Raw genomic sequence first — 68,593 nt, 5'->3', positions numbered from 1 at the left:
ACCACTACTGTCCAGCTCCATGTCTTCTGTGAGTAGAGACCTGAGCCTTCTTGTCAAAATAAGGATGATTAGTCCCCCATTTCTAAGGCCCTTGTTGACTGCAGCCTCATTATTAGCATTGCCACATTTTTCTAAAAATACTTTTTTAAAATCAAATGAGAAAATAAAATTAAAGCTATCTCAGCTTACCTTACCCCCAGGAAAGTTCATGGGAAGAAAGATAGGGGAAATTGGGAAGAGAGGAAAGTAGTTAAAGCTATCAGGCAATATTAGTTAAGGGTTGTTATGCTGGGTGGGAAATTTCCAAAAATTCCTATTTTGAAAAGTAGAACAATTCTCATCTCTGGGTTCACTCTTACCCCGTAATCACCTCACTCACTGAGAAGCAAAAAAGGGAAGCAGGGCCCCAGGGTCACCATTGACAGAGCAGTGTTAACATTTAGTCTGAATGTATAAACCACTTCATGCTGCATCTCAGACTTGTCTATGTGGAAATGAGGAAAGAAGAGTTGGCTCAAAGCAGGGATGGAAAGGACATAGCATTTGGGTTGGGGAAGGAGAGGGAGCTGAGCATGAAGGTAAGGAGGGAATGTGGCACACTGAGTTCAGCTCCTTGAGAGACTCTCTTTCTTCTAGACAAACCACGCTTAGAGGAATCTGGTTGCCCTAGCAACCAGACATGGGTGGAAGGGATGGAGCAGATGCTTGCCTGTGTCCCAAAGGGAAACCCGGCTCCAGCCTTGGTATGTACCTGGAATGGAGTGATCTTTGACCTTGCAGTGCCACAGAAGGCAACCCAAAACCACACTGGAATCTACTTCTGCACGGCCACTAACCAGCTGGGCGCAGTCAGCAAAGACATTGCTGTCGTTGTTCAAGGTGACTATTGCTCCCCCACTGCCAGACTCAGGATGAAAAACTCCTGGGGTCTGGGGATTCTTATCAAAGCATGGAGAGAAGAAAGATTTAGTGGGCTGGGGAGGGTGAGACTGAGAAGTGGGCTTGATGGGCTGGGGTGGGTGATTCTCATTCTCTCAAAGCCCCCCAATTCTTTGTCTTCTGTGCTTGAGCAGGACTGGATGAAGGAAACAGCCCTACAATCTTTGTTGTTATCATTATCGCCCTTGGAGTGGGTATAATCATCATAGCTCTCTATTTGCACTATCGGCCCTGCAAAATAGAGAGGAGAAAATTGCCCTATAGACAGAAAGAGAAGAACAAAGAGGAAGAAAGCCAGCTTGCTGTTCAACAAGTGGAAAAGTGCAACTCACATAATTGTTAACTAGAAGCAGTTATTTGGTTGAATGAGACTTCTGAGGGAAAAGAGAGTAGAGAAGTAAGAAAGAAACCAAAAGTGAGGCTACATTACCCTTTGTAAAACAGTGTTTCTGTCCCCCATGTCCCTTGTATCCAAACCACCCACAAGCTTGTCTCAATGTTTAACTAGTGAGAGGGCCTCTTGCTCCTTGCTACGTGCTCAGTAAGTCCACTCTTAGTTTCAAAAAAGATCCTGCCCTTATCTCATGATCCCCACTCCCAGTGGCCTTTGCTACCCAACACAGCAGATTGCCTCTAGACATCAGCCTACAATGATAATCAAAAATATCTTAGAAATGTAACTTATTTCTCATTGTCTCCTTATGACTAAGTGGGAGCTAATTTCTTGGTCCAGGGACAGGACTTTTAAGGGAATGAGCACCAAACACACACATTCCTCTGCTCTCTCACCTGGGGTTCTGGAATGCCAGTTCCCAGAACTGAGCTTGATGACATCATTAAGGAGTCCTGGATGTAGCTTTGGCAAAAGAGTCAATGACTAGTTGAACTCAGGAATGATCTGTTGTGGGCCTTGGAGGAGTACAAAAATGATAAGAAATTCCACACTGTGTCAAACAAGCAGCTTACTTAGCCTAGTGTTCTGGCTTTCAAGTGGAAGGTAGAGTTCTTCCATGAAATTGGCCTCGTGGGTTAAGTGCTCCAAACATCTTTGAATTCCTCTTAATAATCCATTAGAGAGTAATCATCCGTGAGTTCACATTCAACTTAATGTTTTTATCTTTACAGGCTCTTAGGGTAGTTCCCTTTCCATAAAGAAGTACGTATTTTTAATCTGTCTCCGAACTATTTCTCTTAAACTTCAAGAGGAATCCCTTTGTGACAATGTTCACCAAATGATTTTATGATTCACTTCCTCCTCTGTTCTTTGGAAAGAATGTATTCATCTCCAGAGAAGACATGAGGAATCATAAAACCAGACCTTTTCTCCCAAAGCAGTCATGTGTGGGTCACTGAAATGTTGGATATGGTAAAAATAAAAGTGATTTTATGATATCTGAATGTACTTCTCTTCTGTTCATTGCTGAGAGCATTCATTAAGCCACACGGTTGCATTTTAGAATTCAGAATGCAATTTCTAAGAAGAGTCCCAAGTTGGTGGCACAAACAACTAGCCCAGGACAAATGGTACATTAGCTCTGGGCAGCAGCCTGTTTGAGGATGTGGTGACCCATGCTCACCTTCCCTCAGAATTACAATTCAAGACTTTCAGGTAGAAAGATGCCCACAACCTTCCAAACTGTAGACACCACTAGAAAGAAAGCAGCATCACACACCAGAGGGAAAAAAACTTCCATTCTTGCCAGCACCTCCCCTGAGTCTGGGGTTATGGATTAGGTATAAAAATAACCCATTGAGATTCAGGATTTGTAATCCTTTGGTAAATTCCATCTTGTCTGTTGCTACCCCTTCCTCTAGTTTAATCACTTTCCTGATCTGCAGGGATGTCTTGGCAGTGACTACCCTAACTTTTGTTGACATTATGGGAAAAGGGGACTTAACTGGTTGATGTTCTTGAAGAAGCTGTTGCCTCTGGGTTTGGGTACTTAACTGGCATAGGAGCTATCTGAAGGATTTAAGTTTCTGAATAATAAACTTAGTGAGTGAAACATTTATAAAGTCTCAGATAGGGACCCAGTTATTGTTTGGGGTTTTCGGGACTACTTTTGACTTGGGCTTATCATACTGTGGCCATTTGGGATAACCAGCAGAAGCTTGCACAGGAGTAACCTCCAGGACAGCCTCTTGACACTGTGTGAAATCTCTTAGCCACTGAAACCTTATTTTGCTGCCTTTTTCCCCTCCTGTTTCTCTCTATATAATTTTCTTTTTATTAATTGCTAGGGTACTAGAATAGCTAGAAGGAAAGAACTGAAATGGTGGAACTGTAGCCCATAACATTCTTTGAAATTTGCTATATAGCTACTCGTTAAGTTGTATATTGAAAATTATCACCTTTTTGTATATATGTGATATTTCACAATAAAGAAATAACTGAAACTGTAATACTGTAACCCATAACATTCTTGGAAATTTCCTGTGTAACTTTGAAAGTTATCACCTTTTTGCATATATGTGATATTTCACAGTAAGGAAATAACTGAAACTGTGGAACTGTAACCCATAACATTCTTTGAAATTTTCTAACTACTTGTTAAATTGCACTTGGAAAGTTATCACTTCTATGTAAATATGTTATATTCCACAATAATATAAAACAAAATGTTAAAAAAATAACCCATTGGTTTCAACAATTCAACGTATTTCAACATATATGGGGATAGAATGGTGGACAAACATCATCCCTTCTTTCTTCAAGCTTATAGTCTATTACAAAAACTAGTGCAAGAGAATAGGAAATTACAATTGTGCATTAAAACTTGTGATTGGGAAAGCATAGGTTGCTGGAAGAATGGCTAACTCGGGATCAAGGAAGGAAGGCTTCCTGGAGGAAGCAATATCCAAGATGAGGTTGGAAATACCTTGTCTGATTTTTGCAATACAGCATTCCCCAACACAATGTTCTCAATCTCAACTTTTCCACTAGTAGAGTAGCCACTGCTCTCTCATGTGAGTGTAATATAAATTGAGCACCTTGGGGAAATAAGTTAGGAAGCAGGCTTAAGAGAGAAGAGTATAGAGCATCCCAATCCAGGGATATCAGCCATTTTGCATCTTGGAATCAGTTGCTGCACATCTGCAAACCCCACTTCATGGCCCCGTTGCCCCTCATGAATCCAAAAGAGAGGGAGGAGGAAGGCACGTCCTGCCTTTGCTTCTCACTGCCACATGGTGTCACTATTGACAGATTTTCCTCAAATCTGTCCATCAAACCATGTGGTTCTGCAAACCCTGTTTCCCAAGTAGGTTGCTGCAGATCTTTGAGGGAAGATGATTAAATGTTGGGACTTGGTTCAGCTAGGGGTGACTCCTTGCTTGGGTTTCCAGGATTACAGCTCTTAGAGCTTATCCCACAAGGCTTTTCAGAATTGGACTAAGCTTTTACCCTCACAGACCTGGAACTTTTTCCTTTGCCTCCACAGGTATCCACACAACCAGGGGTCAGGGAGCTCTTCCCTGTCAATTCCTTTTTCCGTTGTTTTTTTCCTTGTCAATTCTTAAAGCATAACGAGTCTCATCTTTCTGGTATAATAGAGCTCATTGCTGTCCACCTTTTTAAGGGTAGCTGCCTTCATTGCCTCCAAAGGGCCCCAAACCCTGCAAAGCTTTGATCATTCTCTTTCAGCAAAGCAACCAGCTTACATTTAACTGCAGCTAATCAGAGTAGCTTCTCCAGGGGAATAATCTTCTCCAGGGGAAGAGAGCTATCTTTCACACTCCAAAAGTTTACTCTCTTAAGGATGATCATGGTGACTTTCTAGCATCTCTCTCTCTTGAACTGAGAAAACACAAGTTAAATCTTCAGTGGGGCTTCTTACTCTATGGATAATAACTATCTTATTGAATTACAATTAGAAAGAAGTGATATAGTACTTGTAAAACACTAGTATGGGATTGTATACATATATTCATAAATGTTAGCTTTTATTATTACACTAATAATGGCAGTGTTGGGCAATCATACCCATAATTATAATCATCATAAACTCAAAGGAAGAGTGAATTATCCATGGGAATCATGGAGGGCCATCAAAAGTCATATATACCATACACAGCCTTTCTCTTTTCCATTATATTCTCTCTTCCTCCTTTTCTACTCCCTTTCCCTCTCCTCTTTCCTCTACTTTTTCACCTGTTTTGATTCCTAAGATTTAGGACTACTAGTAGTATGACCAATAGTCCCAGTTTGCATTGAGCTGAGGTGTTCCTGGGATGCAGGACTTTCAGTGCTAAGACTGGGAAAGTCTCAGGCAAACCTGGATAAGTTGGTAACCTAATATCATCATAGTATTTCAAAGTATTTCACAGCCATGCTGAGACCTTCTGAATTAAATAAACTGCAAGACAAAGTATAATATCTGCTTGACCCAGAAGTCCAGACCCTGTAATTCTGAGGACTTGTGAAGAGAAGGGAAGGTGTTATTTCTGTTCACAAATATGTTCAAAGGGACAAAACTCACTGTATGTGTTTCAGCAATGCTAATGGAAGAAATTCAGAAGTGGTTATTTTAGGTTAGAGTAAATTCAGAAGATTACATGGAGTCAGAAAAACATTATTCCAGGGGTCAAGGATTACTTGAACTTTGCCAGTTGAGCTCTTCCTTGTGAGAGTCTTACTAATCTTACCCTCAGGAAAATTTTTCACTAGAAAATATTATTTGATGACCAGTTAGAATTAGAAGCAGAGAGTGCCACAACTCCTCCAGGTCTCTTGTGTCCTTTGGCCCTGTCTTAGTAATATGATAACTGCAGACAAGTGTATCTCATCTTTGTGGTCCCTGGTTCAGTGGTACTCAAACTTGTGTGCACATTAGAATCACCTGGAGAAAATTTAATCCTATTCATTCCAGGATCCCATCCCAGACCAATTAAATAAGAATCTCATGGAGTGAAGGGTAATGCATGACATGTTCAGAGAGCACCCCGGGTGTTTCTAATTTGCAGCAGAGTCTGGGATCCGCTGCCTAATCGAAGAAACTGCAAGGCAGAATAACAGCTGGCAAACCAAAGACTTTGGGGTAGATGGTCTTCAAGGTCTTTTTAAATTCTAAAATTTTGCAAAACCAGCCTGCAGCTTTGTAATTCTCTAACAGCAGTGGTGGCGTTGATTCTGCTGTATGAGTGGAGCTGGAGCATGGCCTCCCCTGCAGTCTACTGCTGTCCTGATGACCTTGCTTCAGAAACATCTGTAGTAGCAGCTCTCACACTCCTCTAATGGAGCACGACCTTGTAATTCCCCTGCCACATTCAATCAACAGATACTTATTAAGATGACTCACGTTTCCTTTTCAAACACTTACTCAAGTCAGAGATAATTATATTGGTGTTCATTACATCAACCTCCCAAAACCATGAGATTCTGAAATAATCCTAAGGCCAAATGAGGGATGTTGAAGGGAGATTGACTTTAGCCTAATGCAAGAAATTTTTTTCTGAAACCAGAGCCATCTAATAATAGAATAAGTTGCCTTGTGAGTTAGTGATTCTTTGGTGCTAGTGCTACACAAGTAGTAGTCAGAATATATAGGTCTATATACAGGTAAGGAAAGTATAGAATAAGATTCCTAAATCAGGAGGAATTAGGATAACCTATACAGCCCTTCTAACTCCAAAATTCCATGATTCTAAAACCAGACAATAAAAAAATAACCTAAGGCAAAGGAATGGTTTCTGAGCTTTATTATAAAATTAAACTCTAGAGTGCTGATCATTCCAACTGTTCTGGTTTGCTAATGCTGCCATTATGCAAAATACCAGAAATGGACTGACTTTTATAAAGGGGATTTATTTGGCTACAAATCTACAGTTTTAAGGCCATACAAGTATCCACACTAAGGCACCAACAAGTTGATACCTTCACTGAAGGAGAGCTGATGGCAACCAGAACACCTCTGTCAACTGGGAAGGCACATGGCTGCTGTCTGCTGGCCCTTTGTTCCTGGGTTGTGTTTCAAAATGGCTTTCTCCAAAATGTCTCTGGGTGTTTGTCTTAGCTCCTCTCTCTCAACTCCTGTGCATCCTTGCTTCTTTCTCCCAGGGCATTACTCTCTAAGCATGTGGGGGTCCTCTCTTAGCTTCTCTGGGGCAAACTCAGGGCTACATCTCTTAGCCTAGCATCTTCAAACATACTTCTCTCCACATCTCCAAGCATCTCCAAGCATCAGCAAGACCACCCTGAGTGGGCAGGGTCCATACCTCCATGGAAATAATTTAATCAAAGGTATCACCCACAGTTAGGTGAGTCACGTCTCCACAGAAACACTCAATGAAGAGGTTCCACCCAATAAGATTGGGTTAAAAAGATCATGACTTTTGTGGGGGACATAATATATCCAAACTGGTACATTCCACCCCCTGGACCTCAAAAAGACATGTTCTTTCCAAATGCAAAAATACATTCATTCCATCACAGTATAGATAAGTACAAAGTCTTAACATTATCCTCTGGCTGTGTGAACCTATGAAACTCAGAACAAGTCATCTGCTTCCAATATACAAAGGAGGGACAGTCATTGGATAAATAGTCCCATTGCCATAGGGAGAAATTGAAAGGAAAACAGAAGCCATGGGACCAAAACAATTCCTAAAACCTGCAGGGCAAACGTCATTAGATTTCAAAGTCTGAGAGTCATTTATCGAATGACATTTTATCCTTGGGGCTTGAGAGAGCAGGAGTCCAACCCTTTCCAAGGGCCTTCTCAGCAGCCCTTTTCTCTCCAAATGCTGGGGAGAGTGCTTGAACATAGCCACACATTGGGGAGACTACCTTCTTCTCGGCCCCACCCTCCTCAAACATGGGGCACCACCCAGACTCTGCCTCTCCAGGCCAAGACTCTCCCCTCTCCAAACAGTGGGGTGGTAGCCAGGCTCTTCCCAATCCCGAGGGAATGTGCTCCACCCTCTCTGAGGCCTGGGGTGGCAGCACTCTTCCTGAGCATGGAGGCAGAAGGCCTACCCTCTGCCTACAGGGTAAACTCACCCTTTCCACGTACATGGGTTGCTCTGTTGGTTGTCCCTTCTCTGAAGACATTTTTCTTTCAATCTGTCCCTGTTAAACCAGACTGGCAGTGGTTCCATTTATACAGATCTCGCAAAAAATTTGTTGGCTTGGCATGCAGCATACAGGGGTCAAAACTGTCAGACAATAGGACTTCCCACAAATCCTTTCTGGATAACTCCATCTCCAATCCTGGCTTGTACTGAAATGGCTGGCTGGTTCCAGGTTTCATTAAATCCCCACATGGAGCTGTAGCCTCCGGGGTTTCACTTTCTGGAAGCACAGAGTTTTCCATCAATTTCTGGTTTCTTTGTACCTAAGAGTTCAGTTCTCAGCTTATCTCTTTCCTCTTACATTCTACTATAGGCTGCAAGGAGAAGCCAGGCTGCATTTTCCATATTTAGTTTGGTGAGCTCTTCAGCTAAGTATCCCAGCTCGTCACTTTCAAATTCTGCCTTCTAGCCAACACCAAAACCCAGTTTTGCCAAATTCTCTGCCACTTTAAAACAAGGATCCCCTTTCTTCCAGTTGGCAATGACACATTCATCATTTCATTTAAGTCCTCATCAGAAGTATCTTTAGAGTCCATATTTCCACAAACAGTCTCTTCAAAGCAATCTTGGCCTTTTCTATCAAGCTCCTCACAATTCTTTTAGAATCTTCCCCTTATCCATTTAAAAAGCTGCTCCAATATGTTTGGTATTTGCAAACTCAGCAGTACCCCACTTCTCTGGTACCAAAATCTGTTCCGGTTTGCTAATGCTGCCATTATGCAAAATACCAGAAATGGACTGACTTTTATAAAGGGGATTTATTTGATTAAAAATTTACATTCTAAGGCCATGAAAGTGTCCATACTAAGGCACCAACAAGGAATAAATTAACTGAAGGAAGGCCAATGGCACCTCTGTCAGCTGGGAAGGCACGTGGCTGGCATCTGCTGGTCCTTTGCTCCTGGGTTGTGTTTCAAAATGGCTTTCTCCAAAACACCTCTGGGTGTCTGTCTTAGCGCCTCTCTCTCAACTCCTGTGCATCCTTGCTTCTTTCTCCCAGGGCGTTTCTCTCTAAGCGTCTAGGGGTCCTCTCTTAGCTTCTCTGGGGCAAACTCGGGGCTTCATTTCTTAGCCTAGCATCTTCAAACGTCCTTCTGTCCACATCTCCAAGCATCTCCGAGCATCAGTAAGCCCACTCTGAGTGAGCAGGGTCCACACCTCCATGGAAATAATTTAATCAAAGGTATCACCCACAGTTAGGTGAGTCACATCTCCACAGAAACACTCCATCAAGAGTTTCCACTCAATAAGATTGGGTTAAAAGATCATGACTTTTGTGGGGGACATAGTATATCCAAACTGGCACACCAAGTTTCAACCACTCTCAGAAGACATATGTTCCTAAATATAAAATAATTTTAAAATGAATACAATTGGGTCCTGTTTTAAAGAAAACCATTATAGCATACAAAAATCTGAACTTCTTAAAAAGACTAATTGGGGGTTGATTATTTGCATTATAAAAGGATTATTGGCTTTGTAAAATCATTCACACTTTGTGAGTAATAGAATTAACTCTGTGCCTCTAAGTATTGGTTTACAGGTCATTAGCCTCTTAACCAAGGGCTAGAAAGACCAAAAATTTAACTCTAAAGCATTAACTAGTACCTTTAAAGTTCATTTGAAATAAAAAAGAAACATCTGAGATGCCATTAGAAAAACAGGATATAATTTATAAATAAGTATTTAAACACTATCAGAAAACATGAAACACCCCAAAATTCAATGCACAAATAGATACAATTTCTTGAAAGCTGTAATGTGTCAATCACTTCAGAAATATGTCAATTCATTCTAAGCCTTGTGAGGCAATATATTATTATCTCCATTTTATAAGTGAGGAATCTGAGTCTCAGGATGGTCAAATAAGTTGCGCATGAGCCCAAATCAAAGTCTTTCTGATTCTGACTCTTACTATCAATTTACCCCAACCCACTACTCTTAGAACAAAATTGTTCACTGACAGCTTGAAGACTGAATATGTTTGGGCTAATCAGTGTCAGCCCATAGAATGTTTTCAATATGAATTAGTTGCCAAGTTTAAAAATTGGATTTCACATGAAAGTCTGGACGCCCCGTTCCTCAGAGAGTCAGGTGGTCTGGCGGCCCTGGTCTTGCGGCCCTGCTCCGGCAGCCCCAAATGGAGACAGGGCTGGGTGGTCCCTGCCTTGGCTGGGGCCTGAGTTCTTAGGGCTGCCCTGGTGTCCATCCCTTGCCTGGCAGCCGTCACGGGAAGCCTGAGTGTCCCTCATGACGGACCCCCACACCCAGCCCTCGCTACTTATGTCGTTGCCAATCTGCACCTGTTGGCCCTGAAGCAGCAACCCCCAACTGAGAACTTCCCGTCCCTCTCTTGCCCCAATTCCAACCCCAAACACTCTAGATCTGTCCTCTCCAAACCCATTTTTGCTTTCTTCAGATTTCCCAAGGTGGTTGGGACAAATGTGCATTCACCATAACGTTTCTGCATCAAGGTAGTTCTATGAATTCACACAATTCTACAGGCACATATGGGGCATTTTGCTTCCGCATTTAATAGCCTGTTTGGCTTTCATTTCTTCCCACTCTTGGGGAGCCTAGATTTGGTGATGCTGATGGGGGAGGAAGAAACGCCTCCAAGTTCTTCAGGGCGTGGGGTTGACCTGACCTGTGACCGACCTCTGATTGCTGAGCCCACAGACTTGGGGCAGTGGGACTTCGTGTGTAACGAGGAGTGAACGTGTCAGCTTCTTTCTGGCCCAGGAAGAGCTGGGTCAGTTATATTTCAGGGGTCTGGTTCCCAAGAGACTCCCCAGGCCTTCCCAACCCACCCCTCAGCCCTCCTCCAATCCTCCACTGTAACAGCATGGCACTCATCAGATAATATGATGCAACTTTATTTTATTAGGAAAGAGGATGGCAGGCACATGGAGTAGCAATATCCCGGGTAAGGAGAAATATTAGGGGAGGACTAAGAGAGATGCCCTTCCGCTAGACGGCACAGCTGCTTTCCACAAAGCGGCGACACTTCATGACCCGCAGGTACGTCTCAGTCTTGTGCAGGTCCTTCTTGAAGCAGGAGAGCAGCCCGTAGTTCTTGAGCAGCGCGTCATCACTGCGCAAGTTTGAGTCAAACTTGTCATAGGTTTGCTGGAGGATCTGCCCTGCCTGGGGGCTGCCATCTTCCAGCTCCTGCAAAAAGGAGGGGAGAGATGGAGAGGCCAGTCCTGGGCAGCTCTTCCTCCTTGTCCCGCCCACCTTTCCCCCGTCCCCTCCGGAGCTGAGAGACAAGGGATGGAGGATTCGATCCGGGGATGAGTAAGACGAGCCCTCCTGGGTCACTGCTCACAGGAGAGGGACATGACTGCCCTATCCCAGCCCCGTGCAAGCCCCTCCCCACCCTCAGCTAAGGCTCCGGGAGACGGAGGGCCTCCCTCAGGGTCAGGGGTGGGGGTGGGGGGAGGGGGTCCTCACCCTCATCAGGGCTTGGATGCCTTCCTCCAGGTCCTTCAGCTTCTCGTAGACACGGTCCGAGGTGCCAAACACCAGGCTGTTGGTGAAGACCCTGTTCAGGAACTGCATGGGCCCGAGCCACGACTGGATGAGCAGCAGCGAGAAGCGGAGCAGCTCCACGTCCTGCCGGGAGAGGGGTGGGCGCTGGGTGGGCGACGGGTGCGTGGGTGGGGCAGGGGCGCCCCACCAACCTGCCACGGCCTCTGACCGCGGGGCTTCGCCAGCATCCCATCCCCGGGGCGGGGGACGGTGGTGGCCACCTGGGGCGCGGTGCAGGTGGGGACCCCGCAGCCCACAGCCCGGGCTCCGGGGGAGAAGGGGGGGAACGTCTCAGAAAGCAGGGAGGCCCCTATTCCCTGACCGGGCTGCGGCCACTCACAGATTTCTGCTGGGCCTCGTCCTTGCCCGTGGGGGCCGGGATGGTCTCCGAGAAGCAGAAGGCAGCCCCGGCGTTGTGGACGGAATATCTCTGTCCCTCCGGAATGTATGTTCGCTCCTGGGACAAGACACGCCCCCCGAGGTCTGAGCCTGTGCACTGTTCTCATTGCTACTGTACTTGGGACACCCCCCTCCCTCAGGTTTTACTTCTCTCTCAGCATCTTCACTTGGCTTTTTAAAAAACCTGGAACTTGTCAGTTTCCTCCCAGTACACCCCTTCCTGTCCACTCCCCGACCCCCGTGCCCATTCCTTGGGAACTCACAAACTCTTTGTAGGTGTCTGCGGCCAGCTGGTGCAGGTGCTGGGCTCGGAGCACTGCATTGGCAAACAGGCTGGACAAGGGCATGGTGGGGAAGGCACACACCTCCCGAGGCCAGAGCAGGCAGAGCAGGGCGAAAGCCAGGAGCAGGGAGGGCCGAGCGCCTATAGGGAGACACGGGGTGAGGGAGGGGGCCCGGAGAGTGACAGGCTGCAGGACCATGACAGCTCTCTCCGTGCCCCAGGGACTGGGAACATTTTAAACCTGGCCAAAAGTCTGGGCTCCCGTTCAGAAGTCCCAAACCCAGAGGGGTAATGTCACGATCCCATCCACAGGGCTCCTCCATCTCCCTCAGTGCCCTCCAAGCCCAGGGATGTTTTAGGGGTGCTTACCGGCAGCCATCGCAGCTGGGTGAGCTGTCCTCAGGAACAGGAGTGGTTTGGAGAGCTGGGTTCCGGGATCCTGGAATTGGCCCTTTGCAGGCCCTTTTTATACCCTGGCTGCTACTCTCTCCACCCAGCCCCCACCTATTTTTTTTCTATGCATTTATACATGATGCGCTTGTGCTGATGGATAATTTAGAACCTCCTCCCACTCGTCCTGTTCCCTCTCCTCTCCTGGGGTCATGTCCCCTGGGATTGACCCCCCCCCCCCCCCCCCCCGTCGCTATCAGCCCCAGGAGGCTTGTGCACACACAGGGTCTCGGCTAGAGAGAGCCCTCTCAATCTATCCCCATTTTAGGGAGAGGTGGTCCAAGGGAGTGATGGTTGAGTCCAGAATATCATTGTAACCGAGAAGTTAGGATTTAAGGGCTGATGATGGTTATTGAATCATTATATAGATATTCTTTTTTACTTTCTGGTATATTAGAGTAGACAGAGGGAAATACCTGAAACCTGAACTGTAACCCAACTGCCTTGATATCTGATAATGATCATATAGCCTTTATCTTGTGCCCTTGTGATTGTAAAAACCTTGTGACTAACCTTCTCTTGTACCCATTTATCCAGTTTTTTGACTTTAAATGTCTTTTGATCACTAAAGACAGATTTTGGACTGATAGGCCATCTGTTCTCCCACTTTGCATCTAACAATAAAACTCCTCTCTTTTCAACCTTGGTGTCTCGGGAATTGGTCATTTGAGCGCATCAGGCAGAGAATCCACCACCTTGGTCTGGTAAAAATTTGGCGACCCCCAGATGGGACGAAGCCCAAGGCTCTGGAGCCCCGTAGGACAGGTAAGCGTGGTCACTGAGCCTTCTGCGGCTGCTGGACTGTACTTAGTCTAGAGGCTCTGCAATTGGGTTTTTCTCTGTCCTGCTGGCTCTCCAGACCCTTTTGGTGCCTTAAAAAGCTTCAAAGAGAGAAATCATTTCTAGTTTCAAGTCCCGACATCTGACTGGGTGAGTGGGTCATCAGGGTGAAAGTGGACTGGGGAGTTAATACGGTGGTTCGAGTCCCCTAGACCTAGGTTAAAGGCCCAGGTCTCACTTCCAGAACAATCCCCTTGCTTCTTGCTCTGACCTCGACACCTTTCTGTTTTCTGGGTACCATTCTGTATGGGGTTTGAGGACCCTGCCTCAAATTTATCTTTAGAGGATGCTATTGAAAAATAAATCATCCAACAATTAATTGTTATTTAAAGACATTAAGTAGGCCTGTTTAACTGTTAACTGATATGTTACCTAGGTATAGTGTTTAATGCTTGTTTAATTGTTAAGTTGATGTTACTTAGATATAATAATGCCTGTTTAATTGTTAAGTGGTGTGTTTGGTCTAGTTATTAATTGGTGTGTTACTTAAATATATAGTAAGTGTTAAGTCTCTTTAAATTTGTTTGTTGGTATCTTACTGAATTTGTATTAGTCAAGTCTTCCTAATTGGTTACTGATTAGGAAATTCTTTAAAAAGGGAACCTTTGGGCTGCATTGAAAAATTGGAAAGCTTTTAATTATGAGCCTATGAGAAAAGGGCTTATTTCTGTAACATAATCTGGCCTCAATATGATTTAAGATCAGGGGAGAAATAGCCTGAGAATGACTCTAGAATAGTTCTGCAAAAGGGCAGAAATGGGATAAGGTAATGTATATTCAGTCCTTTATTTGTCCCTCTCAAGAGTATTCCTGTGTTTCTGTTTCTTGTGACTAACTTTCTATTTGTGTCTTGTCTGCCTGTTCAATGTATATTCTCATACCTCTGGACGGTAACAACAAATTAACAAAAAACCTTAAAGAGCTCTATTTGAATTGCTTAAAAATGAATAAGTGCTTTTATCTACAAATTTATATAAATTAATACTCCTGGAGTCCTAGAAGAAAACCCCTCTGGGTAGCAGTGTTCAAAGCCTTAGTTTTGTAATTACTGTAAACATTACCTGGACATTAGAAAGAAACTGCCCCTGGAATTTCCCTAAGGCAGCAGAAGGCTGCCAGAGGGCTGCTTCTGGAAAAGGCAGAGACCTTTTCCAATTGTCTGGGTCATAGCCTTAAGTGAAATAGATCTTATAATCGGAAATAATTAAAACAAGGGTGTCGGAACTCTTAATTCCCACTGCCCTCACCTAAAACTCTTAAATTCAAGTTCGACAGACCAGACCTCATTTTTTTTCCCTGTCTCACCTACCTCTGCCCCAGGGCCTACCACCTAAGGCAGCTATGAGGGAAGGGCTGGGTGTAGAAAGATGGGGAGATGTAGTTTAGAATTCTTTCAACTGAGCCTAGAAATTAGAAATAGTAGGCATAGAAGAAATGCTGTGGAATAGGCCACGCTTGTTAAAAAATATTTTTTTCCAATAATACCTTTGCAAAGGCAACCATAGTAATCATATCATTAGTAAAATATAAATAGCCTTGGAATAGGAGTAACTGAATAAGATCTAATTGCCAAATTGTCAGTAAGTGAAATGAAAGTTCTTTGAGAACTATGGAAAAACCTAACTGGATTTAGGCTTGGGACAAATAAAACAATTGCAGCAAAATTTCCAGAATTTGATAGTTGATATACTTTTAAATTTGTCCATAATGTTGGGATATTATGAAAACAAAAAGGAAGTTTTTTCTAACCTCCAACAGAAGGAATAAAAAGCAAATAGACTTGCGAAATTGCAGTGGCAAAGTCTAGTCCAATTCCTGTTTTTATGATGATTTTTGAATCTAATAAATGCAATTTTATTTTGCTTAAGTATGTTCACTGTAAATGTATACAAGCTTACTGACAAAATAAGCTACTATTGTAAGTACATTCTCAAAGTTCCTCTTAAAAATAGCCAAACTAGACAGGTTGTGTAAACTGAGCTATGCCCCTGATAATGATGACACTTATATAAAATGTAATAAAAAGAAAGATATGCTGATGCTGCAAATATATCCTATTTAAGAAATTAGTTTAGTAAGAAATATAAGTGAGATTTTTGTAACATTGATTACCTGGATTTCAAAGAATCTGGCTTTTAAAGTACTTTGCCATTTGTTACCCCAGTATGTGGAAGAATTTGAATTTGTACTTTGTTAAGGTCAGGCAGTATATTCTGTGAGTATATTATATAATCAGGTTAGAAAGTGCTGTCGTGAATGGGAAAAACATAATTCTTAGCTTCAAAGAGTTTATATCCTTACTAGAATATATAGAATATACTTGTACAAGAGCATGGTATAAGACAGTAGTATTTAAAGTACCTGCTGAATATCTTAATAAAGAAATAAAAATGCTGGAACAATTTTAAAAAGCAGATAAATAAAAAATGGCTTAGGAAAACCTCATAAAGGAGATGACCCTTGTAAGACCTTTGAATAAGAAAATAGCATTTCAATGAATAGAGCTTTGAGCTAGTTTTTTTTGAAGCCATAACTTAATATTGCAAACTAACATTTTCCCAGTGTTATTCAGAACTTGGGAATAATGCTGAAAATTTCGAGTTTTTTCTGGATATAAACTCTTCAAAATGAACTGATTACATTTCAAACTTGGGCTTTTCTGACCTTGGAAGGTAGTGCTGGATTGGACTGAGAGATTTCAGGCATATTGTGAAGTAAATATTTGTGTGTCGTGAGTATAAATTATATAAAAGCCTGACTGTGCTCCAAACCCAAGCATATTTTTTTTTCCTTCCATTATGTTTTAGCATCTCTGTCTCTTCTCCCCTTCATGGATACTGTTACTGAAAGGTAGTATGCATGTTCAAAAAGCTTTGTAAACTTGTTATCAAATTTAGTTCTAATTGTATGCAGTGTGAATAAAAACTACAGGTGGGATGAATAGTATTTTTATTATTTTCCATACTAAGATAATCATATTTTCTGATTAAAGTGAATTTTGTATGTATTTGACTACAAGCCTTGAATGGATATGGAGCGTTATGAAAGGGTTATAAAAGTGAGTTCTGTCTGTCATAATCAATGCTGACCAAAAATTTGATAAGCCTGTTTATAATGTTTCGTTAAAAAAAGAGCTTTTGTGTCAAACTGTGTATTCTTACAAAACCAAAGTTTAATTTACTCTGTTGAAATAATGTGGATTGTTAGTCTGCTCTTAATGAAAAGTTTTAAAATGTTTTTCTTAACCATCCAAGTACTCTGTGTAGAAGACAAAGATTTTATATCAGAATAATATCCTTCTTGACATTAATATTTATGTTAACCTTATCATCCTTTGTTTCAGAAGATGTCTTCTCACTTTTAAAGGAAAACTGTTACAAAGGATTTGTTCTTGCACTTTGTAAAAGTGAGGTGTAAAAAATAGTTTAACATATTACAAAGGAGGTATTAGGAAAATATTACAATAATTAATATTTTTTATCCTTTGTTATCTAAATTTGTATGGGTGAAATATTATTCATATATTTAGAGATTGTGTAGAATTCCTAAAAACTTGACAATGTTCATTTTATATCCTGATACTAATCTGTATGATGTTCGACAACAGTATGATTTTGTTAGTCATGGTTTTAGTTATTCTGAGAAAAAGGCTACAGATCATGAAACAGCCAAATTTACTTGTCAGTTGCACTGTTGGTTCTAATCCTTTTCTAAAAGTATATGTAGTCAGCTGTAAGTCAGAACTTCATCTGCAACAACAAAAAGAAGGGACTTTAAAAGAGAAGCAAGACAAATGTGTAAATTATGTTTGACCTGTTAATTAACATAACTCTGGTAAATGTGTAAAGGTGAAACAGGACAAACCTCTGCTATGGTTTATGGTTGACCCCAATATAAAACAACTGTCAAATGTTTTTATTTCTCAAAGTAGCTTCATTTAAAATGCTTATCAGAAAATTGGGGCTTAGATTGTAGGCTTTTACAGCAGTCATGTTTACTCTTGAGCTTTAACTGTTATTTCTAAATTCTGATGTGCTTTGCTCTTTGTATAACCTGGTAGTTCCCTAGTACTTTAGGTATCTGTGTGACTCCTGAGACTCAGAGTTACACTTCTCCGGCTCTGAAAGTCAGCATTACTCTAAACAGCAACTGTTAAAAAGCTGAAAAAAAATCAGACTTCAATTAAAGTGTGAAAAAAGCTAATCAGGTTAAAATTAAGGTAAATCAAAATACAAGATAAAGGATAATAATGTCTGTATTTTAAAACTTTTGACTTCTGTGTGAGACCAAAAGATGTTTATTTCATCCAAAAGTTAATTTTTCTATAGCACACTATCTAATTTAACCTCTCTAGTTAGTTTATTTAGACAACCTAATTTTGCTTTATTTGACATGGAACTTAGAATAAGGAATAAAATCTTGATATTATTTACAAGTTACTGTTATACACTGATGCATTTCAAAGTATTTTAGGAAAACAAAAAAAGAGAAAGTATTTGCAAGGTCTCTTGAGGGACTAGAGAAAAAGTGGAACTGTTAAACTTCCCTAACGGGGAAATTTCTGATGTTCTCTTAGGCAGTGGGGGCTCCCAGTTTGATGGGCCAGGCCCTCAATTTTGAGGCTTACCCTTGTGAAACTTATTTCGGTGATGGCAAAGCTAAGCCTATTTATAATTAATGCCTAAGAGCCACCCCAGAAAACCTCTTTTGTTACTCAAATGTGGTCTCTCTCCAAGCCAAACTCTGCAAATAAACTCACTACCTCCCCGCTATGTGGGACATGACTTCCAGGGGTGTAAGTCTCCCTGACAACATGGGACATGACTCCCAGAGATGAGCCTGGTCCTGGAATCATGTAATTGGATAACCAAAAGGGGAAAAAGAAGTAAATAGAGTTTCAATGGCTAAGAGATTTCAAATCGAGTTGAGAAGTCATTCTGGAGGTTACTCTTTTGCAAATATCAGCCAGATATTACAAACTGCTACCACATGGCAAGCCCCAACCAAGAGTGTTCCTAAAAACCCTAAAGGATACCCTGGGTTCTATAAAAGTTTTACTTATTAAGTTTGTTTTTCAGAGACTCAAAGCCTCCGGATTGTTCTTATGCCAGATAAACTCTGAAACCCAGAAGTACCAGTCTCTCCAAGAACAACAACCAGCTTCCTCTGCCCCATAATGTTGACACCATTTTTCAGCATGAAGAGGTTAGAAGAGTCATCTTCCAGATATCCCTCAAGACTGAGGGAAAATTATCAAATGAGAGGGAGGAGTTGTAACTGAGAAGTTAGGATTTAAGGACTGGTTATGATTACTGAATAATTATGTAGATATTTCCTTTTTCCTTTCTGGTATATTAGAGTAGACAGAGGGAAATGCCTGAAACCTGAACTGTAATCCAGCTGCCTTGATCTCTGATAATGAGTCTATAGCCTTTAGCTTGTGCCCTTGTGATTGTAAAACCTTGTGACTTACCTTCGCTTGTATCCATTTATCCAGTTTTTCGACTTTAAAGTCTTATGATCACTAAAGACAGATTTTGGACCCATGGGCCATATATTTTCCTGCTTTACGCCTAGCAATAAAACTCGTTCTTTCTTTGAAACGCTGGTGTCTCAGGAATTGGTCATTGAGCACATCGGGCAGAGAGTCCACCACTGGTCCAGTAGCAGCATTGTGGGTTTGTCCACTGGGGTGAGGAGGGCCCACCCTGGTCCCCCAAATGGGGGCTGTGTTAGGATGGCTGCTCGTTGGGAGCTGTGCAGACCCTTCTCTATTCTCCATCCCTTATCCTCTTCCCTGCACTGTTCCGCTCCACCTCCAGAGAGAATGTGTGTGTTGGTACAAGGGGACAACCACAGCCAGTGAATTCTAGGGTTTCTGGGCACAGTTCAGCCCCCCACCCTCCCACTTCCTGGTGGGGCCTGGGGCAGCTGGGTGCAGTACTAATACTGCCCAGTAGAGGGCACCAACCCTACACAATTGCACTTCCCTTTCCCTGGGGGCCTGGGGTTCTCAGGTCCGTGGGGCAAAGGACCAACACTTCACTAACTGCCCCCGCTCCTCAGAACCTGCCACCGAGATGCATACCAAGAGGCACAAATCCCGGAAACGGGCACAGACAACAAGTGCTTCCGCCTGCAGCCCTTTTCACCTTCAGACAACTTCAAATTTGGAAGAGCCCTTGGGGGCTTGAGCCTCCTCCGTAGTGCTGTCTCACGACCTCCAACTCTTTTTTCTCCTTCTACTGTTTGTATTCACATAGAGCAGATTGCAAAGAGCCCTGCTATGCATGCTCACAGTTGACCCCACCACCCTCCTGTGTAGGAAATGTTATCACCCGGTTTTACAGAGGAAGAGATCAGCTCAGTTGAGGTAGCAAATCTCCAAAGCCTTGCTGTTCCGCTACGTCATGTTGCATCATCCAAAGCCCTTTCTCCAACAGACTATGTGGGTGCCGCTCAGCTGTTTTCACTTTCAAATCACTCTGAATACAGGAATGCTGTCCCTAACTGAAGGAACGTTTTGCTTCATTTTGTCCTCCCCTAAGGGGCAGCTTATCCTCTTTCATTTCCCAAGTGAGAAGGGTCCAGAGACTCGGGGTGCCACGCGGGAGATCACATGACAGGGCACGGCCAGGACAGCTCCCCTCCGGTGCCCAGGGTGGGGGCTGTTTCAACATCTGGAGGCCACCAGCGTCAAAAAGCCCCAGGGCTCGGAGCAGGAAAGAACACTCCCCTATGCTTAAATCTTCCACCCCCTGAATGGAAGAGCATTTAGCACTTGACACTGTGAGAAAACAAACAAGCAATTAAGCAAACATTTCCAGAGGTGGTTGGTTGCAGGGTTGGCACTCAGCTTCGATGCGCCACACCTCTGTGGTCCAGATGGAGCCCACTTGGGTCTTGCCACCTCCCCTGCCAGACGTTTTTGGGACCAGAAGGCAGCAGAGCTTCCTTTTTTCCCATCATCCCCAAATCTGTGCCCAAATGGCTCTGATTCATTCTCAGCTGGGGAGGGTAGTGGGATCTCTGGGAGCTGGTCTCCAGGCAGGACTGTGGGAGGGTCACTTGGGCTGTCAATGAAAACCCAAGCTCTGAAGAAGGTGGGACACGGGGAAGGCCAGGACACCCCCTCTCCTCTCCACCTTCCAATCCCACCAAAGAGGAGGAGCCAGGTGGGAAGTGAAGGAGGGACCTGAGTCCCATGAGGCCTCTGTCTGCCTCTCCTGCTACCTGGGTGGTGGGGCACTGAAGTAGAGTCTCTGTGACAGAGGCTCTTAGCCAAGACTGGGGACTTGTGTGTGGATTGGGGGGAAGCCTCAGGCCGCCCCTAGGAGGGAGGGCAGCAGGAGACACAGTTGGGGGTGGCCCGATGGCCACACAAAGTGGGCACCAGTGAAGCATGGCTGTGGCTTCCCCAGGCAGGTTACTGCCAAGAGCAGGTGGGACCGTCAGGGGTGTGGGGAAGGGTGTCTCCTCTGGCCACACCCACTTCTGTTGACTTCAGAACTGGGTTGGCCTAGAAGACTCTGGGGACCCTTGAGGATACACTTTGCACCTTCCGAAAAGGTTATCATGGCAACCACGGGAACCAAAGAGGGAAGCACTGAAGGGTATGCTTGTGGGGTGGTGGTAGTGCTGGTGGTGGAAGTTGGTGGCCCTTTTCTCTGGCCTGTCCCTTTCAGGGCCTTCACTGATGGAGACCAACACATAACTCATCGCTAAGAGAAGATAAACTTTGAATCAGACTTGGGATCTTCCCTGCAGTGCTGGGAAGTCAGTTGCCCTTTAGCCTCCTGGTCCTCCCGGGCCCAGTAGCCCTTTCTGGGGGCAAAAGCCTCTGAGTGGCTGGTAGGCAGAGGCTGTGATCAGCATCTCCCCCAACCATCTTGGTTTTTCTTAAGCACGCCTCTTTAATCATTCAGGATCCATGAATTTCTCTCAGTGTGTCTGGAAGCCTTTAATATTTCCAGCTGAACCACCTCTGGGATTCTCTGTACCTACTGCAGAAGGTCACACATCTGCTCTGGGACCCCTCTTAGGTTCAAGCCCCTGGGGTTTGGAGCAGCCTCATTTTTAGAGCCATGCTCACCGCGGCCTCAGGGATGGCCTCAGAAGGACTGGTGGCAGCCCTTTCATTCACCTTGGGTGACTCGAAGCCCATACTTGTGGCCTCTGGCTTTCTTCAGCCTTCCAGGAGATGCTCTCAGGACCCGCTCCACCTCTTCTTCACTTCCATCCTTTACATGGGTCTTGGCACCAAGCTGATCACTCAGCAGAGAGAACATTGTCTGAGGATTCCCAAGGGCTTTTCCAGGAGAAGTGGGGAGGGAGACCAACATTTCTGAGTGTCCACCGTGTGTCAGGTCCCCTACTGGACAATAGGGGGTATGTGTGCATCTCTTAGCTGAGGACACTGAGGCTCAAGGAGATAAAGTTGGTGACCCCAGCTCCTACGATGGCTGCCCAAGGCCCACTGCCTTCCCCGCACGTAGGGCCCTTTAGAACCCCCATCTTTTTAAGTCAGCAGTGCTGATGGCCACGAAGCAGGGATCAAGTCCCAGCACAGGAGATATTCAGTGAAGGTGGGAGAAATTGAACCAAGTAACTGCAGCCCCAAAATGAGGTGTCCACAGCACTAAAAAAAGAGACAGAGAAAACAACCCGATGTAGCCTGATTTAATGAACTAAGCCACACTGTCCTTCACATTTGTATTGCACGTTTCAATGTACATCGTGTTTTCACTTCCTTTATCTCATCGGACCCTTGAATTTGCCAAATGATGAGGCCAGGGGTTCATGCATGGACGGGGGTTTGGAGGGCTGGGGGGGGGAAGGGGGGAGCAGACACTTCTGTGTATTGCTGGGGTTGTAGTTTACACTGGTTGAGCAATTCTGAAAAATCTGGAGGTACATAACAAAGCATACCACAGGACCTGCTAGTTTCCACTCTGGGGATTATTTCCCAGGGAGGTAGGCCCATTTGAAAAGGAATTTATAGGTACCGAGGTATCTCCAGCTATTGTGGGAAACTGGGGCACTTTCCTGATGCCCTCAGCTGAAAAGAAGTTCTCCCTCTTTTTACCTTGTCCTGCAGGTATTTGTGGACATCTTATTTCCCTTACTGGATTGTAAGCTCTTTGACGTTGGATTCATTCATTCCCTCACTCATTCACTTATTCTCTTATTCATGTATTAACATATTATGTTATGCCCATACCATATGCCAGACATTGTACCAGGCAGATGGGCATACCAAGATGAGCCAAAGATATGATTCCTTCTCTTCTGGAGCTTTACAGTCTACTGAGTAGTAATAAATAATATATAATGGCAAAATAAATACAGTGCTTTCAAATGGTGAAAACAGCCATGAAGGAAGCAATGAAAATGTAGAGATGAGAGAATAGCCCGGGGAGGGGGGGAACTGAGCAGCAGGCACAGTAACTCAACAAGTGTCTGCCAAGTGGATTGAATGAACGGAAACTCAACGTCAAGGAAAGAACTCAAATATCCAACCAGCCGGGAAGGTGGGCAGGCAATGTCGTGTCTTAATGTCCTGCTACTTTAAAATAACAAGCACCTGAACTCGCAACTCATGGCAATACGTACATGGAAAAAAGTTATATGAAAAAAGTAGAACAAGGCAGTATGCATATTCTGATTCCAAGTACATACAAACATTCCATTCAAACTCAGAACTCGGGAAACCTTAGCCCTAAGCAGGACCTCAAGGGGCATTTAGCCCTCCCTCCCGCCCTATGGAGAAAGTGGTGTTAAGAGTTGAGAAAAATGTCTTTTTTTTTTTTTTTTAATTTGCAAATTGCATTAGGGTCAGTCTGGATGTGTTTTAACAAGCTACAATGTGATTGAATTCAAGATTTGAGGCTCAGTAATTTTAGTTCTCTGTAAAGTTACTGAAGTTTCCAAGAAAAGTCTTCTGGGGTAGGTAGGGCAGGCTGCTGGTTCTTTTTGTTTTGTTTTTTGCAAGTGAGTCAATAGCAGGACCTGAGAGCTCATAACCAGGAGCAGCTCGGAGACTTGGGGCTCAGAGTCCAGCTACTGAGATGGAGTTGAGAGAGCAGAGCGTGTGTGGACAGAACCAGGGGACCCGGACTCGCCTTCCAGGAGGGCCTTAGGCCCTGCCCAGAATTGGCCAGTTCACCTGCTGAAGGAGTCACACTCCCGGCTGGTGACAACCAAACAGCGGCGGCTTTTTGCTTTTTGCGCTTTGTTTTGTTTTGTTTTTCTCTCACCTCTGATTTAGCTGGAAAAATACCCAGACCCAGGGGTCCAGGGCATCGGACCTGGTGGCACCTGCAGCGAGAGGGCCGGAAGTCAAGCTAGAACGGAGGGGGAGCCAGCCTGTGCCTAAACCAGTGCCCCGAGGGACCCAGCTGGATTCCCCCAGTGGGCAGTGGGGCATGTGCCCATGAAGGGGGCCTCGGGCTGCACTCTGGGGAGGGGGTGGGGTCCAGGGGCCTGACCTCTCAGGGGTGCTTCATGGGGGCACCCATCCCCCTGACCCCAAGCCCCCGGCCCCGGCTTCAGAACTTGAGAACAAGGAAGAGCAGACCTTGAAAAGCGTGCATCTGTGGAGATGGCCCAAGTTGTCCCTGGATCCCTCCCAGTCCACCCACCCACTCCTCTTCTGAGTCTGCTGCTACGAAGTCCTTGAAGGGAGGCAGCTGTGATGTGGTGGAAAGAAACTGGGTTTGGAGTCAGAAGGTCTGAGTGTGCCTTTTGACCAATTATGGTAGCCACCCTGAGCCTTGATTTCCTTATCTGTAAAAGGGGAAAACGCTACGCCCTGCCGGGTCATGCTGGGACTTAAGCCAGATAATGAGAACACATATGGAGGTGTCAATAAATATCTGTTGGACCCAGTAAGAGCATTTATTTGGCTCATGTTCTGTATCTTGATGGTGGCGGTGGTTTTTAAACAAACAGATACGTGGGCTAAAATTCCTACTCCTGGACGTCAAGAGAAAAAGTCAATTTTACCATATGATAATTTAAAAAAATAAAGCATCTGGTTCAGTTTTATGGTGCTCATTTCACACATAAGGCAGCTGAGACCTGAGATGCTCCTTGTCCCTGTCATCCCCACCCAGCTTTGTTTCCGCTGTCTACACTCACGGTTCTGGGGACCGATGGCCTGTTAGGCAGACACACAGCACACTTGGTCTAAGACCCTAAGACAGCAACCTGGAGCAGGGAGGGGCTCTAGAGAAGCCCGTGAGGGAAAGTGCCCCTTGGGGGTGTCCCAAGGATGGCGCAGATCTAGCTGAATCACACGACTCAGTCAACAAACACTTGAAAGCCTTCAGGAAACTCAGGCATGCAGAGATATTCAACACCGAGACTTTCAGTAGCTCCAAGGTGTCCCCCCACCCAGGGCAGCCCCAGGCAGGGGGAGACCCTGGCGGGAAGAGAAGTGAAGACTCTCCCCAACTCTTCGCCCTGGCCCCTCTGCCCAGAGTCCCCGGTGGAGGAGGTGGGAGGACAAAATTAGCGGCGCTATGCAAAGCAGCAGGAAAGTAAGGCTCCAGCTCAGTGGAGACAGATGCCAAAACAAGCCAGTTCCCTGGCAGCCCAGAGATCGCGGCGGGAGCAGGGCCCGGCCCAGGGTGGGCCCCCGGGAGCGGCAGAGGGATTGAAACCCGATGCAGGGGATGCCTCCCCCACCTGCCCCAACACTCCTTTCCAGGGGAAATCTAGTTAAAACAGGTTAAGGGAATCCAGAGCATGAATGGCAGAGAGGTGTTTTGGGGTCCCCCAAAGGTCAGCGAGAAGTGGAGGGCAGCTTGGCTCAAGAAGGTGGCTTTGCTCATGGAGGCGAATTGCATTGAGCTCCCAGCTGTGAGCTGCTCCCAGAAACTCCCACAGCTGGAGGGTCGGGGCCCTAATTTGTAGGGCCTTGGAGACTGTTTCGTGGGGTCCTAGGGGCTCTGATGTGATGATACTGGGAAAGTCTAAAGGGGTCACCTGATAAGAAGCCCCCAAAGTTCACCACTGCACAGCACAGCCTTTCTTAGGAATCTCTCTCTTGCATGACTCTCATACCAAAATAGTTCCAGGCTGGGTGGGGGCAGGGGCAGAGGTGTGTGGCAGAGGCAGGGGAAACCCCTACCCTCAGGGAGCTTCCAGTCTAGCTGGAGAACCAAGGCCCATGTGTGGGACCAGTGAGAGCAGCACAAGGCAGTAGGTCGGCCAGAGCTGCATGAGACAGTCTGAACGGGGCTTGGGCAGGGACTGGGGCACTTCAGGAGGACTTCCTAGAGGTGGAGGGCCTTGAAGGACAGCAGACTTGTGATAGGCAGAAGAGAGACAGAGGAGGGTAAGATGCTCCAGGGCAGAGATCCAGCCCTACACAGCAAGACTTGGTTGCTGTGTGTGGCTAAATGGAACTCAGGGTAGGGCCATCCCTTGGAGGGGAAGGGCCTGTCCAATCACCCTTTCTCCAGTTGCCCTGGGGACATGACCGCAGGACCCCACTGGGCCTTCGGAAAGGCGCGGGAGGGGTAGCCCAAGAAACTCTCCCTCCCAAACCTCACAGGCCCATGGGTGCCCACATTCAGGCAACATTCGTGCCCAAACAGGCCCTCCCGTCCACCCCATAGCCATAAGAGGTCATGAGCCTTTTTATGGTTTCTCAAAACACATTGTTTATTCCGTGGGGGAATGGGCTCGAGGCCTAGGAGCCCCGTGGGGTGGAAGAGGGTATGCGAGAGGGACGGGGCTCTCGGTGGCCTGTCCGGGGCCGAGTGGGGGGCCGTGGCCCTGCCCCGGCTCTGCAGGGAGCTGGTCTGCTCTGAGTCCATTTGCAGGCTCCAGATAAGTCTCTGCCTTCTGCATCCCAAACAGGGGGATGGATCCCTGCATAGCGTCCCCCAGAAGTCTGGTCCATTCTATCCCCAGGGGACTCTGGGCTCCAAATCGCTGCCCTGTTGCCCTTCCACTCTGGGCCCTTCGGACATAGGGGCTGGAGTGGGGAGGCATATCTGGCAGGCCAGCTTTGGCGGCCGACCAGGGGTCCCGGGAATGGGGGAAGGGGCTGGGAGCCAGGCGGGCTCCGAAAGCAGTCAGTGAAGATCCTGAAGGCTGGTGCCCAGAGGCGTGCGGAGGGCCCAGCCCCTCACTCCTGGCCTGGGTGCTCACCCACTGACCACTTCACCTCCCCTGTCCGCAGGGTCACTATGTCCTCATAGGTGGCTGTCTGGTCAATGTTCAGGCCCTGGGGACATGGAAAGGAGCTCAGGCCTCAGCCCCACCCAGTCCACACCAGCAGACGGAGGCCACTGACCGCACGGGGGTGGGCTCCGCCCTGCTCCTTACCTCATAGGTGTGGTCTTCTTCTATCCCAGCCTTGCTGTCATCCTGGTGGGAGTGGGAGTGGGGAGCAGGGCATTAGCTTCTGGCCCCATCCCCAGCTGGGCCCGGCCCAGGGAGGGCTGAAGGGCAGAGGGGGAGGGGGTCCAGAGGTCAGGGGTCGAGGGAGGTGCACTCTGCCAGAGCTGTACTCAGGCTGGCATGGCGCCCAGCAGGTAAAATGTGCCATCCCACATTAATTTAAGGAAGGAATGAGTGCCGGGGGAAGTGAAGGAGTGATTGAGTAGGTGAGAAAATGGGCAGACTCTGGGACTGGGCAATGCGGCTCAGCTCCCCAGTGGGTGCCATGGAGGCTGGGGAGCTGAGACCCTGCCCCAGCTCCCTGCCCCTGCCCCCAGCTCCGGCGGCCCAGTGGTCACCTTGTCCAGTAACAGGAAGATGGGGACAGTGATGAAGAGGCAGATGAGCAGTGTCTGGACCATGATGATGCCGTCCTTCAGGGTGTTGCGCCGCTTCAGCTGCTCCAAGGAGCTGAACCCTGGGGGTGCGCAGGGGCGGGGCCGTGAGGCTGGGGGAGGGACGAATGTCTCCCCCCTCGGGACCTGCTTCCCGGCGGTTCTCCTGGGTGTTCTGGGGCCACGGCCGCCTCCAAAATGTGGCCCCTCCCCGCCGGCGGTGGCAGGGACGGGGGTGGGGTGGGGGTCGGGGGATGGACACCCACCCATGACCCGCAGCTCGGTGCCGCAGCCCCTGTGGATGGCGCCGGAGCAGTTCTTCTGGCAGAAGTAGATGCCGTTGTCCTCAAACTGGATGCCGCGGATGGTGAGGGTGTTGACCGAGTTGTTCTGGTTCTGCTCGACGCGGTCCGGTTCCAGGGTCAGTGGCCGGGGCTCCGAGTCCGTCTCCTGCTTCCGGAGCCAGCTCACCTCGCCCTTGGGGTCTTCCACGTAGCATTTCACTTCAACCACCGCGCCCCGCTTCTTGGCCACGAAACGGGGGTTCTGCCAGACCCCGGAGCAAGCGCTTCCTGTGGGGGCGAAGGCCAGGTTGGAAATCCAGCTCCGTGCTTCCCTGCAGCCCAGACTGTGGGCCCCTGTCCCGGGTGGCACTGCACACCCACCTCCCACCCCAGCTCCCCTCTCGGTCCTTCCTTCCCAGGCCCGGGGACTGGGGACGGCCCAGAGGCCAGAGATGTGGGAGAGCCAAGCCACCTGAGAGCCCACAGGCCTCCGCCCCTTCCTGACCACCTCTGCCCATCTAACTTTCCTTCAGAGGCTCTTTAGAAGGCTCTAGAACCCATCTGACACCTTTCCACTCCCACTCGGGCCTGACCCCAGTCTCACCCTCCAGGGCACCTTCCACCTGCCCAGAGGTGAGTGGGTGGTCCTCAGGCTGAGCCCAGCACCCAGCTAGACACTCCCGGCCCTGACCCCTCAGCAGAATTCCCTCTGGCTGTCCCCTTGCCCCGACCCCCAGGTCTAGGCCACCCCTCAGTCTGGGACCGGGGTGCTGGGGCCTCAGGAGGATGGCGGCTGAGGGCGTGGAGCCGAGGAGCCTGGCCTCGGAGAGGGGGGCCCCGAGGAGGCCCGGGGGTGAGCAGCCGGGCAGCACTGACCACCCTGGGACAGTGACCGGCACTGGACCCAACCACTCTCGGCCCCTGCGGGGGGTCGGGCGAGGGCACTGACCTGGGGGTCTGGAGACCACGTCCTGTGTTTTGGCTGCCAGCCCACCTGCTGGAGGAGAGGAAGTGGGTGGGGCCACGTCAGGCCTCCCCACCCAGAGAGGGGGGCCCCACCTCTGCAACCCCTTTGCATTCCCAGACCCACTCCCTCCTTCCCAGACAGCAGCTTCCAGGCCCCTTGGCTCCTCTCCACCCCAGTCCCTCCGCTGGGGAGACCAGAGTGGGGTGGGGAGCACCGGAGCACCCGCCTCCCGGGTGCCCTCTTCCTTGACCCGAGAGCTGGCCTTGAGCAGGTGCTTAGATGAGAGAAGAGGGAAGCAGAGCTGGGGGGCTCTCCCACCTTCCAGATGAGGAGACTGTTTCTGGAGCATGCATCTACCAGGGGCTGGGCGGGGTGGCCTCTCCCCTGCCATGACCCCATCCCTCAACACACAGTGTCCCCAGGAGCTCCGGGTTGGGGGGACCACACGCCTGTCCCCTCCCCCACCCCAGGCCTAGCTCTTCCACCGTCAAAGTCCCCAAGCCCTTTTGGCCCCTCACACCCAGCTTAGCCCAGATGCCCTCCAGGCAGGGCCGCGAGCCTGTCACCATGGCTGACAACCACAGACACCCCCCCCCACCCCCCCCAGGGCAGTCAGAGGCCGACAGGAGGCAGGAAGAGGGTGAGTTGAAGGAGGAGGATGGGGAAAAGAGCGGACTGAGCCGGTGGAGGCCAGACAGTGACAGAGAGTGAAACCAGCAGGCCTCGTCGCCGGCCGTACCTGAAAGCAGCAGCAGCAGCAGCGGCAGCAGCCAGCAGCTGGGCACGGGAGACAGCGCCAGCCCAGCCATGGTCACCTCTGCGGCCCGACCCCAGCCCCGTGACGGCGTCGGATGCTCCTGGGGGGAAACGTGTAACTGCCCAGGCTGCAGCCTGTCCCCTCCCCGCCTCTTCCCCACCAGGCCCCTTCCTGCCATGCAAATCGGGACCCAGGGGAGGCACCTGCTCTCCGGGGGACTCTGGGGGAGGGCGGCAGCTCTTGTCAGCTGGGCTGCCGAGGCTTGGAGGTGGCCCCTGCGTGGGCTCCACAGCTGGAGTCCGCAGTGGGTGCCCTGGGAGGGTGGGGCTGCCGAGTCTTCTGGCGCAGCTCGCACCCTCCCCCCTGGGACCCCCACTCCTCTTTTGGTTGTCCCCTGGGGCTCGCCAGCCTCCCATCACACAGTCTGCAAGCTCTTGGAAGGGCAGAGCTCTATAGGTCTTTAGATTATTCCCAGCGCAGAGCCCAGGGCCTGGTGAATGTTTAGCTGAGTGCACATGGATTCCTCATACACCATCCCTCCTGCCCTGGACCAGCTGCATCCTGAGGGAAGAGGGCACCGAGGAAGGCCCGTAGTGGGGTGGGGGTGGGGGACAGCCATGGACCCAGGCCAGGTACCGAGAGGGGCCCAGGGCAGAGCTTCTTGGCTGGAGTGCAGGTGGCCGTGTTGGGAGTGGATGAAGAGTTGCCCCCGTGGAAGAAGGGAGCCATAGAGATTCTTGAGCAAGAGCAGGCCAAGTGTGGCAGCCTGTTGTGAGAAGGTTTGTCCCTGTCCTGGGGCGAGGCCTCCCTTCCTCAGGCTGGTGGCTGCTGCAGGGGGTGAACCTATGCGGAGACCTTTTAGAGAAAACCCATCAGTCAGCACCCAGGGGCTTCCTCCTGGAGTTCTCAACTGCCAGACTCTGAGGGCACTGAAGCATTGTCCACAGCTCCAGGGCACTTGGGCAGAGAACAGGAGGCTAGTGTGGGGGTCCCCTCAGGCTCAGAAACTCAAAGGCTCACTGGTTTTATCCCACGGGTCAGCAGGGGAGGTGGACAGAAGCAGAGCTTTCAGGAACTCACCTATGCTCAGCTTCGTGCCCCTGCCCCGGGTCAGACACAACCCCTGCTCCTGTGGCGGACGTCCTGGAGCAGTGCACAACCTTCACAACTGCACACAGCAGGCTTGCAAACCTCAGCCCTGCAGCCAAGCCCACGCTCTCTCTGCTCCCCTGACCTTCAGGAGAGGAACAGATGGTAGATCCTCGGGGGTCCTTTATCTGCACCAACTTTCTGTTACGACCCTCTACTTTTCAGACAGCCGGTGCTGCTGGCAGGCCTGTTTGGGTTCAGGGAAATGCAGCCCCTCCCACACCAGGGGTAGCAGTGAGAAAGGCAGAGGGCCTGGGCTGGTTGGGAGCCCTCTCCCCTTGGCCTCGGAAGTGGGCCTCACCTGGCAGGGCGGGGCAGGGCCACCCCTGGGGGGCGCAGGGCAGGACCCGAGCTCCGGAAAGTGGGACAGGAGGGTTAAAGTTTCATCCCAGGAACAGCTTGTTCCGGACAGTTCCAGATGTTCTTGTTTCCAGATGTTCCAAATGAAAAAACATTTCCGTGAAAAGCTGTCAGATGTTCAGCTCACGGAACAAACAGCCCGAGAATATAAACATCACCAGAGGTCAGCTCGGGGACCTCGGGCAGAGCCAGGTTAGGTGAGACCCTCCCCCCCAAAGTGGGGCAAAACTTGGAGGCCTCTTTCTTTAGCAAACTCAACCCCTCACAAGTCTCTGGTGATGGAGACTGTGGTTAACTTTGGGGCTAGAATCTCCCCAAACTGGGAGGGTAACTGGGGAGGCTCGGGGCATGTGTGTGTGTGTGTGTGTGTGCTGTGTGTGCTCTGTGTGTGCTTGCACATGTGTGTTGCCCAGGTTCCGTAGTGCGGGGCCTACTTGGCAGCTGGTCCTGGGCCCCAGGGCGACGGGAGGGGCCCTAAGGTGGGGGACCGCAGTGGGCATCCTCTAGACACACACACCTCAACACCCCCCCGGGGGGCAGGGATGCAAGATGTGCCCTTTGTCTTCATCCCCATTCATGCCTGGCAGGGATCCATGTTCAGGAGGGGGCCCCAGAGGCTTACTTATTACCATTGGGACCACGCTGTCCCCTGCCTGGTGACAACAGCACTGAGCTTTATCTTGCGCTCATGACGCCCTTTCCTTTCCGAAACAAGAGGCATCGAAAACCCACCCCTGCTCTGCCCCCGGCTGCCCTGAGCTGCCCCTGCCCACTCATCCCCCTTTCCAGGAAGGCAGCATCAAAACAAGAGTTGGAGAGCTGTGGGGGTGGGGACAAGGGACTCAGGGGCTGGGGGAAGCAAGAAAGCAGGGACCCTCAGCAGCCCCGGGACGGATGGGAGGGGGAGAACCCCAGGGAGAGAAGGGCTCAGACCCCTGCCCGTCTCCCCCAGTCCGGCCTCACTGTTGCGGAAGGAGGTCTGCTGGCTGAGGGTGTGGGTTTGAATCCTGGCCCTGCACTGCAGCTGCCGGAAAGCCTCCCCAGGTTACCGGTGGTTCTCAACCAGGGGTCCTGCTCCCACCCCAGAGCGTTTTGGAAATGCACAAAGGCAATAAGTGACAGGCCCAATGACCAGGGGGTGCCGCGGACATTCGTGGACCGGGGCCATTAAAGGTCGTGCAATGGGAAAGAGAGGATCTCGCAAACGAAGCGTTTTCCTGCCCCACTTGCCAACGGCACCCCAGTTAAGCAACACCCATTCATAATCTCTTGGAGATCAAGAATCCTTATTTGTGTAAAACAGGAAAAAACCACCATAGGACGCTCTTCAGAAAAAGGCAGGAGCCGCAGTGATAACTCGGAGAGAGTTTTTTGTTTTGTTTTGCTTTGTTTTGTTTTGTTTTTGGAACAATTAGGCTATGTTATCTCTGTGTTTTTTTTTTGCTCAGTATTTTGCTTTTATTCTTTCCCCATTCAAAGCTCAGGGGAAGGGGTGGGCATCCTGCAAGTCTGTCCTTGGGACCAAATTTGGAGAAACTCACAGAGAGAAGGCGCCCCTTCCTGCCAGCCGTGCCCCCTTGGAGAGAGAGCTGCAGGCACCCCTGTGTGGAGGGCTCAGAGAGCCCCTCAGGCACCCTGAACCCTGCAGCAGGCAGGGGTGCTGCCCGCTGGGAAGGGGCCGCAGGAAGAGGCCGAGTGCCCCTCACCCCCCACAGGTGCTCTGTAACCTCGGGACCCAGGAAAAGGGGGCACAGGAACCCTGAAAAAGATGAGGTCAATGTTTACTAGTTTGGAGGAATACAGCCCCAGAAGTCAGAAATCAAGTTACAGAAAATAAAATTGTATAGAAAACTCTATTTCATCCCCACAGGGCTTGTGGACTGATGTACTACATAATAACAATTTTGTCCCAGATCCGCGTGCCCCTGGGGTCAGGGGTCAGAGGCCGAGTCCTGGGGGTGTGGGGTGTGGTAGAACCTCTGAGGAGAGAGGGGATGCAGTGCACCCCATAGGCACCTTGGGTTCTCTAAGGGAGAGGGCAGGGAAATGAAATGAAGGGGGCTTCCAGAGAGGAGGGGCTGGGGGTCAGCGAGCCCAACACGTTTCCTGGGTGCCGCCATGGCTGGGGAGGGGGTGCGGTGCTGCATACTGGGGGAGCTGGGGCTCTCCTTATCTTGCCCTCCCCTATCCAGGAGGCTGCCCACGTCTCCACCACTTGGCTCCAATCCCCATCAGCATCTTTTTCCTCCTCGCTGCTCTCAGCCCCCTGTTGGCGTCCACACACACAGCCACGGACAGGAGACGCCCACACGTCAGAGGATCAGGGAGGGTTTATTGTAAGAACTGTACAAAGGAGCCTGCCTGCCCACCTGCCTGGGGCCTGCTCCCACCCGGATGCAACGGGAATGGACCCTGCTCCTCTAGTCAGTCTGGTGGCCAAGGTCCAGTCCAAGAGATTTCTGAGGCTCTTGGGGCCACAGAAGTTTGAGGCCAGGGGAGGGCAAGGCAGTGGGTGAGGGTGCTGGGCAGAAGGAGACTGACCCCCTACTGGATGGACCTTGCAAAGGAAGAGACAGAATCACCGCAGGGAGAGGCGGGAGGAGCCGAGTCCTCCCCACAGAGGAGATGCAGGTGGGAGACAGGGAGGGGAGCTGAAGCAATGGGTGTAATGCAGAGAAACAGAGGAAGGGGCAGGAGCGGAGCCCACGGAAAGTGGGAAAGAGGGATGCGTGGCAGGACAGAGGGGAGGTGAGAGAGCAGGACATAAGGACAAAGGCTCTGGCCTGTGGTGGTTGCACACACAAACACACACACATCTTGTTTTGAAGGTTTTGCTGTTTCCTGAGTTTTAATTGAACTGTTCATGAAAAAATAAGAAGAAAAAGAAGAGGAACTTAGGCCAAAAAGAGACCCAAGTACAAACCTTACTACATGTGTTTGCTCCCATACACATGCTTACTGGCACAGGCCCACACTCGCACGTATAGGCACACTCACAAACCAGGCCTGCACGGAGGACACACACACACATACACACACACACACACCAACCTGTATTTGCACGGAGAACTTCAGACACTATAGGGACACCTTGATACACATACACACAAAAATGTTCACCTATACACACGTGTGCAAGCACCAAGGTACTCAGTGGCTTGCACACACAGTCACACACTTGAACACACACAGCTCTGGGTACACACACAGGCATATAAGAAGACACACAGGCCACGCAGGTGCACACACAAGTGCATAAATGCAGCCACCCCTGAGCAGAGCTCTCAGCCGCTCCCCCCGCTCGGCCTCCGTCTGCTCTCCGGGAGCCAGCACAGGCCTGGCACTGCCACACCCAGGTCAGCGGTGCCAGCAGAAGTGATGCCTGACTTTCCAGGCAGCAGGAAGTGGGAAGGTTGAGCCTGAGCCAGGTGGAGTTTTTCTGCTGCATGCCCCAGTGTTGAAAACTTGAACATGAGCTCAACCATAACATTCTTAAAATTGGTTTGAAGACAGGAAAAAAGAATGAAGTGGGGGACGAGATGGGCATGGGGAGAGACGAGGAAGAGGTTGATGGGGCCACAGGGAGCCCTGGTGGTGCTAAGGGGCAAGTGAGGAACGGAGGAGGGACAAGAATCTTACTGAGCTTCAGGGTCCCTGATCCTCCCCAGTCTGGATGCTGAGGCCAGGAGGAGCCTCGGTGCAGTCAGGCAGCCGGGGGGGACCCACCCTATACTACCCAGCCATGCTTCCTGGAAAAAGAAAATTCCCAAGTGGAATCCTTCTTTCTGCTCTTCCCTGGGGGCCAGCCAGGGGAGCCACAGGCCTGACAAAACCTGGGAAGTGGTTTCAGGGGCTACGATCCCAGCCCAAAGCATCAGTTTTCAGCAGCCAATTAGGTTTTTGGAGTTTTCTATACTGGTGACGTTTCCCTTCTCCAGGGAATTCCTGAGCTGGCAAGCGGAGCAGCATCCCAGGGCAGGGATGGAGAGCTGGCAGTGCCCTGGGGTCAGGGGTCTGTACTCGCTGAGGTTAAGACGTCTTTGTCTGGGATGGGGTCAGGGAACCTGAGCCACTTCCTGGGGAGAGGCCAGTAGCCCTTAAGACTCTGGATTCGGGAGGGCAGCCAGTCCCTCCCTCGCAGTCCGGCTCCTCCCCAAGCTGGGGGCAGAGATCCTGACCTTCTCCTGGGCCCAGAGCAAGGGGTGGCAGGGCCCGTGAGGAGGTGAGAGCAACTTGAAGGTGAAATCTCAGATGCGGGGCCTCAGGCCCAGCATGGAGCCCGCAAGAACAATTCTCACTGCACCTGGCCCGGGGAGGCAGGTGTTCCGCTCGAGGGGTCAGCCCAGCACAGCCAAATCCTGTCCCCCATGAGGGAGGTGGACGCAGCCTCAGAGTCACAGCCCTGCTTCCTCAGCGTGCAAGCAACACGGGGGAGCTTCTGGGCTGTGCCGACGCTCAGCTGGTCACCCCATTGCTGTCCGCTAGACAAGAGACTCTTTGACCCCTGGACGCACCGTCTGCCTGGGTGGGAGCAAGGGAGGGAGGGCAGCGTCCAGGGGGCCCATGGGTGTGAGCCCCATGGCAGGTCCGGTGTCCCCTCCCGAGGCAGGGTCCTCAGCCTTGCTCTGCACACTGCTGCCCCTATTCTCGGGGCCATATATCCTGCTCATGTTGCTGGCGATCAGCCCCTCCTTCTCCGGGGCCCTGTCCCCGTTGCCGTCCTGGCTATGGCGGTACATGTAGGACGCCTGCTTCACCGAGCGCTGGAGCAGGTGCCGGCGGTAGGCCCTCTGGATCTTGATGGCACACACCTCCTCGTGCTTCCTCTTGAGGGTGGTGGTGATGGGCTCATAGGAGACCTTGGAGGGGTTAGCCGCCATGAACTTCTCCTCCATGGTCTGCTTGAGGGCATCCATTTCTCCGGAGTCGCCCAGGACCTCTTTGGTCAGGGCAAAGAGGATGTCCAGGCAGTGGATCTTGTCCCCCGGCACCATGGGCAGGTCCAGGGTGATGAGCTTGATCTTGTTGGGCTTGGCGATCCTCAGCGGCTCCTGCAGAGTGTCCACGAATTCGGAGAGGCGGCTGTAGGCGATGAATTGTGTGGCGTCGGGGTCAAACTTCTCCCACGTCTCGTAGAACATCTCAAAGTCATCCTCGCACAAGGGCTCGCTGCTCTCCTCGGTGGCCACGTTGAAGTTCTCCAGGATGATGGCAATGTACATGTTGACCACAATGAGGAAGGAGATGATGATGTAGCTGCAGAAGAAGCAGATGCCTATGGAGGGGTTGCCGCAGTCACCCCTGATGCTGGTGCCCGGGTTCTCCAGCGTGGGGTCACAGTCGGGGGGCCCGCTGTTGAGGATGGGGTTGAGGAGCCCGTCCCAGCCAGCTGACGTGGTGATCTCGAAGAGGCAGATGATGCTGTTGCCGAAAGTCTCAAAGTTGAACATGTCATCGATGCCCGACTCCTTCTTGACGTAGGCGAAGTTGGACATGCCGAAGATGGAGTAGATGAACATGACCAGGAAGAGGAGGAGGCCAATGTTGAAGAGGGCAGGCAGTGACATCATGAGGGCAAAGAGCAGCGTCCGGATGCCCTTGGCCCCGCGGATCAGTCGCAGGACACGCCCGATCCGTGCCAGGCGGATCACACGGAACAGTGTGGGTGACACGAAGTATTTCTGGATCAGGTCGGAGAGCGCGAGGCCTGCAGGGAGGAGCTAGTGAGGTCTGCTGCCTCAAGGGGCGGCTGGGTCAGGGGCTAGGGGTGTGGAGGCATGGGGGGCTCACGGGGACCAGCCTTGTGTGTTCTTCCCCAGAAGGGGCCAGCAGAGGCCCACCCCTCAGCCCGCTGCCCAGAAGACCTGACTGATTAGGCTGGGCTCTCCCGGAGGCCTCGGGGCCAGGGCCTGCGTCTCTGCCCTGACACAGCTGAAGAAGGGATAAGCTCATGTTGATGGGGCCCATGCCCAAGGCTATTTGCAGGTGCCAGGGATGAGAGAATGTGTGTGTGTGTGTGTGTGTGTGTGAATGTGACTCTGGGCACATCCCTTAACATGTCGGTGACTCAGTTTCCTCATCTGTAAAATAGGAGCGATACCATTACTTGCTTTGCAGTGTTGTTAACAATTAGCGAGATAACGCCTGTAAAGGGCATAGCACGGTGTCAGGCATGCAGCCAATGCTCAACAAATGGTGGCACGTCCGGCACTTCTTCTATGTGCACAGACACTGGAATGATCTTCTTAGGTTTTTCACTAAGTACACTAGCCATGCGTGTGCATCTATTGGTAAGGTAAATGTTTCTTGTGCATGCAGGTGACAGGTGTGCCTCTGCGCCTCAATGTGAATGCCAGGGTGCACACGTGTGTGGGGGGGGAGTGAGCATGCCAGGAGCATGGCAGGTGTGTACACGAGGATGGGGGCACCGGGCGTCCCCAAGCAACTCAGCCCAGCTCTGCCCGCCCGCCCGGTGGGGCCCAGCTCACCCACGATGGACAGGATGACAACCACAAAGTCAAAGATGTTCCAGCCAACGGTGAAGTAGTACTGGCGCAGGGCGAGCATCTTGAGCACGCACTCCCCCGTGAAGATGATGATGAAGACCATGTTGATGTTGTACAGGATGTCCACTTTGAGCTGGCTCTGGTCATCCGTCTCCACCATCATGGTGACCATGTTGAGGCAGATGAGGATCATGATTGTGATGTCAAACACCTGCTTTGTCACCAAGTCATACACCATGCCCTGCACCTTGTTCTGCAGCGCGGGTCGGGGTGCAAGGATGAGGACGCACGGGGGTGCATTGGGGTAGGGTGGGAGTGGTCAGGGCCCAGGCAGGACACAAACAGGCAGGAGACATGGGGTCGCCGGCAGCAGCACCGAGAGAGAGGAGAGTGGCGTCAGGGCTTGTGGTAGGGTCTGCGGGAGGGGAGGGGTGGCTGCCCCTAGGACGGGCCCTTGGATGTCCCCCTTTACCCTGGGATTTTCCTCCCCTTAAGGCCTCCCTACCACCCCCTGCCTTTCTCCCAAGGCCACCTGCTCCCTGGGGAGGATGTCTTGGCACCCTCTCCTCCCCCTTCTGGGGGCCCTTGCCCCAGGAGCCACTGAGGGTCTTGGTGAGGATGGACACTGGGGCGCCAGGCAGGGCCAGGCGAGGGGAGTTTAGCAGGCTGCTTTTGTGCAGATAACAATGAGGTGCCCCTTCCTGCCCGTGGACAGGAGCCCATCCAGGCTCTGGCCCACCCTGGCTGCAGGGGGCGCCCGGGGGGATGGTACCTGGGGCCGGGGAATGGGCTTCTGCGGTTTCTTGGAGCCCAGCTTCTTCATGGCGTTGTAGTATTTCTTCTGCTCCTCGGTCATGAAGATGTCTTTCCCTCCTAAGTACAGGGGGATAGGGCCTGTGAGTTTGGGGTGGGAGGCCCTTCCTCTGCCTCTGGGACCCTCACCTCAGGGACCACCCCGAAAGCAGCCACTACCCCTGTAGACAACCACAGAGTCAAAGACGTTCCAGCCGACAGTGGGGTCAGATTTTGGAGGTGAGAGGAAGGGGGTCTCAGAGGGATTCAGGGTCCAGAGAGGGGAGGGGAGGAACTGGGAGTGACGGGCAGAAGAAGTGGGGGTTTCAGGCCAGACTCTTTCCATCCACACCTCCTTGGGTCTACAGAATAATCAAGCAAGGAAGGTGGTATCAACTCCATCTTACAGGTAAGGAAACGGAGGTTTGGGGAGGGCACGTCACTGGCCGCACTTTCGAATTAGTGAAGGAATGAGGGGATGAAGGAGGTGGGGAGGGAGACCAGGGGTGGGTCCCGGGGAGGGGGTGGGAGGCAGGGCCGGACACTCATCTTCTTCTTCTGCTGATTGAAGTTGTCGATGATGACGCCAATGAAGAGGTTGAGGGTGAAGAAGGACCCGAAGATGATGAAGATGACAAAGTAGAGGTACATGTACAGATTCACCTCGTATTGCGGCTGCTCCTCCTTCTGCAGGAGCCACAGGACAGGACGGGGTGTGCAGGGGGAGGGTGCACCCTCAGCCTCTCCTCGCTGCCCACCACGCCGTGGGCAGGACAGGCCTGGGGCCTGGGCAGTGCACCCCACCCACCCGCAGGCTGCTGGCTCTTGGGGGCTCCTGGGGAGGCTTCATGGTGGGCTGGAGAGGGGCGTGTGGCCTTGTGGCTCCAGGCTGGGGTCCTCCCCCCCGGCTGGCTCCACAGCCACGTCTCGGCAACCCTCACTCACCTCCCGGGAGTCCACAGCTGCATACATGATGTCCATCCAGCCCTTGAAGGTGGCCTGGGAGAGTGCAGTTGAGGCTGTGAGGGGAGGGGGCGTCTCTCCTCTGCACCCTGGCCCTCCCCAGAGGCTGCCTGCCCAGAGCCCCACTGGGGCCCAGAGAGGCCCAGAGACAACCCCAGGGTCTCGGCGCAGCATTGGAGGCAGGGCGCGCGACCCCTGGTAAGTAGTGACAGCGGGCCCAAGTGCACCCAGAGAGCCTTGGGCGCCGGCAGCCCCGGGGCAACGCAGGCAGCGGCCGCACTCACCACCTGCAGCAGGGAGAGGTAGCCCAGGCCCACGTTGTCGTAGTTGACCTTGACATTGAGCCAGCGGACCTGGCCCGTGTGCATCAGGCTCTCGCACTCAGACTTGTTGTTGACCTCAGTGATGTCAAATCTCTCGGAGGTGGTGGTGTTGATGCAGTAGTAGAACTTGCCGGCAAACAGGTTGACACCCATGATGCTGAAGATGAGCCAGAAGATGAGACAGACAAGCAGCACGTTCATGATGGAGGGGATGGCTCCCAGGAGGGCGTTCACCACCACCTGGGGGCCAGGGAGGGGGTCACTGCCAGACCCTGGCCCAGGAGGACCAGAGAGAGCCAGTCTCCTCCGAGACAGGGCTCCCCACCCACACACCAACCAGGGGACCAGGCTGAGCTGGGCATGGTCATTCAAGGAAGGCTTCCTGGCGGAGGCTTCCTGTGGGGGGAGCAGTTATCTGCCTGGCTGTGTGTGTGTTTGTGAGTGTGTGTGTGTGTGTGTGGCAGTGAGGGGTGGGGTGGGGGCCCACGGCCTGGTGGTCAGGACGGGCTCTCTGCTTGGCTGGAGGTGTCTCTGGAAGCAGCTTGGCCACGGGTCACCAAGTAGGAGATAAACACACACTCCTTTCTTGGCCTCTATAGGAAACTTGGCTCACGTGACCCAGCCCCTGCTTATCTGCTCCCAGCATTAGAAACTCAGACCCGGGCTCAGAAAAGACACCGAGGTTTTCAAAACAGCAGGACCTGGGCCAGAGCTCTGTCCCCCGCCAGCCCCGGTAACAGGGGCCCACCTCACTATTTTGGGCTAAGCTGAATTAGAGAACTGACAGTTTTTTTTATTTTAAGGAGAAGTGTTTTGTCGTCTCCAGACGGAGTGGGCGGCACAGGCCTGGGGATTCCCGGGGTGAGGGTTGGGGGGTCGTCTACCCCGGCTGGGCACTAACCAGCTGCGTGGCCATGGGGGTCCACCTCCCCTCCGCCGGGAGGGGCCCTGAATGAACAGGAAGGGGCCCCTGGGCTGGGCACACTGCAGGCTCGCAGCCAGCATCCCCTCAGGGACTTGGCCCTCAGAACAGGCCTCGCTTCCAGCAGCCCCTGTTCAGGAAGTCCCATCTGTCTTCCTCACACCATGTCTACCTGTCATGTCCTCTAAAGGGCCTGAGGGGATCCTCTCCAAACTCAGCAGGACCCCGAGCTCAAGGTGGGGAGGCTCAGGGCCTTGAGCACTTTCCTGCTTGCTCAGGTCTCAGAGGGCTGGGGGTCCCATCTGAGGCCGTGGCGGGGGACAGACACACACACACACAACCATAAACCCAGGGACCTGCCTTCCTTCCTCCCCTCCTCCCCGCCTGGTGCCCTCAGCGCCCCTCCGAGGTGCTGCTGCAGCCTCTGCTGCCCCCCAGCGGTGGCAGAGATGAGAGGAGGGCGTGCCGGAGAGGGGGGCCGGCACGGGAGTGGGGTCGGTGGGTGCTGCTCCCCTGGGCGGATGTCTCCAGGGCCCTCAAACTCGTCAACAGGGCAGCAGGTCTGAGCCCTCTGCCTTCCCCGGTAGTGGCCGGAGTACAGACACGCGTCCCCTCCACCTGCCCGGGGCAGCCAGGGGGCTGCCCCACAATCCAGAGCCCCGATCGGAGTGCCCCTCAGCACCCACCCTCATGCCCTCAAATCGGGACAGAGCCCTCAGGGGCCGCAGGGCCCGCAGCGTCCGCAGGGATTTGATGGGTCCCAGCTCCGAGTAGCCCAGCCAGTTGGCCACCAGACTGATGATGGAGACCTGCAGAGGGGGGTGGGCAGTCAGCAAGGGCAGGGCCTGCCTATCCCCCAGCCCAGGGTGTCCCCCCACACTCCATCCTAGGGGGTGATCTGACCGGTGGCACCAGCAGCCCTGGGCTCCATCCCAGTGGGGTCGTCAATTAACTGGGGATGATGGTAATTGGCAAGGATGATGGTAATTGGCAGGGATGACACCCCCGCCACACACTTCCCTGAGGAGCCTGGGTGCTGGGCCAAGAGGACTAAATGCTGCAGGGATCCGAATGCCCCTCCTATTCACCATCCTGCCCCCTATGACCCAGGCCTCATAGGACAAAGAAAATATCTCCCTGGGTGGGTTTCCCAGCCCCATGCCCCCTCCCCGGGCAGCTCTCTGTCCCAGAAGTGATTCTTCTTTCTTCCCCCAGGCTTTATTTAAGTGTATTAAGATGCCACCTTGTAAACAAATCATTTTTTGTTGTTGCTTTAAAAAGAAAAAAAAGCAGGTCCTGGCCCCTAAGGCCCTCAGCCCCGTGACTGGCTCTGGCTCTGTCCGGGGGCCGGGGACTCACGTCCACGATGAGGAAGTCCAGCCAGCACCAGGCGTTGGTGAAGTACACCTTGAAGCCATAGGCTACCCACTTGAGCAGCATCTCCATGATGAAGACGTAGGTGAAGACCTTGTCGGCATACTCAAGGACCGTGCGGATGACCGGCCGCTGCTCGATGTGGATGTCCTCGAAGGCCTGGGGGCACCGGCATGACCAGGGGCAGCCGGGCCGGGAGGCTGGCCAGCAGCACACCCCCCTCCCTGCCTGAGGCTGCTGGTCACAGGGTCTGGGGTGGACGCCAGCCCCGGGGGACAGGCCACAGGCACCTCCCCGCCAAAGATGTCCCTCAGCTCCCCTCCCCCAGGCCGAGTAATAGCAAAACTCAATCATCAGCTGCAGGTGTGTGTGTGTGTGTGTGTCACAGGGACACATCTTCAGTCCTGTCCCCCGGTTCCCAATTCCCCCAGTTGCCCGAGTGCAGAGTCAGACCCTGCACAGCCAGGGAGGCCCATCTGTGGCTTTAAGGAAATGAACACACCTATGGCATATTGGGGAAGCACAGGTGAGCTCCTGGAGTGTGGAAGGGAGGCACCCCCTTTGCCGCCCCCTCCCTTGGCCGGCCCCCAGAGCTGCACCTACCAAGGCTCCACTGCTGAGCAGGATCATGAAGACGATGAACGTCTCGAACCAGTTGTGCTCCACAATCTTGAAGCAGGCCCTGCGCAGGGTCCACCACTGCTTCCCGTGGCCCTGGGTGGTGTCCACGTAGAGGAAGGGGCAGCGTTGCACACAGGCTGGGGACGGAGGGGCCAGGCCGCCATGTCACGGGCCTGGGGCTGCCTCAGGGTGCCCGCCAGCATGTTCCTGCCAGCCTTCTCAGGGTGTCCCGCTCAGGCTGCTCTCCACCTCGCCGTCCCCCCAGCCCCAGGGCCCCCCATCTCCCCCCACCATGCTTCAGCAGCGACCAGGGAGACTGGAGGGCAGGGGCACAGACCGTGGATGCGCACAGCAGCCCCCCAAGGCTGGCACTGATGTCACCCCCTCTCCACGCTTGTAGCTCAGAAGGCTGGGGGCTGCAAGGTGTCCTGGGCTTGGACATCCCTCCCTGGGGTCGTACTGGCCCAGGGCGAGGCAGGCGTAGGACAGCATCAGGGAAGAAGCCCCCCACTCCTCCTGGCTTTCGGTGACGTGCATGTCCCTGCGGCAGCCGCGTGCTGGGGCTTGGCCAAGGCTGTTGTCGCCTCCCTCCCCTGCTGGGCTGGGGGCACCTGCAAAGCGGGGGTGCCGGCAGGTGGGCTGGCTCTCACCTTCGGTGAAGCACTCCTCCGGCTGCTCTCCCTCGGGGTTCTCCTCGGCCTGCTCCTCAGGGTCCTCCTCGGGGGGCTTGTAATCAGCTGTGCTGCACACAGAGGAGTTGCCGTCGTAGAGGGGCTGCGGCAGCTTCTGTGGGGGTCACAGGGTCACGTGATCCCTGGGTGCCAGGGACCCCCTTCCTCCTCCCCCCGGGTGGGGCAGAAGGAGGTCAGGATGGGAGAAGGCAGAGGGGGTGGTGCAGCCTCATTCATTCATTCATTCATTCATTTGACCCTGGATTATTGGGCTCTGCACCATGCCTCATGCAGAAGAACCAGTGGTCAAGCCAGACATGGTTCTGTCCCCATGGAACTTAGGTTTGCAGCAGGGAGGGCCTAAGGAGACACCAGAGGGCGTCAGGTGGGAGAGGAGGCTGGGATAAGAGCCAGGAGCAGGTGGGGGGGCTTTGGGGGGTCTCGGGGAGGCACAAAGGGCCAGCAGAGGAAGAAAAGGCCCAAAGGTACTTTTGAGGAGGCAAGGGTGCAGAAGAGGGTCAGGATGGAGCTGGGGGTGCCACAGCCCACAAATAACGGGCATGTGGTGGCCCCAAGATCTGAGCCTTCCCACCGCTGGGGTCTGTTTGGCTGAGGAGTCCAGAAAGAACGGAAAATTCTCCCCAGCCTAAGCTCCTGCCCAGCACCAAGGGAACTTGATCAGAGTGGAGGCAGGGTGGGGGGAGGCTGGCATTCTGGCCTGGCCAGGCCTCCCCCCAACCTCCTCCTGGTGCCATCCCAGGCTGGCTCCCTGTGGCCCCAGCCTCCACCCCTCAGAGGTCTCCTTCATGGCAGGGGGTAAGGCCCCTGCAGAGGCAGACGGAGAAGGAGCAAGCCAAGAGGGCAGCTTGGGGCAGCTCTGGCTCCAGAGTGGTGACCAGGAAAGCAGGAGGTCCTGTTCCCAGTTGACAAGAAGGGAAACCAAGGCACGGGGCATTAGTTCAGCCAGGGCATCCACTGAGCCGCTTTCCCTGACTGTGCACCCCAATGCCCACAATCCCCCCTAGAGCCATGCTTGCCTTCCTTTAAAGAGTCCCTGGGACCCCTTCCCCTCCCAGGGCCTGGACCCGGGTGCTCTCCAGCCCCTCCCCCATCTTGTTCCTCTTATTGAGGTCAGCACTACATCTCCCCGGGTATTTATAACTCGGCAGACACCCGGCCCCCTGTTAAGTCAGTGTGCTACATACGTGGGGGGAAGAAGGAGTCAAGTGCTTTCAGGGCAAAGTTCATTGCAGGGGCCCTGATGCCAAGCTAGGTCCAGGGCTGAAAAGGTGGAGTGGGCAGGGGTCTCTGCCTGAGCTTATGCACTCATCCCTTCCTGCCAGAGCTGGAGGTGGGGTGTGAGGGGCTCGGAGCCAGCTCCCTGGGAGGCCCCAGCAGGGCCCAGCCTCCACCCTGACTTCTGGGGGTGAACGCCACCCTTGTTCCAGTCCCTTCCACAGCCTTGCAGGGGAGGGGCAGGGAGGGGAGGGCAACTGGCCCAGCAGCTGACCCCTTGCCCCAGCTGGGTGGGTCAGGGCTCCTGCCCTGAGGCTGCACCCCTGCTCCCTGCCCACCCTGCCCCAGCGCCCATTGCCCCTCTGGGCCCTGTCCTTGGAGGCAGGGTCCCAAGAGTCCTGGGCCCACACTGGGAGGTGGGAAGCAGCCCCAGGTGGGGTCTGAGCAGAAATAGGTGATAACAACAGGGACTTGGCAGGGCTTTCCAGACCAGGGAGGAGTTAAGGGAAAACTCTTGGGTCCCAGTCCTGGGCTGTGGTGCCACAGGTAAGAGTGTCCCGTCCGAGAGTGCCCCCTGCTCGTCATAGGGGGCCCCAGTTGTGCAGGGAGGGGGGAGTCGAAGAGAGACCAGAGTATCCGGACAGGGTATGCTGATCATAATAATCATGTTGCCATTAGGAAATAACAAGGCACGATTTGCGGACAGCTCATTATGTGCTTTACATCCAGCATCTCATCTAAGGCTCACAACAATGCACAAGGTAGTCAGCACTACCTCCATTTTACAGATGGAGAAACTGAGGCTCAGAGAGGTCTTGTGACTCACCCAAGGTCACCCCCAAATCTGCACCCGGGCCTGTCTGTCCACAGCCCCTTCCACTCACCTTGCCGTCCTCAGGCTCTGAGAAAGTGTCGGTATCCTCCTCGGTGGGCATCTCCAGGTCAGACTCCTCAGAGGCGATGGGCACCTGTATGGTCAGGAAGGGGTTGTTGATGAAGTTGAGGTGGTCCAACTCGATGCTGGAGGGAGGGCCATCTGCCAGGTGGTTCAGGATGTGATTGTCCTTCTTCACGTCCTTGTCGTCCTCCTTGGGCGGCGGCTCCTTCTTCTCGTCCTCAGGGGTGCTCTCCCCGGCCTCCACGGCCTCGCAGGGGTCGCCAAGGCTGAGCGTTATATCCTTGGGGCTCAGGAGCTTGCCGTGCAGCAGACCCAGGAGGAAGGCCTTGGCGAAGCCAATGCCCCACTTGATGCGCCCGACGGCGATCTGCAGGTTATTCATCTCGCTGTCGTCGTCTGAGGCCGCCAGGCTGTCGGCGCTGAAGGAGCTCAGCAGCAGGGCCAGGAACAGGTTCAGGACCTGGGGGCCAGGGGTTGGAGGGAGCCTCCATTCAGCCTCTGGCCCTTGGGGGTGACACTTCCAGTCAGCATGAGGGACTTCAGGCCTGCAGATCAGATCTGCCACATGCTGGGCATTTGAAATGACCTCACCTCATTGAATGCTCACAGCTGCCCATGGAAGTGTCACCCCCTTCCTGGCAGATGGGGAAACTGAGGTTTGGGAGATATGATATGACTCTGCCCAAGGCAGAAGTGGGCTTTGGGGAGGCACACTGGGTGACTCTTTCCAAAACTGCCCTTCACCTCCGCTGCCTTGGGGGTGGGGGAGGGGGAAGTTGCAGAACAAAGAACAGACTCAAATCTCCAGGCTCCCAACATTAGGAATCTTCATCTTTTGAGCCTTCTTTTCCTCTTTTGTTAAACGGGACTTTTAAAAGACCCAGTGCACCTAGTACTCAGCTATCTGTCCTCTCCTTTTCTGGAAAGGGTATCTAACCTGCTGCTATTCACCCCCTTTCCTTTCCCTTGGGGTTCCCTATCCCTCCTGCTCCTGGTTCTCTTTCCACCTCCCTACTGGAAGGCACTTAAGAGGCCACGAGTCCAGCCCCTCCATTTCCCACTGGACAGACACTGACTAGCCCTGACACTGTCAGGAGAGAGCAGCCTCAGAGAGCTCAGAGCCTGGTGGAGAACGACATTTGGTCAGAAGAGAACAATGCAGTGGGTTGGGATGGCAATACAGATTGGGGGGCACAAGCTTTGAAACTATGCTGTCTGGCTTTGAACCCCAGTTTACTAGCTGTATGTCCCGGGGCAAGTCATTTCAACTCTTTGTGCCTCAGGCACATAATCCGTAACAGGGATAATTCCAGCACCTGCCTCCTTGCATTGCTGTGAGAATTAAATGACCAATTCCAGTAGAGCACACTGCAGGTGCTCAGATGTGTTGGCTTTCATGTGCACAATAACAGAGAAGTGTACAAGACACAGGGAAGAGTTTGATTAATTCTGGGGCCAGCTTCTTTGCTTTATGGATGGGGAGGCTAAGTCCCAAAGAGGTGGAGTGACTTGCCCAAAGACAACAGCCAGGACTAGAACCCAGGTTTTTGGTCATTGTGCAACTTTAGGGGGCACTGTTCACTTAGACTACAGTGTGAATGGCACCCTGGAGGTGCACAGCATGGCGGCCCTGCCTTCCACCAGCCCCCCTTCCATGGAGTAGGGGGGCCTGGACATGCGAAGGCCACCCAGGACCTTCTTCTTCATGCTCTCTCACCGTCTGGCTTCCACCACTGTCCTCCAAGGTTTTTTTGCCATCGTCTTAACTATCATGTTAACATAATATCTTGAAAAAAATATTACAACTGTCTGGAAGAATGTGCTGGGGGGGTTTCTCCCCCTGTCTGGTGCCCATGCCCTCCAGCTACTTTTCTGCCTTTTGTACCCCACCAAAGTCTATTGTCTTTTTTTCCTCTCTTGGCGGCGGGGGGGAGGGCAGGGTACACTTGCCAGAAACACATCTGAGCTGGGAATTAGCTGCTCTGTGGGTCAGCAGGGTTTGCACACGGCTCCTGCCAGGGACAGAAATAGCTGCCTCAGGCCAGGCGGGGGGGTGGGGGAGGTGGAGGGGAGGGCAGCAGACACTACAGGTTCCCCTGGCGCCACTGGGGGGCGAGTTATGTGTGACTTAGTCACTTCCTCTCCTTCACAATAACCCAGAGGAAGCGCCCCATGGACACAGAGGGCACGGGTCTCCACGCTCCCTGTCCGGGTGCCCTGGTGCCCTCTGGCAGCAGACACCTGCTTCCGTGAGGCCTGGGGGTGGGGTAGGGGTGGGAGGAGATGGTGCCCTGGATGCTGACAGCGCCACCTCCCTCGGCCCCTCCACACCCTCTGAGCAGACCAGGAGAGCCACAGAGCAGGGCGGGAAAAGGGTGCGAGTGGTGTGCACGTGCACGTGTGTGTGATGGGCGGTGGGGGTGACAGCCCGACACGCACACAGAGGCAACGCGAGGCAAAGCTGTGGACTCCGGAATCAGATGATCGGGTTTGAATCTTGTGCATGTGACTAATTTACCTCCCGTGATTCTGTTTCCTTGTCTGTAAAATAGAGACAAAATAGCCTGTCCCTCATAGGGGGGCCGTGAAAACTAAAGGAATGAACATGCAGAGAGTGCTGGGTGAGCGCTACATAAACGTCAGCTATCGTCGCCTCTGTCGGGCCGTGGGTGTCATCATTTTTCTGGTTACTGTATTATCGTCACCATCATTACTGGGGTTACACAGACCCAGGCCCTACTCCCAGCCCAGTTTCTCACCGGCTGGGTGGTGCTGGACATAAAATGACCTGTCTCACGGGCTGTTGAGAGGATTGGGGGTGATGTACCTAAAACCCTTCACATGAGGGCCCCAAACCCTGCAGCAGTCACTTGGATGGCAGACACCTAAGGGCCTTGCCATGGCACCCACACACTCCACGTCTGTAACATCTGACCTCCCTCAGTCTCAGGGGCCAAGCACTTTGCCAATCCCTTAGACGTGCACCGCATAATCGTCACGACCACCCCCCATAATCATCCCCATTTTCAAGATGAGAAAACCGAGACCCAGAGAGGTTAAGTGACTTGCTCAAGGAGTCTCAGTCAGTAAGTGGCAAAGCAGAGGCTTGAAACGAATTTGAGTTCACGCACACAGAGACAGAACCCCCTCCCCCGCAGAGCCTCACTGTCACCCCATGCCCTAAGACGGACATGCAGAAACCTGCTCAGAGCCTGTGGCCTCCCACTCCCCATCTTGTCCCAAATTCCTGCCCAGGCACCTTTCTTTGCTCCCCCTCTCTGAGACCCCCTCCCCAGGGGCAGCCGTCCTGGGTTCTGCTCTCTAGCTGTGTCTGGGGGCTTGGGCCCTCCTCTCATCTTCTCCTCCTCCAGCTGAGGTGACCCCTTCACACCCGGCTCGGCCCCTGCCCCGAGTCGGAGCTCAGCGATATCTGAGAAGGGCTGACCCAGCAGCCCCAGGATTCCACAGGCCTTTGTGGAATGTGGGACATGCGTCTTCCCACCCCAGGGGGGCAGCTGGGCACAGCACTACGGGCCCAAGAAGGCGAGGCGCTGGGGTCGGCAGAGTGAGGCCCCAGCCACAGAAGTGCTGATCAGCTGGACCCAACCTCGGCCCTGGTTCTTGTCCACTCCTGCCCGTCACCTCCCTGCACCCGCAGGCCATGCCCTGAGCCACAGAAAGTGGCAGAACGGATGCCGTTTATGCCACCTGGGGATTCTCCCTGCCCTTGGGCCTGATTCTTTGTTCCAGAGCCTGGATCCCCCAGGCCCAGGGACAGGAGAGGAGAAGACAGTGGGAGCGGGACAAGACACCCGTGGGTACCAACTCCCTGCTGTGCTTTTTGCACTCTACCTCACTCCAACCTCCTGGCAACCCTAGGAGGCATCTATTATTTTTCTTCCATTTGACAGCTAAAGAATGCAGCTGGCCCAGAAGAGGGCAGTGACAGGTTTCAAGGTCACCAGCTGATGGCGAAGGAGCTGGGATTGAAACGCAGGTCTGACCCCATCATCATCTAGCTTTATCATGGCCGCTTAGCAGTGCCAGCCTCACCGCGTGGGGCCTGTTAGAAATGCAGATCCCCAGGCCCCGTCCCAGAACTGCTGCATCAGAGTCACTGGGGCTGGGCTCCAGGAATCTATGATTTAAGAAGCTTCCAGGTGACTCTAAAGCACATTAAAAACTAAGAACCCCCGGGTGAAGCCACACAAAGGTGCCAGATGGGGGTGGGAGAAAGGGCAGGAAAAAAACAGTCAAGTATCATGAATTTCGTCCATTTCCTACTCGAGAAAAAGGCCTTCGAACGACAGCCCGACTTAGGGGGAATAAAGGCACTGGGCACGGCTGGCGGCCATGGGGTCCCCAGGCGTGGGTCGGGGGCCACCGGCCTCACTCACCACGAGGTTGCCGATGACCATGACCATGAGGAAGACGGTGAGGCAGAGGGGCTGGCCGGCCACCTCCATGCAGTCCCACATGGTCTCGATCCACTCTCCGCACAGGATGCGGAAGATGATGAGGAAGGAGTGGAAGAAGTCGTGCATGTGCCAGCGCGGCAGGCTGCAGTCAGCGGCGATCTTGCACACGCACTCCTTGTAGCTCTTGCCGAAGAGCTGCATGCCCACCACGGCGAAGATGAACACGATGATGGCCAGCACCAGCGTCAGGTTGCCCAGAGCCCCCACGGAGTTGCCGATGATCTTGATGAGCATGTTCAACGTCGGCCAGGACTTGGCCAGCTTGAAGACCCGCAGCTGCCGAGCAAGGGGGTGGGGGCGGGTGTGAAGGAGGCCCAGGACCCCCGAGGACCAACCCGAGGTAGCCCATCCTTAGGACAAAGCACTGGAACGAATAGTTGGGATTCCCCACCCCCACCCCACCCTGGGTGATCTGAGGCCTCCGCTTGCCCCTCTGTTAAATGGGGGTACCCACATGCTACCACCTTCTGCTCTTCCAATGAGAAAGAGATAAAAAGCTCTTCTCTGCTAAAGATACAGACTAAAGCATTTACAAGTGAAATTCCATGTTGGGTTTTGCTTTAATATACTCTCTATCCCTCCCATTAAAAGTTGGGGCAGGGGAGAGATGAAACAAAAACTGTAGATGATTGACAGCTGTGGAAGCTGGGTGATCGGTACACAGAGGGCTGTCCTCTCTCTGTGCTCTTGTACATGCATGAAAGTTCCCATAAAAAAATTAAAAAACGAATGAAAGTGCTCCTTATGGGGTGGTGGAAAACAGACTAATTCTGGACTCCCCATCCCACGACTAAGGGGCTTTCAGAGCCTCAGTTTTCAAGTCTGCGTTATGGGGCTGAAATCCCTGCCCCACTCCCACCCAAAGTCATTATGGAATCAAACCCAGTGCCAGCTCCAGGGGCAGCCCCGTGTGGTAAGGAGGGAGGGCTCCTTTCCTTCCTATTTTACAGGTAAGAAAGGATCAGAGATGAAGTGGTGTGCTCAAGGGCACAGGAAGTTTCACGCCCAGACCTCTGGCTTCTTGGTTGTCTCCTCCCCACCCCCAGCTCAGCCCCTGGCCCTGGGGGGCCTCACGCACCAGACGGAAGGAGCGGAGCACGGACAACCCCTGGACGTTGGCCAGGCCCAGCTCCACCAAGCTGAGGGTGACAATGATACTGTCGAAGATGTTCCAGCCCTGCTGGAAATACTTGTAGGGGTCCAGGGCAATCAGCTTCAGCACCATCTCCGCCGTGAAGATGCCTGTGAAGACCTGCGGGGTGGGGTGGGGGGTCCCCATCACAGAGCCTCAGGGAGCACAGGGCCTTGGGAGCCCCCACCCACCTCCAGCCTCCTAGCCAAGCCTGCGGAGACCAAGGGGAAGGGGTCCAGAGCTTCGAGAGGGGCACGGTGTGGTATCCACCCCCACGTGTATATGTGAGTGCGTGTGCATGTGTGTGTGTGTGTGTGTGTGGGTGTGTGTAATGGCCATGCCACAGGGCAGAAGTGGATACAACCCAGAGACCTGAACCCATCAACTTCTGGCCTTGTAGCCATGGGCAAGTCACTTAACTTATTAGGGCCTTGACCAAGCATAATAATATTTGACATTCATGGAGTGGTCTGTGGGTTACTGGCATCCCAGTGTCTGTGACTTTAGGAAGCTCTGCCACGCTCGCTCCATAGCTGAGTCTGAGGCTCAGAGAGGTTAAGTGGCAGCCTCCAGGTCACACCACCGATATGGGGGGGGGGGGGGTCAGCTCTCAAATCCAGTTCTTGGGGTGCTCAGTGCAGTCTCCTGTCTCTACCCTGGTTGTCAGGGGGTAGACTTAGAGGTCAGTGGACTTAGAGGTCTAGGGTAGGCCAAAGGGGGACAAAGTCCAGCATCAATGGAGAAGTACAGGGCTGCCCCCAATCCCAGACGCAGCGGTCCCTGAAATCTGCTGGGACACAGCAGCCCCCCTCCTGCGGTCACCAGCTGCCCTGGGTGCACAGCCTGCCTGGGCACATGCTGAGCCCCTCCCCGGAGCTGTCTCTGGCCACGGCAGGTGCCCAGATGGCAGCGCAGTGTGGGCTGGGGGCGGGCGAGCCAGGCCATCAGCACAATCCAGCAGCTGCCGCCGAGGCCAGAGCACGTCCTTGCCCCGCCCGCCAGCCCGGCCATGGTTGCCTCGGGCTCCTCCTTGGGGATAGACGCACCCACCCCTCAGGATAGGGGGTCCAGGATCTCCGTGTGACTCCCATGTCACCCACCAGCTCTCATCCTGCCCCAGGTTCCAATTGTACTCTCCCTGGGCTCCCCTCAACCTCGGGGTTGGGGGAGCCTCTTGCCCCTTTGCCATCCTAAAAAACTGCAGAGGGAAGGGTGGAGGGTGGGGCAGGGCTGGAGGAGGAGAAGGCTTTTCCCCTTTGTCAGGCTCCACCAGGGGCTGGCAATGAGGTGATAATGCTCCTAATGGGCAAGGATAAGCGGGAGGATCAGGATCGGAGCCTGTCAACAATAGTGGAGCAGGCACCGGGAGCAGCGGAGAGCCAGCCTGACCATGTGGGATAAATGGGAGGGAGCAGGGCAGTGAGGGCTGGGGCACTCTTCCCTGGGGCCTCCTGGGCCTTGGGTGCCCATCGCTGTATGCCCCCACTTCCAGGTCCCTTGGTCCCTTTCAGGCCCATGACAATCTCTGGAAGTGGGGAATCTTGTCACCCAGCAGCCCCTGCCTCCAGGGCATGGGTGGCCCTGGGTCCCAGACCCCCAAGGAGTCCTGACCTTAGGAAGTCCAGTACCTCGTACCCACTCTCCCTGTCCCCAAATACCCTGAAACCCAAATTCCACATCCTAAGGGTTGCCCCATTTAATTCCCAGTACATCAACTCCTGGCCCCCATAAGCTGGGCAAATAACACCAGTCTGTCCCCATATAAACCCACAATGCCTCCTGCTTCCACACCTTCCAGACCTCCCCCTCGTCCCGCGGGGCCCTCCCGCCTGCGCCGGCATGGCCACCTTGCCCCTCGTCCCCTACCAGGTTGCCCACGGTGAGCACGTTGTCGAAGTGCTCCGTCATGGGGTAGTGCTCCATGGCCATGAAGAGGGTGTTGAGCACGATGCAGATGGTAATGCCGAGGTCCACGAAGGGGTCCATGACGATCAGGTGGACGATGTTCTTGAACTTCACCCAGGGGGGGCAGCAGTTCCATATCAGCACTTTGTGGGCACACTTGTACCACCAGGGCGGACACTTCTGGTGGGCCTCTTCCAGCTCTGGGGGTGGGGTGGCAAGAGACACCTGAAGAGGGGGGCCGCTCTCTCACGGGGCTCTCGCTCCACCTGGATCTTCCGGCCCGCTTTCCAAGCCCCGCCCCCTGGCCCGCCCCCAACCCCACCCACTCAGAGCGGGCCCCCAAAGCCCCTCCCCTATAACTCCGCCCCATGGCCCCGCCCTCAAAGCGCCGCTCCTCGGAGCTCCACCCCTGAAAGCCAGGCTCCTTAACGCTCTGCCCACCCCCCCAAAAATCCCACCCCCTCAGCGGGGCCTACTCCAGGCCTCGCCCTTCAGATCTCTGAACCCCCAAGCCACGCCTCTCTGTGCTCCACTTCGAGCTCCGCCTCTTCGGCTCACCCCGCAAAGTCCCGTCTGCCCCTCAGTGAGCTCTGGCCACCCGCACCCCCGAGGGCACGCCAGCCGCAGGGCCGCGATTCTGCCCGGGGAGACGTCCTGACTCAGGCTAGCCCAGGGGGGTGGGAGAGGGGGGAGGGGGAGGCCGCCGCAGGGGCTGGGGTCCCCAGTCCCACCTGCTTCTGGCTGGCTCCACCCACGAGCAGGCCGAGATCCCCCCACCTAAGGGGTTTCCTTCCCCTCTGGTCAGTAACGCGCCCCTCCAGAGTGTCACCGAGTGGCTTTCTGGAACTGCGCCCCCCCTCCCCCCGTTTTTGCCACCCTCAGCTCTGAAGCCTTGGGGGCTCCCTAAGGCCCATGGGAGGAAGGTGCTTCTTGGCCTGGTCTCCCAGGGGAGACCTTGGCCATAGCCCCCACCTCATCTTAAGATCTCAACACACTTAGGAGAGGGATACTCTTAGTGCCTCCCATTTCACAGATGAGGAGAGGGGACTGGAGAGGGTGACAGCCCCATGGAGGCCGAGAGCTCAGTGCATGATTGGGCACGCCTGAGTGGGGGCCAGCTGCCCACCCCGCCCCCCAGGACTGAGCACACCAAGCTTCTCTCTGAGTCTGCAGTCTGGTGCTAGTCTACTGCAGGTGCCCCAAACGGGGTCCCAGCAGGGGCAGGCTCGAGTGCTTCCCTGGCCAGCCCTGTCCCCTGCATTCCTTGGAGCCTCCCCTGGCAGGGCACACAGACACCTGGAAGCTTGGCACACAACACAAGGTGAGGTACCTGGTGAGATGGCACAAAGTCCTGTAGGACCCTCGACTCCTTCCTGGTACAAGCCTGGCCTGGAGAAGGACCTGATCTCTTCTGTGTCAGATTCCTTCCTCCCTCCCTCCCTCTCTCCTTCCCTCCATCTCCCTCCCTCTTTTCCTCCCTTGTGTCCTTTCTTCTTTCCTTTCTTCCCTCCCTCCCTCTCATCTATCCATCCACCCACCCATCTCTTTCCATCTGTTAATCTTTCAGCCCACCCATCCATCCATCCATCCAGCCATCCACCCATCCATCCATCCATTCATCCTCCCATCCATCCGTCCATCCATCTGTGGGTCTCTCCACACTCTACCCCCGTTCCCTCACCCTTATTCCCCCCCTGTGACTGGGCAGGGGGAGAAGGGGGTGAGGACTGGGGGGAGGCTGTGACTTCAGCTGGGCAGAGGTTGACCTTTCACCCTTAACTCTTACCCAGAGGACACTGAGGTGCAGGATCTCCGGTTTCCGGAACGTTGGGCCTTCCTGGTTAGTATTATTAGCCCATCCTTCCCCATTGCCTTGGCAGCCCCCAAGGCCCTCCCGGAAGCCCCCAGAGCCCGCAGCGACTGGGCCTTGCAGCCAGAACTGGGCAGGTTAAGTCAAAACTATATTTATCACGGCCATTTCTTCGATGCCAATATTAAGTTACCGTCATCCTGAAACTGGGTCCAGCCAGGCCTTGCCCCAACTCCCAGGGCCCGAGCGGCCTGGAGGGGCAGGACCAGAATAGCAGGGGGGTGTGGGGATGCCGGCACCCACCTTCCATAGCATCGGAGATGGCGCTGTCGGCGCTGCAGCTCTGCCTTGGGGGCTTCTCCCCCGCCGATGTGTCCACGCTGCCATTGCAGTCTCTGCCACGGGCTGGGTCCCCGTCTGCCCCCCCACCTTCCAGAGCCTGTGCGGCCTTGGCCTGCAGATCAGCAAGAGGGATGGGTATGATGTCCAGCCCTGAGTCAGGGCTAGGGACTGATTGGCTCTCAGAGCTTCTTCTGAGTCCTTTAGGGTAGTAGCCCGTCTTCTTAGCCTGTGCTGAGCCTAGTGCGGTGGGGGGTGGCAGGGAAGGGACCAAAGTGCCCGAGGTGATCCTCAGTCCCCTGCACTTAATGGGATGATGAGAAAATAGGCAGCTGAGCCTTGGCAGGACCTAGGCTTTCCCTTGGCAAGGACCCCCATGCTGGCCAGAAGAAGAATCACAAACCTATAGATTGTTGAGATGGAAGGACACTTGAGGTTTAACTATTCCAGATTCCTTGTTACAGTTAGGGAAACTGAGGCACAGAGCAGTAAAATACTCTTTCAACTGAATAGATGTCACTGATCCCACCAAAGCCCCCAGTCTGGGGCCTTCTGTTCCACCTGCCTGGCAACCCTCACTGCCATGCCCCGCCTCCCTCTCCCAGCTGCCTGGGGGATGCCAGTAGCAAAGTGGCCCAGGCTGAGGGGCAGGGAGATCCCTGGACCCTCAGCCTCCTCTCCTGAGTCCAGACCTTCTCCTGCTCCTCCTGACGCTTTTTGAATTTTTCGAGCATCTGCTGAAACTCCTCCTCTTTCTCCTGGTCCTCGGCCAGCGTGGCCTCGTTCTGCTCAGCATACGCCATGGCCACCACAGCCAGGATCAGGTTGATGAGGTAGAAGGAGCCCAGGAAGATGATGACCACGAAGAAGATCATGTAGGTCTTGCCAGCTGCTCGCAGGGTCTGGGGGTGGGGGCAGGGGAGGGAGGGTCGCACGGCATCCCGCCCCCACTCCCCACCCATCCACTTCCCAGGGGGGTAAACACAAAAGGCCCTTTGCAGATCCTGGGGGCTTGAACTTTGAAGCAGGGTACGGCCATCCACGACATGCTAAGCCATGTTCCATGGAGCCACAAACTATATACTGGGGACCCCAACTTTCCTGGTCTCCAGGCCAGAGAACCCTGAGAATGCCAGCTAAGCATCCCCAGATCAGACAGTCAGGATAGAAAAATGGTGAATATGGGATTTGGAGTTGGCATCTTCCTAGCTTTGTCACAGTGCCTGGCACCTAGTAGGAGGACAACAATGACTAGCTGTTCTTGCTGTATGTCACCATCATTATGTCAGAACTATCGCAGGGACAAGAAGGCCCTGTCGCTCCAGGTTCTACCTGCCTGCCTCGCAAGCAGTAGAAGCTAAATAAGTGTGTTTGGACAGAATTGACTTTCTGTGATGCCCTCCTGGTTATGGGAGGCCTGGGGGTTCCTGGGCCTGAGCCTGTGCTTAAGGCAAATGTGGGGAAGCATCCGGACAGGTGCCCAGTGTCAGAGGGGGTCCAAGAACTGTAGGGGCACTGAGGGGATCCCACAGAACAGGAGGTCCCTGACGGGGGCTTGGCCATCCTGGGGTAGGCCCCTCCAGACCTAAGGGGGCTATAGGGACGGGGGTGGGAGGTGGGGCAGCTGTACCAGCTGGAAGAGGTTCTCCCAATAGTCCTGGGTCATGAGGCGGAACAGGGCCAGGAAGGCCCAGCTGAAGGTGTCATAGCTGGTGTAGCCGTAGTTGGGGTTCCGCCCAGCCTTGATGCACTCGTAGCCCTCGGGACAATGCCTGGGGGAAGGATGGAGGGCTGCGTTTAGGGAGGGAAGGGAGCTCCAGCTGGGGTGCAGAGATGGGAGACCCCAAGGGAAAAAGTCCCTCAGTCATGCCTGTGCTGCTGAAAGCAGGGAAGCGATCCGTCCAGGCCCATGGGTTTTCCCTTACACTCCCATCCACCCCAGGCCCTTGTCCCTAATCATTCCCATCTTCCCAGGGCCCTGGAGTTCCTTCCTCCAGCCCCCTCCACCCCACCTCTTGCCCCAGCATCACTCACCCAGCATCACTGCTGTTCCCACAAAGCAGGGCATCGTTGGCGCCCTCCAGGAAATAGAAGTTCCCTTTGGGAATCGGAGGCCACAAGGAGGCGTGTCACCCATATATACACATGTGAGCACACACACCCACTACTCAGTACACCAGGTGGATGTCCTCTGGGTGCTCCTTCCCCCTCAACTGGGGCAGCCCCAAGCTCCAGGGCACAGCCTGGCCTCTGGGTGGGTCCTTGGCAGGGAGCCCAGCTCCAAGTAGTGTCAGCTCTGTGCATGGGAAGGCAGGAAGCAGCAGGGGCCCAGCAGGAGAAGGGAGAACGTGCATGTGTGTGCATGGTGTTGCCATGAGTCTGCCTGAGGGGTCAGCAGGGGCTAGGATCCAGTGAGCCAGGCTGAAGAGGGGGCACCTTTTTCTAGTTTGTGTGAAGGCATGGTGTGGACTCATAGTGCCTGCGTGAGGATGTGTGTGTGCCTTGTATGTGGGTGCCTGTGAAGTCTGGGTTTGCAGACATGATGTGGGGGGGCCTGGTGGTGGCCCTGCAGGTGTGAGTGTAGAGTGAGCTGAAGGAGGACAAGGAGTGCAGAGGTTAGGACATAGGGACAAGAGGCTGTCACTTTTCACAGGGAACGCTTTAGGATTTTCAAGGCAAGTTGGCATTTGTCATCACACTGACCCTTTGAGGAAGGCATTGTCATCCTGAAGTTCTGAGGTGCAGGGAGGGCAAGGGATTTGCAATGGACATGAGGGATCTAAGCCTTGGTCCTGTGATTCAGTTCGCCAGGCTCTTTGTCTCACGAGAGGCCAAGGAAGGGGCTGCCCTGGAGCCGCGTGCTTCCCCCAGCCCCCTCCATTTATACCTTCATCACTGATGTAGGCGTCCCAATCAAAGGTGAAGTTGCCGACCCAGCTCTTGCGGGTGTTCCACGTGTCGTTGCCATACCATGTACCGTTGCCGTACCACGTGTCGTTGCCGTACCATGTGGTGTTGGTGTCGTTGAAGGGCGGGGGCCAGCGCACACACTTCTGCCGCAGGTTTCCCATGAACAGCTGCAGCCCCACCAGGGCAAAGACGCTCAGACAGAAGACAGTCAGGATCATCACGTCCGACAGCTTTTTCACCGACTGGATCAGGGCCCCCACAATCGTCTTCAGCCCTGAGGGCAGAGAGGGGAAGAGTGTCGGGGGGCCTTTGCCTGCTCCATCTCCTTCAAGGCTCACATTACTAGGCGCCACTTCCTGGAAGCCTTCCCAGATTCGCCCCACCCTTTTCACATCACATCCTCAACCCGGAGCCTTGGAATGGCCCGAGTCTCAGCCACTGGAAGAAGGGACTGTCAAGACTTGGTGGGTTGTTGCCTGGCCTGTAGAGCTCCAACAAGGCACACGGAGGAGCTTATTTGAGGCCAGCATTCCCAGAGTCCCAGACGCTAATCTCCCAAGATGTGCTCCTAATAAAAGGGATCAATACATTTGGGAAAGGCTGCGCTCTGTATTCTACTCTTGGAGAATCATTATGTAGATTTTCCTATTAAAGGCTCTGAAAAGTCCTGCAGAAACAAACAAAAGCTGTTTAAATTTGTTTAATTCCAAGTTAATTTGTATTAACTCCTTGTTTGACCACAGAGCCTGTTTTCTTATAATGCCTATTAACACTCAAGGAACAGCAGGCTTCACTCTAAGGAGCTCTAGACTGACCTTGAACTATCCCTGGACTCTACCTCTTTGGGCAGAGAAGGCATAAACAATTCTTACGGAATTCCAGGGAGTCTCACTACCTATGGAAGAGCCAGAACCACTTCCCTGGGGGCTAACCGTAGTGTCTCTTGCTTCAAGATTAGTTCATTTCCCCTGCTTCTCCTGATATGGAAAACAAATGCACGGTGGCCTCTTTATAAAACCCTCCTGGCCCCGAGGACCCTGGAAGCCTGCCTCAGAGGAAGGGGGCTGTTGCCTGGTGCCGTGTGGCCTGTGAATGCGTCACCTCTCAGAGCCTCACTTTGAGACCTAAGGCACTTTCGAGCTTTAAGATCAAACAATTTCCCCTCCTCCCAGAGCCTGTTCCCTGTCCTTTTGCAGATTGTCTTTCCCTTGAGAGACCCATCTTCAATTTCTCCATGTACTCCCCTGCCCTGTTCACAATGGGTTATACTTTGTTTCGAAAATATAAAATTCTAGAGGTACAGAAAGGTATCATCCATGATGCCTGACCTATAAAAATAAAAGTTATCCACTTCCACGCATACCATAGACTCCTCCATATCTGCTGCCCGCTCCTGCCTCCTCCACCCCCCACCCCCCAATGCTCCTCGAGGTCCATCCCAGCCTCTTTCTCTCTCTGCCTCCGAATCTTCTATAATGTGGAGCAGGAGAAATCAAAGGAGAGGATCTGATCTGTCCCCTGGTAGATGAGGGTGACAGAAGCTCATGGAAGTATGAACCTCACTGCAAAATCACAACCCAGGCCTAGCCACAGGCTTTTGGGATTCTCTTTATTTCATGTCTCCTGACACTTGACCTTGGCACTGCCCTGGCCCCCCTTCCCAGCAGGTGTGTGGTGTGTCCCCAACTGAGCCCTGAGGGCTGGGCCTCCCCGGCACTGATATGCCCTGTGTGTTTCCACGGAGGCTGCTGCTCTGGCCAGCTGGCTGCCTTTATTTGACACACATGTGTGTATTACAAACCGTGTGTCCAGCGCTGTCTCAGCACCTTACAGATGCTGAGGCCTTAATTCTCGTGCCAACCCACTGAGGGGGAGCTATTATTACCCACATTTTACAGGAAGGAAATGGAGGCACAGGCAGGTCAAACCAGTTAGGCAGTGGAGGAGGAGAGTGTGGAGCCCGGCAGCCCAGGGCCGGTGCCCTCGACCACCCTCCTTGCTGCCCCCCGTCTTCCTGCTTCACTGGCCGTGGGGGTCCCCTGTGTCCAGGCTTTGGGGGGCCCTCTGTGTACACTGTTGGGAGCCCTGTGACCCTGGTCCGGCTCCCAGAACTCGAGGGTCGGGTTGCAGGCCTGGGCATGGGGGTGGGGTGGAGGTGGGGTGTTGGCCCAGGCTGGGGTCCCCACACCCCCCAGTACCTGGGATGACTGTGATGGTTTTCAGGGCCCGCAGCACCCGGAAGGTTCTCAGGGCTGAGATGTTCCCCAAGTCCACGAATTCTGTCAGGTACCTGGGTGGGGGGTCGGGGTGGGAGCTGAGCTGGGGGTGGGTACTAGGGTGCTCACTTGGCACCTCCCTCTCCCCAAGGTTCCTCTTGGGACCTAGAGTTGGGAAAGACCATGCAGGAGCTGGGGAGTGGGGTGGCAAGGAGAGCCCAGCTCTCCCGGTGGGTGAGGGCCCCTGAGGCTGTGGCTTAGGGCTGCTGCCCATGGTCACACATGCAGGGGGCATCAGGAGAGCCTCCAAACTAGACTCTGGGGGTGGCAGCTCCTGGAATTGTGCAGTTTACAACCTGCACCACCGACCAGGTGGCCCCTGTAGTCCGACCCTCTGTGGGGGTCAGCCCAGGCAGCTGCCCTCTTTGAGGCCTGGCCCCCTTCCCCACCCCACCCCCCAGCCTCAGGCTGCCCTTGGGCCCTGCTCACGCCATCATGATGACGCTGAAGTCCAGCCAGTTCCAGGGGTCCCGGAGGAACGTGAAGTCGTCGATGCAGAAGCCTCGGGCCAGAATCTTGATGAGGGACTCAAAGGTGTAGATCCCTGTGAAGGTGTACCTGTTGGGGAGAGGGCCAGCCAGGGCCAGGCAGGTCACGCCCGGGCGGGGTAGCATGGGGGTGCCAGGGTGTGTCTTCCAGGGGGGAGGGTCGCAGAAATGACACGTGCCACCTGGGCACCGAGGACACGGATGGGGCGAAAGGGATGGAGTGCATCTCTTCAGAAGACGGCATCCTCAGAGGCGCAGGCACCCGGCGAGCGGCACCCTGGGGTGGGGGGAGACTTACTCCACATCCTTGGACCAGGGAGGCGGGTCACTCATGGTCATGAACACACAGTTGGACAAGATGGTGATCATGATGAACATGCTGAACAGCGTTGGGGCGAGGGTCAAGGAAAGTCAGGGAGCAGGTAGGAAGGAGTGGCAGAGGGTCTCCTCGCCCAGAGCACCCCGCTTTGCCCACCCCGCCCCCTGCTCGCCCCACTAGGGCAGGATATGAGTGGATGAGCACCTTGATGGCACCACGCCTGACGATGCTGAAGGGGCTCAGCATGTAGAGGGCAGGCGTGGCTGAGAAGCGGAAGATGGCCTTGCCCTTGTTGAGCACGATGAAGGTCTGAGGCAGGGAGAGAGCCTGTGAGGCCTAGGGACAGACAGACAGATGGGCGACAGACAGACAGACAGAGGGAACCCTCCCGGCCTGGACCTTCTTGTCTCTGTAGAAGGGGTCCAGGTCCTCCAGGGGGATGCCGATGACCTCTGGCGGGGGGTCCCCGTAGATGAGGGGCAGGTTCTTGCCAGCCTCCAGGTCGCTGCGTGGGTTCTGTTCGGTCTCCTCGATCTCCATCTGCTTGTTCCGCAGCTGCTGGGCCTCCTTCTCCATTGCCCGCTGCTCTATGGCTGCCAGGGACTCCCGGGTGAAGGGGCGCAGGCACTCGGGGCCCAGAGGCACCAGACTGGCCACAGATGGTCTGGCCATCCTTGCATCCTGGGCTCAGGGACCAGGAGGGTGGCGGGTGGCCTGGGCAGCTGCAGCGGGCAGCCCCCCGGGGGCTGGACGGCCACCCCGCCCTGGGCCTGAGGTCCGCCCCTCACCTCCTGCCTGGCCAGGGGCAGGCTGGGGAGGCCGGTGCACGGGCCCTGCCTGGATTCGGAGATGTGTCTGCGAGGCCCGGCTGCTGCTGCTGCAGGGGGCTGGACACCGGGGCATCCCCCGTGCCCTGTGCTGCACTTCCCCCAGCAGTGGGGTCCGCTGCCCTCTGGGCTAACAGCAAACCTGACCAGCAGCTGGATCCTCCTGGACCTTAGGGACTTGGGGCCAAAGCCCCAGCCTCTGCTGCCTCCTGGGCCCAAACTCTGGGAACTGTGTAGCTTCAGCCTGTGGTGACAGAGAGAAAACCATAGCTAGCTGTGCTCACGTGACCTCTGCCTCACAGTGGGGTGGAAAGGGGTCAGGGGTAAGCTGCAGGGGCAGGCCCAGAGGGATGGGCCAGGCCGAGCGACCGGTGGGATGAGACTGAGGTAGGGCTGGCAAATGGATTTCATCCTGAGGGCCAAGTTGGATCGACTGATGCTGGCTGCCTGGGGACTCAGTGGGAGACATGCTGCGATGGATTAGTGATGCCTGCCAGGGGCATGGGAGGGAAGAATATGACACATCTGCCTGTATTTGCCATCTCCAGCCTGGAGGGAAGGGAAAAGGAAAAAGTAGGGGTATGGGGTCTCCTTTCCTGAGCTTTGTGGAAGCTTGGTTGAACTGGGAAAGGGAAGGGGCCCTGCAGAGGCACCAAACCTGTCCCCTGTGTGGGAACCCATGGGACCTAACCTAGTGGGCAGGCAGGAGAGCTGGAGCAGGACGATGCAGGATGTGCATGGGGGGCTGCACCAGGGGAGCCGCCAGAGGCTGACATGGAAGGGAGGACACACAGGAAGGATCACAGGGACAAAGAGATGGACAATTCCAAAGTGGGGGCAGGACAAGAGCTTCCAGGCACCCTTCTTGGCTAGGAGTCCCTGCGTGAACTGGATGGGGGCAGGGGCATCCACCAGGAGCCTTTGAGGCCTGTGAGAACTTGGGTGAGAACTTGTGTCTCCCAGGCCAGACCCTCGGCCTCTCCTGGCCCCTCTCCCCTTCCGATGGACCTTCCTGAGACTGTCCTCTGTGGCCGGGAGCTGATGGGTCACACTGTTCACAAACGGCCCTGGGGGGCACGACCGGCATCCCCAGGTGGGCTCAGGGAAACCGCTGCAGCCCAGTCGCACAACCAGGTGCACATGGAGCCACCCCTGCACCACAGGGACCCCCAAGCTGCACTCGGGGGCCACCCTCTCACAGCGAGCCCAGACGCCCACCCGCAGCAGCACCCCTGTCCCGGCCAGTGCTGGGGCTTCCTCGGGCTGGGTCAACAGGTGGGAAGGGCGGCCCAGGGACAGGCAGGGGCCATTGGGCCGAGCCGGCCACTCCCGCCCGCGCCGTGCCCCAGCTGCTCTCTACCATCAGCCGGGCAGCCAGGAGTAGTGTTTCTCCCGTGACTCTGCTCGTTCCTGCTCATCCCCGCCCCCCTCAGCTGCTCATTGGCCCCGTCGTGTGCATGGGAGTGCACACATATATGCACACGCCCACGTGCACACACACACATTTGCCCAGCCTGAACCCCCCACCACTTTCCACAGCCCTGTCATACACCTTGCCACCTTCGTCCCTGTCACCAACCCCCCCCCAGCCCATCCTTGGCCCTCCAGCTCTTTGTCACCAAGTGGAAGACACTGCCCTGCAAGAAGGCCTTGGAGGGACCCCATGGCTGCTGCACCCACCCACTTCACAACTCTTGCTTCTCAACAATCCTCTAGTCTGAGAACTGCCCGCTCTCCCCTTCACAGGAACCTGAAGGGGACCCCCAAAACCAGAGACACACAGTCTGTCTCCTACCCACTGTGCTCCTTGGAGACCCCTCCCACCTGAGCCCCCACTGGCTCCCGCGGACAGGCCCTGGGGGCGTCTCAGCTGACCCTCCTGGCCTCCCCAGCCGCTCGCCCTGCTCCCCGCAGCCTTTCTTAGAGGTGGCCAGCCCCCCGGCACTCTCTTCCCATCCCTGCGCTGATGCACCCCCTGCCCGGACCCCTGAAGATGCCGGTTCCCCGGGGGCTGGTTTGCAGCCCTGTTTGTTTTTGGCAGCACACACCCTCCCCCTGCCCATCCTTCACCCCTGCCATGGGCACCACCACCCGCCTCCTCTGTGGTCTGGAGGGCTCGGCCATCTCTGATCCCCCTGCTCCAGGGGCCACTTATGTGCAGCCACAGCCCTTCATACAACAGTAATGAATTCCTACTGCTGGGATTATCTGCTGATTTGTCTTCCCCACCTGACTCCCCACAGGCCGGGGCTCGGGGTCACCACTGAATTCAGTGCCCGGCATGTTGATGCACGTCCGTTCAAAGGCTGTTAGTGGCTCCCAGACCTCTTCTCCAGCCGGGGAGTCCCCGAGCTCCAGACCAACACGTGCCACAGCCGACCCGGCACCTCCTCCTGCTGTTCCCTAGGGGCCCCAGCGGGACCCCACATCTCTCCATCTTAAATTCCTCTCCTCTGGCCCTCTCTGCCAACCATGAGGCCACCTCACACCTGGACTTCTTGGGATGTGAGGGAATAGAAGTCCTCCTTGGCTAGGTCAAGGCACGGTTCTGGTTGCCAGTCCTGCCGACCCTCACTCCCCAGCATCTGCCCGGTCCTCTCCATCCTGCGTGGCTAGTGCTGCTTTCATCCACCCCTCACCTACTCTAGCAGGATAACCTCCCACCTGCATCCCTGCCTCCTGCCTAGCTGTCCTCCAGCTCACCCTCTACATTCTAAAACCACAAATCTGATCGTGTCACCCTCTTGCTTGAAACCTTCACTGGATTCCCACTGCTTAATAGTGAGTTCAGACTCCTCTGCATGACTCCACGGCTGCCCATGGTCCAATCCCTCCCTCGTCACCACTAATTCCCCCCACGCACCTGCCCCCTGGCCATGCTACGCTCATTTTGACAAATGGGCCAAGCTGTTTCCCACCTCACGCCTTTGCTCATGGTCTGCCTGCCTCCTGGGGCACCCCTCCTCTCTCTGTCCCTGGAGAGCTTCAATTTGTCCTAGATGCAACCTGCCCAATAGCCACCTCCTCCAGGAAGCCCTCCCTGGGCACCCTGGACAAGTGGGTCAGTCTCTCCTTTGTGTCACCCATGTGCCTAGTGCTCAATAAAAGCTTATTGAATGAATGAATCAATGAATGATGATCAAATGAACTAGTGGGATAATCCACCTCAACTCCTTTCTTCTTGAAGTGCGCTCCAAACCTAAATCATGACCAGAAGCCCTGTCACCTCTGATATCACTGCCACAAGCCCTCCTTTCTCCACCTTGGTTGCTGTAATCCCGGGGCCTCTTCATTCTTCTATACTTTGGCCCTGGACTTCCTCCCTCTCTGTCAGACCCTTCTGACTTCACAAACTTCCTGTCTCACTTCAGTTATGGGGCCGTTGCAAACACCCTCAGCTCCTGGTCTTTTCTGTCCTTCCATCACACTCCCGGGAAACCTCAACCTGCGTGTCCCCAGCTCTGCTTTTACTGAGTCGGCACCGGAGCAGCCACACATTGCCCGGCTGCCTTCACGTTGAATTCGTGGTTACAAACTCCAGGCTTGTATTCCCGCCCAGTAAGCGTGGGTTTCTCTGGCAGGCTCACTTTCCCACTTTTTGAGAACAACTATTTCTATTTCCACTCCTCCCTGTGATATTGCCAGCTGATGGCCTCTGCCTCATCCTTCCTTGAGAAAATATGGGCCCTCCTGAACTGTCAAATCTGCAAAATTTTCTCCACTGCCCCCACCTCTTTCTCTCATCTTGTTAAAAGAGACTTCACCATCATCATCAAAAACCTGGCCCTAAAAGACAGAAACAACCCACATGTCCATCAACCAATGAATGGATAAACAAAATTTGGTGTATACATACAATGTAATATTATTCAGCAGTAAGAGGGAGCGAAGTGCAGATGCACGCGCCAACATGGATGAACCTTGAGGACATTACGTTGATTGAAATGTCAGATACAAAAGCACAAATATTGTATGATCTCCCTAATATGAACTAATTATAATATGTAAACTCATAGACATAAAATCTAGAATATAGGCTACCAGGAGATAGAATGAGGCTAGAGAAGGGAGAACAGTTGCTTAACATGTGAAGAATTTTTAATTAGGTTGAACTTAAATGGATAGAGGTGATAGATAGAGGTGATTGTGAGCATAATTAACAGTGCTAAATTGTGTGTGAATGTGGTTGAAAGGGGAAGTTTAGAGTCATGTATGTCACCAGAAGGAAAGCTAGAGGTTAAAGCATGGGAATGTATAACACAATCAGTCTTGTGGTGGATGTTGACTGCAATTAACAGTACAAATATAAAAAAGTTCTTTCATGTGCTAGAACAAATGTACAACACTATTACAAGGAGGTAATGGTAGAGTGGTATATGGAAAAAATTTACCTATTGCAAACAATGGACTAGAGTTAATAGTGATATCTTAATATTCTTTCATCAATAGTAACAAATGTACCACACCAATACTGGGGTCAATAATGGGGGGGATAAGGGTATGGATAGTTTTGGGTTTTCCTTTCTATTTATTTAAAATTTTTAGGAGTAATGAAAATGTTCTAAAATCGATTGTGCTGTATGGTGTGTGAAGAGATCTCAATAAAATTGCATTAAAACACACACACACACACACACACACACACAAACCCAGACCCTCCTCTTGGGCTCAGGACTCCAAACCCTTTTGCCTTCCCAAGGAACTCATTTCCTAGTTAACTTCTCTCTCTACCAAGCTATGAGCAGGTTTCAGTGTCTCCCACCTTTAAAATAAAGCCAGAGATGATAAAAGCTACCCTCCTGGCCTCACACTACCCTTCATTCTTCACCCTATTTTTCTTTCCTTTTCATGGACAAACTTCTTGGAAAGTGTCTACACCAGCTGTCTCTACTTCCTTACCTTTCGTTCCCTCTTCAACCCATTCCAACCTGGCCTCTGTCCCCCCCACTCAACTGAATGGTTTTGTCGAGTCACTAACACCCTCTCTCCTGCCAAGCCTCATGAATACATTTCTGTCTGCACCTCCCTCCACCTCTCAGAAGCATTCAACCCAGTTGGCCTCAGCCCCTTTCTGGAAATGCTGTATTCTCTCAGCCTCCGTGAAGTCACACCTTCGGTTTCCCTCCCACCTCTCTGGCTGCTTGTTCTCAATGTCCTTTGCTTATTCCTTTTTCTCTACTCAATTGCTAAAGTTTCTTAGGGCTCAGCTGAGTCTGGATGGCAGGAACATGACAAACCTGCCCACTGAACTCCAGACCAATATATCCAACTGCCTACTGGACTGCTCCATGCTAACAGGCATCCCAACACAAGGTATCTGGGATGAAACATGTGTATTCTTCCACTGTCCCACCCACAGGCTCCCCCAGTGCAGGAAATGGCACCACCACTCACACAGTTGCTCAAGTAAAAAATCGGAGCAGGGGAGGGGGTGACACAATGGAATATTACTCAGTAATAAAAAGGAATGAAGTACTAACACACGCTATAATTGATTGAACCTCGAAAACACACCAAGTGTAAGAAGCCAGACACAAAAGGTCATGTACTGTATGATCCCTTTTATGTGACATATCCAGAATAGGTAAATCCAGAGACACAGAGTACAGGTTAACGGGGATGGAGGGGGTGCTTGCTTAATAGGTATGGGATGATTTTATGGGGTGACGAAAAAGTTTTGAAACTAGAAAGAGCCAGTGGTTGCAAACAACATTGTGAGTACACTAACTACTGAAGAACTGTACACTTTTAAATGGTTAATTGCATATTATGTGAATTTCTCCTCAATGAAAAAAGATTGGGGTGTCTCCTTGAATTCCTTCTTTTGCCTACCCTCCATGTCCAGCCCAGCCAAAGTTCTACTGATACCATCTCCAGAATATACCAAGTTCCATTTTGAGTCCCTGACTCAATAATCTCTGGCAATGGCCTGTTTTCTGCTACCTGCTTTTGCCCCTGCCCCCTCCAAACCAGTCCCATGAAGAAGCCAGCGATCTTTTAAATACAAGACTCCAACCCGGTTGTTTCTCCTGCTTACAATTCTCTAAAAGCATCTCATTGCACTTAGAATAAAATCTAAGCTTCTTGCGGTGTCTCACCCCTGTCTCCTTCTCCAGCTTGGTCTCCTGATCATCTCTCCTTTGCTCACTCTGTTCAGTCTCATGGGTTTCCTCCCAGCTCCTTGACCACTGGGCCTTTACCTGCTGTTGGGCTTTTATCCAGCTCCTCACTCTACCTGGAGTTCTCATCTCCCTCCCTCTTCAGGTGGCTGTTCCTTCTCACCTCCCAGATCAAAGCTCAAATGACTCCTTTTCCTTTGCTAAAAATCTCCTGTATTTTCCTTCATGTAATTTATCACGATTTGTAATTATTTGTTTGCTTAACGTACTTGCCTGTCTCCCTCACTAGACCAATATGTCCAGAGGGCAGGAACTGTGTCTGTCTAGGTCCTTATGGCCAGTCCCAGTACTAGGCACACAGTAGGCACTCAATAAGTGTTTGTTGAATGAATGAATGACCGAATGGGTGAGGCTTCAGATTCAGACCTTTCAAGAGATAAAATTGTTCTGGTGTGTTCCATCCATCCATCCATCCATCCATCCATGTGCACCCAAGGCTAGGGCACAAAGACCACCAGTAGGACGTCCTCCCTCCAGAGAGCTGAGTGGGTGGGGGGTGGGGGATGGACACGGTGCACGTCACTACAGCCCAAGGAGAAAGGGATGCCTGCCCTAAAGAGAGGATTTCCTTGTGCTATGGGAGTTCAAGTGGATGGGTGGTTATTTGTAGGTGGGGGAGGAAAGATGTGGCTGCGACGTTGGGTCTCAAAAAGTGAGTGCGTTTTGAACACAGGAAAATGGATGGGAAGGACATTGCAGGGCGAGAGATCAGCCAGAGGAAAGACAGAGGCAGGAACTAGGGAATGACACTTATGTTAATCTTCGTGGAGCGCAGAATCCGTTTATTGGTCTGGGGGAAGGTGGGTATGG

At 53.3% G+C, this 68,593-nt stretch overlaps 4 protein-coding genes across 5 annotated transcripts in view; 1 reads left to right on the top strand and 3 right to left on the bottom strand.

Annotated features, from left to right (window-relative positions):
* LOC119514240 (intercellular adhesion molecule 5) overlaps positions 1-2,295 on the top strand; it is an 8,931-nt gene extending 6,636 nt beyond the window's left edge. The window contains exons 5-7 of the mRNA XM_037809916.1: positions 1-28; positions 637-879; positions 1,074-2,295. The exon at positions 1-28 is cut by the window's left edge and continues 242 nt beyond it. Of these exons, the coding sequence (XP_037665844.1) occupies positions 1-28; positions 637-879; positions 1,074-1,282 (480 nt within the window). The 3' untranslated portion in view covers positions 1,283-2,295. The remainder of the gene's footprint in view (positions 29-636; positions 880-1,073) is intronic.
* An 8,662-nt stretch (positions 2,296-10,957) lies between these two features.
* Positions 10,958-12,419, bottom strand: GH1 (growth hormone 1). The gene is made up of 4 exons (XM_037810516.1): positions 12,201-12,419; positions 11,879-11,995; positions 11,461-11,622; positions 10,958-11,178 (listed from the first exon to the last, which is right to left on the bottom strand). The coding sequence occupies exons 1-4, from the start codon at positions 12,417-12,419 to the stop codon at positions 10,978-10,980; spliced, it is 699 nt and encodes a 232-aa protein (XP_037666444.1). The 3' UTR covers positions 10,958-10,977.
* Positions 12,420-26,152: 13,733 nt separating this feature from the next.
* On the bottom strand, positions 26,153-29,434 carry CD79B (CD79b molecule). 2 transcript variants are annotated; one of them, XM_037809039.1, is made up of 6 exons: positions 29,288-29,434; positions 28,531-28,578; positions 27,564-27,869; positions 27,262-27,380; positions 26,849-26,890; positions 26,153-26,747 (listed from the first exon to the last, which is right to left on the bottom strand). In XM_037809039.1, the coding sequence occupies exons 1-6, from the start codon at positions 29,355-29,357 to the stop codon at positions 26,649-26,651; spliced, it is 684 nt and encodes a 227-aa protein (XP_037664967.1). In that variant the 5' UTR covers positions 29,358-29,434; the 3' UTR covers positions 26,153-26,648. The 2 variants fall into 2 exon arrangements, with proteins under 2 accessions (XP_037664967.1, XP_037664968.1); XM_037809040.1 differs by having other exon boundaries at positions 28,531-28,575; positions 29,288-29,430.
* A 3,325-nt stretch (positions 29,435-32,759) lies between these two features.
* SCN4A (sodium voltage-gated channel alpha subunit 4) lies at positions 32,760-60,797 on the bottom strand. The gene is made up of 22 exons (XM_037809268.1): positions 60,757-60,797; positions 60,400-60,528; positions 59,893-59,984; positions 57,672-57,968; positions 56,819-56,882; positions 56,415-56,556; positions 55,477-55,686; positions 54,749-54,899; positions 52,597-52,835; positions 50,677-50,850; positions 49,518-49,874; positions 45,107-45,580; positions 42,966-43,101; positions 42,298-42,452; positions 41,680-41,853; positions 41,007-41,129; positions 39,360-39,638; positions 39,058-39,111; positions 38,662-38,799; positions 38,093-38,197; positions 37,303-37,573; positions 32,760-36,521 (listed from the first exon to the last, which is right to left on the bottom strand). Exons 1-22 carry the CDS (start codon positions 60,795-60,797, stop codon positions 35,296-35,298), a joined length of 5,031 nt encoding a protein of 1,676 aa, XP_037665196.1. The 3' UTR covers positions 32,760-35,295.
* Positions 60,798-68,593: the final 7,796 nt, after the last annotated feature.

Source organism: Choloepus didactylus, chromosome 18 (assembly GCF_015220235.1).
Source record: "Choloepus didactylus isolate mChoDid1 chromosome 18, mChoDid1.pri, whole genome shotgun sequence".
NCBI lineage: Eukaryota > Metazoa > Chordata > Mammalia > Pilosa > Megalonychidae > Choloepus > Choloepus didactylus.
The sequence above is the reverse complement of the archived record's forward strand: the minus strand, read 5'-3'. Positions and strand labels throughout refer to the sequence as shown.

Excerpts from the sequence above, each read along its gene's own strand:
- GH1 (XM_037810516.1), bottom strand. The coding sequence starts at position 12,419 with ATGGTCCTGCAGCCTGTCACTCTCCGGGCCCCCTCCCTCACCCCGTGT. Across the intron at positions 11,996-12,200 it reads CAGACACCTACAAAGAGTTT|GAGCGAACATACATTCCGGA; the intron begins GTGAGTTCCCAA and ends GTCTTGTCCCAG. Across the intron at positions 11,623-11,878 it reads ACGAGGCCCAGCAGAAATCT|GACGTGGAGCTGCTCCGCTT; the intron begins GTGAGTGGCCGC and ends CTCTCCCGGCAG.
- CD79B (XM_037809039.1), bottom strand. The coding sequence starts at position 29,357 with ATGGCTGGGCTGGCGCTGTCTCCCGTGCCCAGCTGCTGGCTGCTGCCG. Across the intron at positions 27,381-27,563 it reads CACCGAGCTGCGGGTCATGG|GGTTCAGCTCCTTGGAGCAG; the intron begins GTGGGTGTCCAT and ends GCGCACCCCCAG. Across the intron at positions 26,748-26,848 it reads AAGAAGACCACACCTATGAG|GGCCTGAACATTGACCAGAC; the intron begins GTAAGGAGCAGG and ends CCATGTCCCCAG.
- SCN4A (XM_037809268.1), bottom strand. The coding sequence starts at position 60,797 with ATGACCATGAGTGACCCGCCTCCCTGGTCCAAGGATGTGGA. Across the intron at positions 43,102-45,106 it reads CAGAGCCTGAGGACGGCAAG|AAGCTGCCGCAGCCCCTCTA; the intron begins GTGAGTGGAAGG and ends TGACCCCCACAG. Across the intron at positions 36,522-37,302 it reads TGTCATCCTGTCCATCGTGG|GCCTCGCGCTCTCCGACCTG; the intron begins GTGAGCTGGGCC and ends TCCTCCCTGCAG.